Source organism: Patella vulgata, chromosome 3 (assembly GCF_932274485.2).
Source record: "Patella vulgata chromosome 3, xgPatVulg1.2, whole genome shotgun sequence".
Classification (NCBI taxonomy): domain Eukaryota; kingdom Metazoa; phylum Mollusca; class Gastropoda; family Patellidae; genus Patella; species Patella vulgata.
In genome coordinates, this window is record NC_065881.2 from 63,999,435 (window position 1) to 64,056,906 (window position 57,472).

Consider the following 57,472-nt stretch of genomic DNA (forward strand, 5'->3'; position numbering starts at 1 on the left):
ATATTACCGTCTAAAGAAACTCTATGTTATCAACAGGAATGACATCGCAAATGAGGATAGTTCAGGGGCTAGCAAAGTCTTTTTTTACCGAACATCGCGAGTTTGACGCCTGGAATTAATAGATATGTGATGCCTTTGAGGACACCACCAGGGGGCAATTTTCACATTATCGCCAGACACCAAAATTGGTTTCATAACACATCACGAGCACAATCATGTCAAAATGTTCCTGGAATTCCCAATGATAATATTAATCCTTCTGAGTGGTCTATTTTGGGGCTAACCTACTTCTAAGGTGGCCAATGGTACTTATTGTTCGGCCACGTCCACTCTACCTTAAATGTACAGTAGAATCTGTATGAGCAGCCACTCCTATTCAGCGACATCTCCTTGTAAGCGGTCACGATAAATTCCCCCCGTAGAAATTCTGTTGTTTCATCTCTTTATTCAACGGTCACTCCTCTAACGCGGCCAGCGGTCACTATTTTACTAATAAATTCAACAAAACATCGCCCATTCAACGGCCATTGTTGAATGATACCATCTTGTCGTTCTTTGTAACACCCCCGCTAATCCCGTGAGTAGTAGTTAATTAACTGGACCCCCACTGATCAGGTAAAAAGAAATGTAAACATAACAATCAACCCGGGATTATCTGTTAATTAATCATTTGTTTTATTAAACGACTAACCTGATCATTGTTTTCACGCGTAACGACACATTATTTGATACTGATTGAATAAAATAAAAGTACCGACTTTTGTCACGATCATCTAGTATCTCTCTTAGCGCCTCCTATAATATTACATACAGAGTTACACCCCCTGTAAATAGGAGATAAAATTAGCGATGTTTTTGTTCATGTGCTTTTTTGATAAAATAAAATGAATTCATCGATTTTCTTCACAAAAATGGATAAATATTATCGAATGCATCACAATGGTAGACAGTAGTATCGAGCTTTGGTACAAAATGACAAGTTTACAGAAGTTATGTCCGAGATTTGAGTAAAGAATTTTCGTTCGGCGCAAGATTCAGCGACGGTCAAATTTACCGCTTCCAATGCATCCAAGCGTAATATTTAATTTATGTCAGCACATAATATTATAGGAGGCGCTAAAACGTCACAATAAAGTGGCAATGGAAAAGAGATACTAGATGATCGTGACAAAACTCGGTACTTTTATTTTATTCAATCAGTATCAAATAATGTGTCGTGACGCGTGAAAACAATGATCAGGTCAGTCATTTAATAAAACAAAAGATTAATTAATAGATAATCCCGGGTTGATTGTTATTTTTACATTTCTTTTTAACCGATCAGTGGGGGTCCAGTTAATTAACTACTACTCACAGGATTAGCGGGGGTGTTACAAAGAAAGACAAGATGGTATCATTCAACAAAGGCCGTTGAATGGGCGATCCTTTGATGAATTTATTAGTAAAATAGTGACCGTTGGCCGCGTTAGGGGAGTGACCGTTTAATAAAGAGATGAAACAACAGAATTTTTCCGGGGGGAATTTATCGTGACCACTTACAAGGAGATGTCGCTGAATAGGAGTGGCTGCTCATACAGATTCTTCTGTAACTCCAGTTATCCAGTGACCACAGTCATCTGCAGTTATTCCAGCCATCTAGCGACGTCAGGTATCCAGAGGAATATATCTCCGTGTATAGCACAACATTTTATATAAGCATATAATTACATATTACAATGACTGAAGTTATCCAGTAACTCCAGTGATCCGGCGTTTACAGTTATCAGTGACTGTAGTCATCCAGTAATTCTAGCCATCCAGCGACGTCAGCTATCCAGATGATTTATCTCCGTGTATAGCATATCATTTTATGAGATAATATTACCCTCATCGAGGATTGCTATGTGAAATAACCTGAGGCCTAAGGCCGTTGGTTATGTCACATATCGACCGAGGGCATATATTATACTCTTAAAAAAAAGTAGGGGATATTGAAATGCATATACCTATGCCGGTTGTGATATGATAAATAGTGATGGACACTTGACTTACTTTGAGAGTATGTTCAGAGATGGAGAACTTATCGCCCCAACAGAACCACTGAGCTGCAAGTGCGACACGCAAATAGCGCCATACACATGGGAGGGATTCATTGTCAAATTTGACACTTCAAGGAAGGGTTGGTGAAAACTGCCGCTTGATGGTTTATCCTATCCATGTTTGCTTTCCTATCGGTTCTTGCATAAGATTTACTGTTAAGCGTATCTTTGCTTTAGTGTGTTACGTTTAATTTGATCGGGAGACGTGTTCGTCAACGTCAACGTCAACCGATAACACTGCAAAAATTGGCCGTGGCATTGCAAGAGGAGTGGGTCAGATTGCCCCAAATCGTGATTGGACGGTTGATTAGGAGCATGCAACAACGAATTGCTGAATGTCTGAGGATTGGTGGAGCAATTACTCATTATTAAGACAAATATCAAAAATGATCATTTTCACTTTTGACAGTGTATCTCTTTGCGAATGAAATGGGGCCGTCAGATAAGCCGCCCATATGAACTGTTTATGTTCATGTGTAGGCAATTGGCCTGTTATTAACATACACTGGTTAACTCTTATAAATACAGCAGTGCATTTCGGCAGTTTTGTATTGTTTCTGAACATCCCCTACTTTTTTTGAAGAATATATATTAGGCCAATATTTGTTTAACACACCGTCATCAATGTTAGACAACATGTTATCCTAATTGATTTCACCTATTAAACACAGGTTTAGCCTCATATCCGCCCTGTTACATTGTAGTAACCACCTGTTCACTAAGTAGTATTCACTTTCTACAAGGACAATTTTGGCTAACGATTCTGATGAAGAACTGATCTAGACAAGTCAGTTTAAAGAAAATATGATTGAAAAGGGAAACAGATTCTGACGAATAATTATTTAAAGCTAGTCAAAGTGCGGAATTTATGCAGAATATATTTAACAAGGATTTAATGTACTAGGATATTTTAGATTGCGAGGAAGATAAAATGATAAACGCTTTTCAATTTCGAGTCACAAAGACGTCAGTGAATGTGCCAACAATGCCATGCCCAAAAATACCTTACGCAGAAATCAGTGGGCTGGGAAATCGTTTAACAGTTGGCCAGTGTGGCAGAATAATAAACACGATAGTGAGTGAAAAATCATGTGTGCACTCGACTGGAAGATATAAGTTTTTAAGATCTTAATATTTGGATGTCTAGATTCGTCTTGGAAGTACGTAAAATAAATGGTGAATATTACCCACCGAATTCCGTATTTACTTTGGTTATGGGAATAGTTTCCCATTTACGGATTGCGAGTAAAGGAGTAAAACTGATGTGGATGTACTACACAGTCTAGAATTTGAGAGTTTTAGACAGGTTCTTGATGGTCAGATGAAGAAACTAAGTAACATGGGCCATGCGCAAAACACGAAACGATCCGAACCTATCACGAGTGACGAAGAAGAGCGCATGTGGAAATCTGGTGTATTAGGAAGTCATAATCCTCGAGTTTTAGTGAGGACATTGGTATTCCTCAATGGGTTACATACCTCTTTAAGAAGCGGCATAAGGATCGTAATTTGCGCTTTAAAAACAGTCAAATTCATCTCCTGAAATTGGTAGATGGTACTGAATTTCTGAGATATCAAGTGATGTCAGTAAAACATTCCAAGGAGAATTAAAACATCGAAAGATAACTGCTTAAGTTGTACATCATCATACCAATGTGAATAAAGATCAATGTCGTATTGAACTTTATAAGAAGTACCTCTGGCAGATATCAGATATCACCCTCTGATAACGTCTTCTTACTCTCTGAGCCATCACAACTTCAAAGGACAACAAGCGGTGTCCATGGTAGTTACGCCCACATTTTGCAAGAGATGGACGTGGAACAAGACAGACCAATAAGGTTCATTCTCTAATTATCCCAATGCTTCATATAGAATTTAAAAAAAAAAAATAACATCTGACAAAGAGTCGATTATAACATTAATATTCCCTAGTCTATAATTCAATGTAAATTAACAACCAAGACTGTATTAAACAAGAATTTGTGTTTTGATGCACACCAAAATCAAACTCATTGAAATGGAAGGGTATCGCTGCCAATATTAAATGCTCTGCTAAAATGTCTTTTCGACTGATTATATGTAAAATGTATAAAGTCCTAATACCGGTAATGATAAAGTCAAAATACCTCTAAGGCCAAAGTTAAATGTAAAACGTCAAATATAATGTGTCAAATGATACATGCGTAAGGGTCTTTAGCAGTGGGAGAAAACCGGAGGACGCGGAGAAACCCCACGTGGTTGGACAGGCGACCCTACTCCTTGTCACGTACAACCGGGGAATCGAAACCACGCCAATCACTTATTATTTGGACAGATAAATAGATACAGATAAAATGCTTGAAATATATACTTACGTCAAGAATACAGTGTATATATAACCAGATCTGTCAATTTTCTTAATCAGTTTTTATCCCAAGGTCTTCCCTCTAATCTGGTGTTAAGTTTTAAAATGAAATCTTTTATATGTTGTGTAATAGCCTATGAGAGATATATATCTATGATTATAGCATGTACGATTAGTTAAGCCCACGTCATCAATATACAAAATCATTACTAATCAACTGTAATTTTCATCTATTATTTTATCATAAAAATCACATAGACTTAAAGATACATTAGTTAAGAGTTTTATAAAGAGTTGGCCATTCTTGGTATAATAATTCAAAAATAGATGATAAAAAAGAAAATGTTGAAAATTTCAGTCAAATTACTTTGTTCTGAACGGAATTGTCACTGTTGGAAGTTTGGACTAGAAATAGGCACCCATTGTGTCTACACCGTCTATGAGAATTGGCGATCGTTTGATTGACAGACGATAACTCAACCCACATATTCTCGATTATCAAGTAACATGCTCAATGGCTATGGTAGCCTCGCTTGGCAGGCCTTTCATCACCAGTTTCCGTTAGTTTGGTCCGCCATTTATTGATTTAATTTTAAATCAACGACTGTTTATATCCAAACTGTATCCAAGCCATCCGTTGGTCTACAGAGTTGATTTTGAGCTTGCCATGTAAATAAAGGTCTAATTAATAATTTCCATAATATCTGAAGCGTAAATAAAGACTTGCAATATGCAGATTTAGCTCTTGCATATAATGTATGTTTAACGAGTGAGAAATACTTATGGTTACTGAAATCATTGATTTTTGATGCTAAATGTTGTTTAATGCTCAGTAAGCAAAACCAAATAAACAAGAAGTCTCTTGTTTCATCACCCGGTGCCGTGGGACATGTTTTGGAAGGTTGAGAGGGACAACCTCAGTGTTCCACATTAGTAGTATACGTTAAAAGATCTATAGAATATAATATCCGATATACCAATTATGCTATCTGGTTACAGTGGACATTAAAGTTACAATTTCATATTTTCTAAGACAGTCAAAACATAATTATTTCTATGTCTTTTGCTCAATAGGTTGTCAACTCACTATTATACGATCATAGGTACCATTCTCACACTTAAAACTCATTTACGCCGGAAATAATAACACAATTACCTCTCAATTACGTCCCTTGTTTTCTATTCTCCACCATGGAGTAGTTATCTTCAAACGTTTGAATTTGAAGATGAAAATGATATTTTTGCCAATTTCTCAACTGGCAATAGTGAATTATAGGATTAATAGGATTATTCTTTAACAAGGTAGTACTGTTTATAGATACCATCTATTTTAAGGCTTTATTTTAATAAATTTTAAAAATATAACTTAAAAATACGAAATTGCAACTTTAATGCAATTCATCTAAAGGCTACCACCACCTGTTCCTTATTTGTTAAATTTTACCCGTTTCCTAATGATATCTGGATTATTGCCCTTATTATACATTTCGATAGTTCCATTTCTTCCACATACCCAGTTTGCATTTTCATACAGGTATATATATCTTATTATATTTTGTGATATGACACAGTTCAATAATACCTATCTGTTCCTAAATTGTAAGTTTTAACCCTTTTAGCGTTGTCTTATCTGGATTGTCGCCCTTTTTATTGTTGGCATCATAGAATTGTACTAGAAAGGAAGTCTACTGGTTGTTTATGTTATTTCTTTACGGTATTTAATATTAATTTGTTTTGTTAGGTAATATTGCAAGGAAAATATATCAATGGAGGTCGGGTGTTCGATCCCTGCATTGGCCGAGAAAGTTCATCTTGATTTTCCGACGTGGTTTCCCCTTGTCAGTGGTGCAGAACGGAGGGCCTGACATAGACTGCTGTCTAGTCCTTCGGATGAGACGAAAAACCGAGGTCCCGTGTATACATTTGAATGCAGTTGGAATTCGATATAAGGGTAGGCGATAGTGCCACTGCCCGGGCAAAATTTCCCTCATAGTATGGCGTATGTCCGTCTTCATTAGCCCAGTTCAGGAGCAGAACAGTAGGACGTTAAACCCCATTTCATTTCATTTAAATTCATTATAATCAAACAATCAATACAACTTACTACATAATTAACTAATCTATTTCTTTCGAACATGTCTTCTTAATAATCCGGTAAACTTAACTAACCTGTATAATAATATAGCAACAACTAATTAGGATGAAATTGTTATCATTATGCAGTTAATGGTGGCTTTTCTTCCTATAATAAAATCTTTTGACCTTTTACTATATAATTGATTATACAATAAGTAAATTTGGAAGATATGTTAAATGAGTTATGCATGTGATTATGTATTATTTAATTTTGTTTGGAGTTTATGATTATAAGGAAGTCAGTGGTGGTTGTTTCGCCCTAATTAGTTGTGTTCACTTCTATATAGATTAGTTTAGGTTTCTGATTATCTGACTATCTCATTTCACAAGCTATCACTGAACTGGATGGTCGTATTGTATTGTCACAGCTCTCTGTTCATCCAGGCGTAACAACCAAAGATTATTCAACATTACGCCAAGCAAAGTAGAAATTTAATATATACAAAGATTTACTAATATAATAAAGTGGACGGCCTTATTGTAGCAGTAAATCGATATCAAACTTTTAATCAAAATCTAAAATTATTATCACAAGAAATAGGCGAAGAAATCAAAACCAAATGGGGAATGAATGATACTCCTGAAATTAAAATATTTAAAAATTGGCACGTGCGACTGGCGTTTGAAAATGCCTGCGATGCTGAAATGGCGTGCAAGATTGAACAATTAAACGGAGTAAGAGTAATAATTGCCCCACCCCTATTTCTAACCCAGGAGCAGGGTGTTATTCATGCTGTCCCGCGTGATTACTCAAACGAAGAACTCTTAGACAATCTTCAAACCAATGGGTATAAAGTTATAAGTGTAATAGGTACAGAATCCCAGATGGCAAAAAATCAGGAACGATACAGGTCACGTTTAAAAGCCAACAGATTGAAGGCGAAATAGATGTGAATGCAAATTCCGACGAGGATCTACTAGTTGCTAGCCAAAAACTGTAGAAAATTTTGTTCAGAAAAAGCAATATGTTCCGATTTTTCTGACTGTGAACCTGAAAGATTTTCAGTATGTTCAGAGAAGATCTAACGGACCGTGTTAAGGGTACAGTCCCCAAAAAATACTTAACGAAGGGACTGTTGGGCTATAAATACTTTGAAGACTTAAGGTGTGTGGAGAAATAATTCTATTTGTGGACCAAGAGAAATTGTGAAAGATATTTTAGATATGGCTAATCGAAGTGTTGAGGGTAAGTTGAAAGTTTCCTTCAGATATTTTTATATGCCTATAGTTATATTATACATACCGAATTAGTGAGGTCAAGTTTTTCTTCTGATACTTTTGATAAACTTTTGTAATCTATAATTACTGTGTGCAATCTTTCGGGTGTCAGAGTATACACAAGAACAACAGTGATTTGCCGTTTCGGTGCTGAATGCAACTCACTGTACTATAAACATTTGTAATTGTCAAGAGAATAAAGAAGAAATAAATTTTTGTGTTCTTTGTAATAATATATCAACGTCATCAGAGGTTGATATGAACCGTACATATCAACCTATGATGACCTCATGACAGGTTGATATGAGATATAACACGTATGCACATCAAAGAAAAAACTATCACCGGTTGTATATACTGTATTTTAGACCCATCTACTACAGAACTGTATATCATATTAGCCTCCCACCCCCTCCAAGTACAATACTGTATATTATTATATTAGACACGACCACTACAGTGTTATATTATACCCCCGCCCCCCCACCCACACACACACACACACACACACACACACACACACACACACCCACCAGTACAGTACTGTATATTACATTAGATCCTTCCAGTACTGGGCCCTGTTTCACAAAAACTTAAACTAAAATCACTAAAATCGATTTTAACTAAAATCAAACTGAAATTTTAAATTTTATGCGTTTCACGAAGATCGATTGTAACTTAAAATGCAATTTTAATAGATTTTAGTTAAAATTGCTTGCGCTCGCGCAGTGCACAATTCCGGCGAGGGCACTTAGGGTGTACGCATACACGCTTCGGAACTGAAAACTGTTACCAGGTTGAACTAACCGTCACAATACCAATGAGGAGGGTTTCATACGTTGTAACAATGTCTGCACATGGCCAGACAGTCGTAGAGAGATGAAATAAATAAGTTAATTGCGTGTTATTCGTTTTGAAATGAATTAGTAGGTTGGCCTTGAACTTGCATGTCACTTTCGTGACCTTAGCATATGATTTACCCGCAGGCTTCAATAGAAATAATGCGTATCGATATATTAAATCGCTTGAATTTCGTAGTTTTATGGTATTTTGGTTAACAAAAACTATTGCGAAATTTCTGACTCTAACAATTATTAATCTAGACTAAAGTATTGTCGATTTTTAAAAATATTTAATAACTTTTAAACTAAAAAAAGAAATAACCAATGTTCCGATGCCTAGATTTGAAATGTCAGTCCCATGGATCCTTTCAATGATAATTTGAAAATGCCAAAGTGCCACACTCCTTATTGGATAATGCCTATCTATCTTACTAAATTAAAATGATTTTTTCCCAATATAAAATACCCTTAGCTCCTATATAAATCATCATAACCCCAAAACCATAAATACTTTGCATATGCGGTATCTAGTATTATAGGACTGACGGGGTTTCGATTCCGAGGTTGTACGTGACAGATAGTAGGGTCGCCCGTCCAACCTCGTGGGTTTTCGCCGGGTCCTCCGGTTGCCTCCCACTACTAAAGATCTCTACGCGCAAGTGAATTATTGAAATAAAATTGAAAAATGTGGTTAGTCCCAAACTGACCTAGTTTGTGTCTAGTGGACGTTAACCCCCCTCTCTCTCTCTCTCCCTCTCTCTCTCTCTCTCTCTTTCTCTCATTTTAAACAATTGTAGGCCTACAAAAATATTGTTTTTAGACATTAGATATAAAGCATGGGTTTAGATTTTTTTAGGTTTTTTTTTTGGTCTATTAATTATTTGAAAATAGTATAATTTATACTTGAATCATGGTAATATATAAAATAGTAACAAAGAGTTTTGTTTACTGGGGTTTTTTGTTCTTGGGGTTTTAATTTGGGGCGTCATCTAATTGCTTATATTGCCTTACAATAAAATAAACGGGTGGGCCGCAGATATATTTCCCATGCAATGAAAAGAAATTGAATGAAAATTATTTTTGTGAATGATAGAATGTTTAAATTATATAACCCGGGCCATTGGCAATATTATCATTATTCCAAATATATCTATATGTCGCAATAGATCCCACAACGTAGCTCTAATCAATGTTTGTTAATGTCGGGATTTTAAGTTAGGAGAGGGTGACGGCTGTCCTAAGTTAAAATTGATTTTTGTTAAAATTGTCCCTAAAATAGTTTTGTGAAACGTCACTATTTTAAGTTAAGATACAATTTTAACTTACAATATTATTTTAGTGGATTTTATCTAAAATGCTTAAAATCGTTTTGTGAAACGCATCTATCTTAAGTTAGGATGGAATTTTAGTTTAAGACGATTTTAAGGTGATTTAAGTTTTTGTGAAACAGGGCCTACTATAAGATAAATCTTATTGCATAAAAACGCCCCCGGGGTTGTAGCATACAATTACAAAAAATAAAAATTTACATTAGAACAAACATACATAACAAACGCACTGAAGAATATGAGACAAACGTTGCCTTGTTCACTTCTGATTCAAAGGCGATACGCAAAGAGACCTAAATCGAACACGATACCTAATGAAATAGAATACTGTACATTATATTAGACCCCGCTCCCTCCCCCACCAGTACAGTATTGTATATTATATTAGGCTCCCACCGACCCCAGTACAGTATAAATTATATTATATTATTGTTATTAGACCCGGGCACTACAGTACTGTATATTATATCCGACCCAGTACAGTACAGTTTATTTGAATTATAAAAAAATGAACGAAATTTAACAGACTTTGTTTACTTCACCAGAGGGAAATTATTGTAACAATATCCTGAACAATAACATAAATACCCCCCCCCCCACCACCACCGTTCTTTATTAAGAATGACGATCAATATATCGGTGTAATCAAATATCATGTCAACACCATAATGTGGTATGTTCTACATGCTGCGATGCCTTTATGGGGGTCGGGTAATAAGAAACAGCACGGTACTCGTCATCCAGGTTTATTATTCGCACGAGAGCCTGTTTCTATTTTATTATGGGTGCAATTTGTTTTAGGTTCCGTCCGATTTGTTCCATTCAGTATCTGCATTACTTGAATGTCCCAGATAAGAACAAGTAGTTGTCCATGTGGAAAAATCAATTAAACCGGTCTAGATAGTCATTCATTCATGCTTCCACTAGAGTTCAATAACTTGTTTGTCACACAGGGAATATGATTTTTTTATACGCTACCATTGATTTAGGGTTCTTTTCTGATTTTGTTTTACACTCCTTTGCAAATTTACCTGTGTTCTGTCCGAGAGAGTTAATTTCAAATAAACCATTCTTACATGAACCCTAATCCCATGAGGAGCCACGGTGGCTAAGTGGGTAGACGCTGCTGGCTCACAAGACTGGAGTCTCGTGTTCGATCCCTGCATTGGCCGAGAAAGTTCGGATGGGACGAAAAACCGAGGTCCCGTGTTACATTTGGCGTGCACGTAAAAGATCCCTTGGCCCTAGTGCCGCTTTCATAGCACACTGTATGGCGTATGCCCATCTTCATTAGCCTAGTATAGGAGCAGAACAATAGGACGTTAAACTCCATTTCATTTCCCTAATCCCGTAACCACGGTAGCTCAGTGAGTAAAGGGCTAGCTTACTAACCAGGGGATTCTGGGTTCGCTCCCAATGTATGGTGAGAATGGTCCACTGGTATTTTTCCATCGTGGTATCCCCTTCTCAGTGGCGCAGGACGGAGGGACTGGCAAGGAATATCGTCTAGTCGTTCGGACGGGACAAAAACCGGAGGTTCCATGTGTATATGTCGCGAACATATAAAAGAACCCCTGATAGCTGGAATTTAATTGTATTTCGGACATTTTCGGATAGAACAATTTTGGTTATTGAACTGGAAGAGTTATTGGGGGTGAAAGGTTAACGCGTGCGCGTTGAATCAGAGGGCCTGTCATTGAGTCAAGTGGCGTGGTTTCGATTCCCCGCTTGTATGTGACAAAGACTAGGGTCGCCTGTCCAGCATTGTGGGTTTTCTTCGAAGCTTCCGGTTGGTTCCCTCCTACTGCTGAAGACGCCTACGCGCAAGCGAATTATTGAAATAAAATTGAACCATATTATTATGTTAGTCCCGAAATGACCTAGTTTGTGTCGAGTGAACGTTAAACTCAGCTCTCTCTCTCTCTCTCTCTCTCTCTCTCTGTTGTCTTGATGAATGCAAGAAATAGTGCGTCACTAGAAAACATGTATGACTGTAATAAAATATTGATAACAACAATTTGCACTCTTTTATTTTCCGCCGACTTTAAATTATTGCAAGTAATTGTTCCATCTGACTGCATATCTACAAATGAAGACCGATTTCCAATGTTATCCACACAATTCCTGTTCCGTCAAGCAGAATCTTTTATTATAGAATTCTGCATAATCTTTTAACAACCTTACATAAGCTTGACTGCACCCGATACCCATACCAGTTCAAAACATTGTAATTATTTTCTTTCTATATTTTATTCAAGAACAGACTCATTATTTTCGTAAATAGTATAAAGTGAGTCAATCGTAAGTTTTTGGGGTTAACGAACTTAAACAGACTCAGTTTTTTTCGTAAATAGTATAAAGTGAGTCAATCTTAAGTTTTTGGGGTTAAAGAACTTTTAAAAACAGACTCATTCTTTTCGTAAATAGTATAACGTGAGTCAATCTTAAGTTTTTGGGGTTAACGAACTTAAACAGACTCAGTTTTTTTCGTAAATAGTATAAAGTGAGTCAATCTTAAGTTTTTGGGGTTAAAGAACTTAAACAGACTCATTCTTTTCGTAAATAGTATAACGTTAGTCAATCTTAAGTTTTTGGGGTCATTTTTTTTCGTAAATAGTATAAAGTGAGCCTGTATCGATTAGCCTGGCTGGTGCAGAAAAGTAGAGAGATTATCTAAATTTAACCAACCTATATTGCAAGGGAATGTTGGTCAGTCAAAACAAACTAGATCATTTTGGGACTAACATAAGGTATAATTTTCTTTCAATAATTTGCTTACGCGTAGATGTCTTTAGCAGTGGGATGAATCCTGAGGACCCAATCCTTCTAACGGGAGATCCAAATCACGCTACTCAACTCAATGACAGATCCTTTGATCTAAAGCGCCCATGGTAGGCCATTCCGACCCCTAATCCCCACCCCACCGTTATGTATAAAATGGCCTCTTTACAGAGACGTTTTACTGTTTGTTTATTTCTCTAAGGTTTAAAGCAAACAAGGGAAATAGATGTAAGAGGTAATTGTTTTTTTTTATTAAGTTTATCGATGGTGATAATAATATATTGATAAATGGAACATAAAACTTCTCAATAACAGATTATACTCTTTTATAAATCAAATTACTGGCGCCATTCTTTTCTTTGTTGCTAAAAGTTCTCGTTAAATAAATTTAATATAGATGTTTCAAATTTTGAATTGTTGTGTCTGTATAATAAGCCCTGAGTTGAAATGCCGAAAGTCTTAGTTATATCAGATTTAGAATGGACAGTTAGTTTGTGTGATTCGACTGAAATGATCGGACTCGATGCCATACGATTCCAGTCTCTGTAATACACCATGTAATGTATCTTCACTCAGTCCAGTCGTACTTCTTGTTAAAACCCACGCAGTTTCTGAAAATCAAAATTAAATATCATAAAATTAGTAATGTTTTAATACACGGATGAAGGCATGAATGGAACAATATGTGACTATTTTGTATACCTGTACCGACTATGTGAAATGCGGGGGGGGGGGGGGGCGCCAACGGTGTTTTCTCCCATTCGAATTCGAATTGTCAAGGAGTAAAGCATTGTTCCTAAAATCTTTGGTTCCTCTCTGCTAAAGAAACATATGCACATGCGAATTAGTTCAAGAAATCACCTAGACATTTTCAATTTAAATATATTATACACTCTGACAATATACCCGAATTTAACGGGGAATGTCGAGAGAAATGGGGGTTTACGTCCACTCAACAAAACCAGGTCATTTCAAGACGAACACAAGGTACAATTTATTTATTTCAATAATTCGATTGCACGTAGAGGTCTTTATCAGTTAGGGGAAACCGGATGACCCGGAGAAAACCCACGAGGTTAGATAGGTGTCCCTTCAATAAAGTAGATTATGAGTAACGTACAGATCTTAGATGCAAACGCTTCAGCATATCGGTTTAACAGACAACAATATGATATATAATTTCGATTTCAGCATCACTTATTACATTATATTTACCTATATATCTATAAGATAATGTTCAGCGAAGCCTTAACTAAAACTCATTAAAATGTTTTACAGTCTTCACCCATGCAGTGATGTACTAATTGTTTAATCATGGATCACATAACTAATGTATAAAACACAGTCTAATTGACGAATATAATTAATGATCTTACTTCTAATTACAATTTTTTTTAAAATAAAATGTTTACAGAATGTTTGATGACTTTTGTTTGAAACTATATATTATTTAAAAAAAAAACCCAGGAAATTTAAAGTAAAAAAAAACCCAAAACATTATCGCTTAATTGGCTCCATGCAGAAAGGAAAAAAAATTGAAAGTACACTGGAATCATCTCTATAAATAGTGTTCCAATATCCCAGAAAAAAGACAATTTGAAAACCAGATACTGAAATTAATGTCATCCAAATTGTATGTCAAGTACTCATTATGTGTCTAGTTGTTCAGATCGTGGGAAAACCCATGTAGGTGAACCCATGTGGGGGGGGGGGGGGGGCGTGGTCCTAAGTGCAAGTTGGCAATACACGTACAATATCAATTGGAAGATGTAATTCTTCTAAGATCCACTGCAGCGTATAGCTATTAAAATTATGTTGAAAATGGTATGTTCAAAACAAACAAATTGATAACATTTGTTAGATAACACATTAAACTGTATAATTGTCGAATTTAATGGTTTTCATGTTTATAAAATGTGTGGGATTGCAATCTGTCTTCGCTGAAAATTTCACATCCGTATAGTTAAAGCCAGTGTTGGAATATAACCCGTTTTGTATTACCCTATTGATAAAGTATAAGCCAATTATTAAACTAAAATTCCTTAACAAACTGACATCCACGCAATTATTTGAAACAAAAACGTAATTCTTTAACTGTTAAATCAACCTAATCATTTCCAAAAATTTGGCAAAAGTCAATGTGTATAATATAAATAACCATACCAGCGATTTCCCAAATCGGGAGCTCTTTTATAAAATACTACAAATTCTAATGCACAAAGTATGAAGAAAAACCTCAAGCAAGATTAATTTCCGTTTTTTCGGAAGTATGAAGCTATACTAACTTACTCAACAACTGAAAATTATAATCATTCAATAACGGTGACATCTGTTAAACTCGAAACTAGGTTGCAGTCTCGATTCGTAGTTTAAGCCAAAAAAAGGTATGAGTGTTTTTACGCACCAAACAAAAAAAAAACAGCCATAGGCTTGCGCGTATTGGAAATGTAATGAAATGAAATGGAGTTTAACGTCCTACTGTTCTGCTCCTAACCTGGGCTAATGAAGACGGGCATACGCCATACAATGTGCTATGAGGGAAATTTTGCCCGGACAGCGGCACTACGGCCTACTCTTATATCGAATTCCAACTGCCAAGGGATCTTTTACGTGCACGCCAATGTGTATACGGGACCTCGGTTTTTCGTCCCATCCGAACGACTAGACAGCTTTCCTTGTGAGCCCCTCCGTCCTGCATCATTGACAAGGGAGAACCACGCCGGAAAATCTGGGTGAACTTTCTCGGCCAATGCAGGGATCGAACACCCGACCTCCAGGCTAGCGAGCCAGGCGATACGTTTCAAGTCAGTAGCTTGAAGCGTATATATGGTATTAGTGTCAGTGGCCTGTGGCACGAAGTAACAGTATATTGTCGCATACATAATATATTATGTCAACGCTTGGGCGATATAATATATTATGTCAACGCTTGGAACTAGGATGGAGGTGACTAGGCATGAACTTGCAACGATAGATTTAATTGGCGCTTTGATAACCAATGAATGCTTTGGAGACATATTTTGGCGGTATTTTCCATCATGGAATCGGTAAGTTTCGATTGTTTTTTTTCTTTTCTGTTTTTTCTCTCTTTTCTGTGTCCTAACCCTAACCCTAACCCTAACCCTAACCCTAATCCGAAAGAAAAGTGCCCTTTTTTGAAATTCTGACATCACAGGTGCCCTTTTTCTGATAAGGATGCCCTCTTTTATTTACAGGGACACTTTCTATTGTTAAGGGGGTGGACCGGTCCCCATGGTCCAACCCCTGGATCCGCTCTGATGACGCGTACATTCCACTGAGTCTACAGGTCTAATATGCTAACACGCTTGGAGCGTCAACACAATATATTATGTCGCCCAAGCGTTGACATAATATATTATGTATGCGACAATATACTGTTACTTCGTGCCACAAGCCACTGACACTAATACCATATATACGCTTCAAGCTACTGACTTGAAACGTGCAGGGTGAGCGAGCTAGCGTCTTACCCACTTAGCCACGTGATCCCCGCGCGTATTGGAACATTGCTGTACAGTGTAATACCACCTACATGTAATACAGATACAGATATATTTGCGATCATGGACTGTAAAACATATTTATTTTACCGAGAAATATATTTGTTTTCCCCAAAACAGTAAGGCTACATTACTATTACTTAAGCCATATGCAAGATGGAGAATGGAACGCGCCAGGGTCGTAACTAGCTCAAAGCAACGATGGGGCGGGAAGTGTTCTCAGGGTTGCTGTAAAATTGGCGGACAATGTATATCTTCGAGAAAATTTTTCAAAATTGGACTGCCGGAAACGCTATGTTATCAAATTGGCGAAACTTTTTGCAAGGGGGGGGGGGGTGGGGTGAATACGCTCTAATATTTTTTCACGCCAAGCTCCGTTGTTGACGCTCTGTAACACTTTAATTGTTTAAATTAGTGTGGGAGTCATCATTGAACATTTGAGTCTATAGTTTGATAAATACCGATATTTCGAAAATCGAAGAGACAACCCATTATCGTTACAGCTTAATACAACGACTTTCAGTGAGATAAATTTAACGATCTTTGTATTTTTGGCGATTTATTAATAAAGATTACAGATGAATACGCTTTCTTACCTGATTTTAAGAAGCCAAGTTTTTCACAAGAATAAACAACAGAATAATTATCATAATCTGTCTCAACAATCAAATATGGCGCTGGTGGTAACACTATATAAAATATAAACAAATCTAAATAATGTAAATGTAAAAATGAAATAAAATAGGGTTTAACGTCCTACTGTTCTGCTCCGACTGGGATAATGAAGACGGGCATACGCCATACAGTGCTATGTAGGAAATTCTGCCCGGGCAGCGGCGCTACGACCTACTCTTATATCGAATTCCAACTGTCAAGGGATTTTTTACGTGCACGCCAATCAGAACGACTAGACGACTGTCCTTGTCAGGCCCCCCGTCCTGCATCACTGACAAGGGGGAACCACACCGGAAAATCTGGATGAACTCCCTCGGCCAATGCAGGGATCGAACACCCGACCTCCAGGCTATCGAACCAGCGTCTTACCCACCCAGCCACACGTGGCCCCTGTAAATGTAAAGGCACTGAACTAGCAGCTGTAAAAACATTAAATATAAAATTCAAACAAACAAAGAAACAGGTACGCATATTGTAGAAATTAATCTTTATTGTACGGCAAGTATTTGTCTGAGCAAGTATATAGACAACTGTTTTCCGATTGTCACATCCGATGAACCATAGCCTGGGTCTTTCTGAACTTAACAGAATGACAACCGCCTGTCTTCAACCCGTTGACACAGAATGAATCACGTATACATACATAAAGCAATTTCTTTTATCTTTACCCCTATATTTCAATTCTGACTTTTCTTTTGAACTAAACATGTTAAAGTTAAATAAGTACATGTATTGTTCTTCACATTTTATTGTAGACTTACTTACCACTGAAAAATTTCACACTCAATGTTGCTGGATTGGATTCACTGATGACGTAAGCATCGCCTTCAACTGATACAGGCTGGCCAATTCTAAAACAAATACATGTAGATCATTTTTTTTTTCTAAATAAAGGCAGTTTTATTGCACATCAACGTTTAACATCTTTTAAAATATTGAACAGAAAAGAAACATATAAATGTATAACAAAACTGCTTTTGTCGTTCAGAAATACTGAATTTTAAAATAATTTAATAAATTCACAAATACACTTACAATCTGTAAAATCCTTGGTTGAAAATACGTAAATGTCCATTTGGTTTTAAAGAATATTTGGCACGACTACAGCTGACACCAACATTAAAGATGGCGCTGTACTCTATTTGGCCGTACCATTGACCTAAATACTGAATTAAAACAATAAAAAAATAAATATATTTACAAATGTAAAATCATAGTATCTAACAGTATTTTTTTTCTCTCTTAGGTTTTGTTTTTGTGTATTTAAATAATACTCAAATACATTGTTCCAATTTTACAAAAAGGGATCTAGAAATATTTGTTATCTCTTCGTTATGTTTTTGTATTTAAATAATACTCATTGGTGAGGAGGGGTTTCAAACATTTGTTAGGAGCCACGGTGGCCCATAGAGTAAGGTCTTGGCTCCCTAACGAGGAGGCCCTGGTTCGATTCCAGCATGGTTTCCCCTTGTCAGTGGTGCAGAACGGAGGGCCTGGCAAGGATAGCGTATGGTCGTTCGGATGGGACAAAACTCGAAGTCACATGTACACGTTGATAGTTGGAATTTGTTTAAAAGAAAAAATAAAGTGGACCGCCGTAGTGCCGCTGTACAGGAAAAATGTCCCTCGAAGCATTTGTCAGTGTAGAAATGAAGGAGTTAAACCTCATTTCATTTCATTTGTCACCATGCTTTTGATAAGCTTTCCACACGAACTATTACCACCCCCACGCAACGATTCTCTGTGATACGACACGATTGTCCAGGAAGGTTTTGGTCATGTGTTGTAAACTGTATGACTCAATAGGAATTCAACAAATGACACCGTATGCAATCTCACAAACCACGACTGCGATGCCACAAAAAGCGTAGATGTTACACGTATTCTGCTATTTGGGAACTGTGCCACGGCAGCAGAGGTCATGCTTTCTGTTTTCCCTATTTACCATTCTCTGCCTAAATACCAGTCGGCATAGTAAAACGGCCAAATTCTAAATTTGTATATACATACATAGTAATACTGGACACCAGAAATATTGTACGAGAATTTAAGCTGCTGAAAATTTGAGAAAACATTAGAAATGCTGCCCCATACAGCTATCTCCATCCACACCCATATTGACCTAGTTCGGAAATCTAAGTATATAGCAAATGTGAAACGAATATGAATATATTACATACCCTCGATAAATTAAAATTTGGTTGTGTTGGTGGTCTGGCACATGATCCTGTTCCAATTCTAGCTTCTGTAAGCTGTAAAATAGCCACAACAACAACTGATACAATAACAGAATGCATGATGGCACGGTGATGGTAAACTGTAAAGTGGACCTAACACAAGGGCGCTTAAATACCACATCGGTAGTAAATCTGAGCTACAGGAGGAAACTGCACTTAAAGACCAGTTTCCGAAAAGTCTCCAAATCTTCTAGATTCTGAAGTAGGCAGTGACGACAGCTAAATCGTACGATCCCATTAAACCAATGATTTACTCATAACAAAATCACCCTATTAGCCTCCTGTAACACCCAGTGATGATATTTTCCTCAAACCCCATTGATTGAATTTGTTTATTTTTGTTAACACCAATATCAACAGACCACACAATGTGTGTTAAGCGCTTGTTTAGTAATTGCAGACAAAACCTCGAATTTTTGTTTCTTACTTTGTTTATATTATCTTATCTTACATGGGAATAATAGCGTTGTAGATAATATTGTAGCCCAACCGTATACAGTATACATAATATTGCAAGGCATTATCTTAATATGATAAAAGACAAATTATAAGTAAGCTGCTTAACTCTTTTGTTTGATAAACTGTTCTTCTTATCGATATTCAAGCATTTTGTTTACTAAAGATTTTAGTTTACATCATCATGTCTTTTATGTTGCGTAATTATTTCAAGCCAAAAATTAAATTGTCAATTATATGACGCAAGTAGCAAGCCCTTATCTCCGAAGAAAGCTTTCCAAAACGTATGAAATGTCAAAGCCGGTCATTTGTAGTCATTAATGTGAATGAATGTATCTGCAGGAGCAAGCTGTAAATCTCCATATCCACAATCTTGAAATCTCAATATTCCTCCTCAATGTTTACGTTCTTCAAATAGTAACTAATAAGTTTAATATTTATTGTAAATCAAGCTTTTTATTTAATTTGTGTCAAAGAAATAATGTGAATAATTGAAATAAAAGGAGTTTTATTGATTGTACCTACTGGTCTAACATTTGAAAATAGCCTTTCCCATTATGACCTACTGAATATCACGAAAACTTCACGTGTTACTGTTACGTTTTGGCTTTAGGATGGGATAATAACTATATAACGGTCAAGTATAGAATTTGACCTTATACGCGAGTTGTCGATTAATTAAATTACGTTTAAACCTTTGGGTCTATAAAATGTTAAGTACAAATATACTAAGTAGATACTCGCATTAAGACTGCATTTAGTCCAGTATACCGACCAACATTATATGAAACGGCGAAGGAGAAAATGGACTTTAATCAGGTGGTTGAACATTATGGCAGTGTTGATGTATATTTATAAAATACAACAAAACTAATCCCAAAATAAACAGATTAAACTCTTTGATCTGGATAAGTTAATTAATGTCTAATTAATAATTTAGATAACATTTCAGGCCAAAAGAAAGACCTGCAATTCGCAGATTTAGCTCTTGCATAATGTATGTTTAATTATCTTGACATTTATCTTTTAATAAAGCATCGACCAATCATTTGGTTTATCAGTCTGCTAAACCTGGGCTGAAAACGTTCATTATTGAACTTAGTCAAGATATTGATGTAAATAAATTATATTATACCGAGTTTCGACAGATCTAAGCAGAAAATAATCATCATCGAATGAATGAATGAAATGCGGTTTAACATCGAGCTCCTAAGCCCTGACCACGGTCTTTTGTGTGCATGCCAAGGTGTACACAGGACATTGGTTTTTTTCGTCTTATCCCAACGACTAGACGTTGTTCCTTACCAAGTGAAAGCCGCTCTGGAAAATTCCAGGGAACCTTCTCGGTCCACCCTGTTGATTGAAGCCCGTCAAGCCATTCACCAAATGAACATCTATATTTTACTTCAATTAGCAGCAGGATTCATGAACATCCAGTCACGACATTCACCTAATAAGCATCTACAAAGCATTGATATATCGAAACGCTTAATGCGGCTTAACCAAAGCAAAGCATGTTCAGGGGCGTACATAACGATTTTGTTTGGGGGGGGGGGGGTAGCCAAAATGCTACCGACTGATGCCCATACCCCTAGTACGAGTGACGCAGTCAGGAACCGCGCACCACAGGTGCGAGTTTTGTAGGGGCCATGTGCAGTAGCGGATCTAGATAGGGGTGTGGGGGGGGGTCCAAATCTAGGGCGCCACCCCAGCCACAATCCCACGCCACAATGAATGTCAACAAAATACTGGCTATAACATTAAGCGCCCCGGTAGAACATAGATGGTATTGTATAATTATATAGTTGTTTGCCGATCGTTGTCTCGCTGGAAAGCAGTTTTATTTAAGTTGACATAAAGTTTATGTCATATATAATTGTGCCTATAACACTGAGCAACCTGAGAAAATTTTGAAAAATTGAGTCAATATCTTGGCATTTGAGGTCATTGCTGGGAGAAATTCTTGTGGACGAGCGGACAAGAAATGTGAGTCAATTAGACAAAATCTCGAGATCTGCCCCTGTCAGTTCCGCCTGTTTTGCAAGAGTTGACAGAACTTTTGTATAGTCTGACGCCCGCCAAGCCACACGCCAGTAGAACTAACAATTCTACAGTCTTTTTTATCATCAAACCCAGTCAAGTCATTTATTAGTGAAATTCGGACAAAAGTGAGCAGACAAATATCACGCAGAGAGTAGAAGTAAATGTCCCAAGTTTATCGGCATGAAGGAATTAATGTTTAAGACAGTCTAGATGACACCATCGGTTACATTAACACAAGTAGCAGGGCGGGAGCATGGCAATAAATAGTAAGTAGTCGGTGGGATGAGAAGAAAAACCGAGGTACTATGTACAAATTGGTGTACACGTAATAGAACCCGTGGCAGTTTGAATTCGAAATAAGAGCAATCGGAAGCGCATTTATTCGAGCAAAATATCCCTCAACACTACATTAGGCTATACTCGTCTTCATTTAACACCACTAGCAATTGTCTGTATTTCTAAATAACAAACAGGTTTTTTTTTTTTTTAAAATAATATTTTTGAAAAATATCCATAATAATACACTTATAATACAATAAGTAACAAATTAGGCCAACATATGCGGTTTGATATTATTTTAAAATCTCCAAAGCAATTTAAAGAGGTACGCGGCGATAGAACACGCCATCTCCTACGAATAGTTAATCCAAATAATTTTTTTTTACCACTGAGCGAGAACTAAGAAGCTTATAACCAGATTAAACGTTGATTCGATTTATTTCTCTACCCATTTCATATTTTATCATTCAGGAAAACACGTAACTTATCTACTGATTAAAGAAAGTACATTATAACTACAGGATATAGTTTTTAAGAATTTGGTAACATTGCTGACTGGGAAACAAGAAAGGACCCTATTTTGTCTCAAGAAACCCTTCTCCAATACAAAAAAGGCAATATTACTTTAAAGGCATTAATTAGCTTGGGAGTTTCTTAATAGTTTTATCGGTTCTGCGGTTAATGTTTTACTGTCATGATGTAAATAGAAAATATTTCGAAATACCTCAAATATTTTATTCTACGGATGGATACAATAGCAACGTATGTTGAATGTGAAAGTTTATTTACTGTTTGATGTTTTAAAAAGTCTATAGTGTTTAGTTGATATGTAAATAAAAAAGGCTAGTCATAACTTACTATGTAAATACAAACAGAAAGCTAACCGTAAAATCAACGTGAATTAAACTTAAATTTGTGACTTAATGTTTCTTATGAAGTTATATGTGTACCGATATACTGTTGAAACAAGTTACTGGGTATGAATCTAATATTGTCGTGTTTCCGTACTTTTAAAAGTCAAATAAAATAAGAGGATCTGGGTTTGTGCGTTTTGCACAGGAACTTCTGTCTTAAATCTGAATAAGCACCACCAGAGCAAAAGCCTTACCCCATTCAATTTTCAATTCCATCACCCAAGGACAATTAAGCATCACTCAAGTTACATTCATAAGCTGTATTGCGATATAATTCGGATAATAAAAATATGTCAGAGCAACATAATTCGAGAATATCTTATAAATAGCCCACAAATTTATAGCAGGGTTGGTTTTTTTTAAAATTATGTTTCCGATGCTGTATTAGTCAATCTATCTGACGTACACGTGGTAATGTTCTTCCCTTGAAATATAATTGGCTGATTCATTATTCGTTCCTTCTTCCTTCTAAAGTTAGCAACTCGTGTGACACTTCCGCCTCGTCAAATGCACCAAATCGGCGAGGTGATAATACCGTCAAATGACGATTGCTTATTGCTCTGACCCTTGGACTTCACTTTGGGCATCAATATTCATTTTTGACTTTAATATTCATTTTTGACTTCAATATTCTAACTTCACAATTTCAAAATGCGCATCATAAATAAAGATTTGGCACCGAGTGCGATACTCTTTGACATCAATGCACATGTTCCATCAGAAAACCACTGTGACCCACCCCCTACCCCACCCACGCAGCAGTGATGAACTCATCACCCGTCCCTAATCTGCAGCCCGTGGGGGAGGCTTTGGGTTGTGAGAAGAGGAAGTATTCGGTGCGGGGAGATGGATCTGGAAAATAGCCTGGGTGAGTGAGGATCTTCTTGGCACCCATCTTGCAGATACTTTGTTCATGTGCGAATGTTTATGAATTATTCGTTCCACTGATGTTTTGCTAATGTCATGTGCAGTATCAGTTACTCGCCTGCCCCGCATTATTGTGTCGAGACTAGCATCATCATTACCGTGGATAGTCACTTCACAAGGACGACCAGATCATGGTTTATCTTCCGTACTGAATATATCCCTTTTAAATTGAACACACCATTTTTATGACTGTACTATAGCATCATGCTCATGCTATTTGACAGCTATATGAAGAAAATTATATCACACGGAATACATGTTTTGCATGTCAAGCACATACTAGATACTTTTCTTACAACATGGACAGATTGGCGATCAGTTCACGGTAAGACCAGAAACGTTTTACTCGACAACCCTTTTAGTTCCAACCGATGAGACCGGAAACGGTTTACTCGACACCCCTCTTAATTTCGTGAATAATATGTTTCATATGACATATCATATTTCTGTAATGGCCATTTTATTTATATATGTAAAAACATAAATGATACAATTTATTTCTTGGTAACATAAGTGTAGCAAAACACTTTGCAACACTTAATACAATTTTATTTTATATGTGTGTTAACATAACTAACAAGATACAAAATACGAGAAAAACAACAACATTTAAATAGACATGCACATTTAAAACCTCAATAAAATTTATTCTGGTCCCAAAATTATTCAAATCGATTAAGTTATGGGAGTTAAGTTTACTTTAGTTTTTATTATTTGCATATCGTTCTAATAATAGTTCTTTTCCGTACACGCTAGTCCGGGACCCCAGAGCAGCTGGTGCCCGGGATAGTAGTTAGAGAGCAGGTGGTGGTCCGGTCAGTGACTAGGACTAAATATCAGATGGCCGTTGGTGGTTTCAGAATAGGTGGAGACCAAGTTAGTGCTTTCAGAATAGGCGGCGGAAAATGGGTTGATAGTGGTGGTTTCCAGACTAAATAACATTTCAGCGCTGCTTGGGATTATCTTGTCCAAGATCGACAATTACTTAAACTTTAAGAGGGCAATATAGTTATTTTTTAAGAAAATGATTCAAATGAATAATATTTAAAAAGCATACTCATATATTAGCATGTGTCTACTGTACGTTAAATTGTAAATTAGGTTATATTTCATAATTTTACCTTGTCAGATATGTGATAATATGTTTATGGTCTAGAATTACACGTAAAACTACTCTAACTACAATAATGTAACTTTTAATCGATTGATCCTTAGTCCAACACCGTGTCCCACAGTATCTTGTTCATCTAAGAGAGAAATAAAATAAACATGATGTAAATACAGAGAGTTTATGTACTGTGAAGCTGAACATTCTGCTACAAAGAACTTAGTAGATTTAACTTAGATGGAGTAAGTGTTACAACTTGATTCAGTACCTTTGTGTCAGAGCTGAAATCTCATGATGAGACCAGTTAATTCCGAGTTATGTCTTCTTAATACGTTTAAGTGGAAATATGTGTGTACTATATAAATTTAATCACTTTATTTCGTTTATTCAGTTCATTACCATTAAGAGTTATACGTCGATCGAGGGTTGTATTACAAATTACAAAGATTGTCAGCTATGAGGAAGTCTATCGCCAAAAACGTCCCTTCCGAACCGATTTCAAATAGAAAATTGAAACAGGTGTTTAGTAAAAACAAGCATATTCTGCTTCGTGTTAATTTAATTGGTGGAATATGGTCGAGTATTTGATCCAACGAGTAATTCTATGTGATACCAGATAAACATTCTTTAAAGAAACTGGTATGGCTCAGTTCAAAGTGCTACGGGAATAAAAAGACATATTTTCAGAAAAAGGACTGTATTCTGTATTTATTCCAAAATGGATTATTTCTCAAAGTACATATTTGTTACCTTAATTATATCGGTTGATACTATGGGTATACATATCATTGATGAGCGGTCTGAGGTTAGTTTGCAATCAAGAATCGGTAACTCTTTTTAAACATATTCGTAACAAAAATAATACTTATTAACAGAGTTTATACTTATGAAAGCAGAATTTGTCACTCACCAATATATTTGCTTAAATATTCGGTTGTTCATCTCTTCGATCATACAATATTACTTATTAATCATATTACTAAACTCGAAATCACTTAGCATATGATTATTCAGAAGAATGTTGAATAGTGTCAAATGTATTACTTTTTGACAAATTTATTTTGAAGGTACAGGACGTTCCACCTCCTTCGGGTTCTGAATCCCACCACAGAGTAAAGAGATTAGTCTATACTGCTCAAAGATATAGATGGACAAAGGGTATTATACCTTATACATTTGACCATTCTTCTCTCAGTAAGTATGTAATTTCAACCGTATTACGATCTCTATAATTGTCACAATATTTCATACTTCTTATTCTTATAAGATCACAGTTGGAATTTTCCTTGTAGCACACTGTATGTCGTGTGTACGTCTACATTAAACCCCATTCATTCATATTCATTCCAATTAACTTTATGTATTTTATATTACAGCAAATGAAGATAAAACAACAATACTTCAAGCAATGGGTATATGGGAGAAATATACTTGTTTGAGATATGTACCATATAACTCAACTACATCATCATTGTATGGGATAGGTCATGAAAGCCATTTACATTTCTTCAACGATCCACAACAAGTGTATGTAAAAACTTAAATGCTTTCTAAAAAAAATCATTTTAAATCTGAGCAATGCCATTTGGTGTATCAAATGCAACTACCGCTTTCGTGCAGTTTACAATTATAACTATCAGTTTTTGCATATTTTATTTAGATACATTCATTGTGTCTGTAATTACCCATCTTCATTAGCCCTGTTGGTGCAGAAAACTCTGGCGTTAAACCTCATTTCGTTTTCGTTTCATTTCGTGCCAGCAATTACAAAGGTTTATATGTTTTCAGGTGCCAGTCTCCAATTGGTCGTATGGAAAATAAAACGAGGCGCGTTAGATGTTGTGCTTTGGTAGGTACCTTATTTTGAAAATGATCGGGCTGGACTGCTTGCAGTTTTAGCGTATTAATTATTCTAATTACTTACAATACCTTCAACAAATGAAAAATGAATATAAATAATCAGTTTAGCGCCCAGCAATTTATCCAAGCCAGAAACCGTGAAAGTTAATACGGTATATTTGCATTTATAATCCAATCCACGGGCTAGTTTCCATTGTATTATGGGTTTGTAACGAAAGTTTTTCTGATAACCTACTTCAGACAACATGTCTTCATGAACTTGGTCATGCTGCTGGGTTATTACATGAACAGAAATCATCCGAAAGAGATGACTGGGTCAGAATAAACTGGGAAAATATAAAAAAAGGTGAGTACACCGAAAGCAATACGATATATATTTTAGTTATGAGACATGGACCGTTACGATAATATAGCCTATTACAGCTGAAAATAACCACAAATCAAAGGAATGGTTAGTTCTGAAAGTTTCCAAGATACGTTTACACTGAGAATATCATTCAGAGTTTCAATAATACATTCATATAAGTTCAACGATGACAATATTTATATAATATCTGGCTTTCCACCTACAGAATTATGGTACGCTTTCGGTAAACTACCGTCTGATGAAACAACGTCCTACGGGTATGACATCAGTTCAAGGATGCACTATTCCTCAACTGTAAGTTAAACTTAATGGCTATTTTTTTGTTGTTACGTGCCCGAAGGAAAATCTTTAAAGACCCGTGATACTTAAAAGTGCGAATAAATAATAGTTTCACTTTAATATGTCACTCAAATGTCTCGGGTGTTCAAGACCAAATATACTGCAAAAAAAGGGATTTGTTTCACTCTTTTTATGAAGTCTGTCCTACTCTGAAAATACGGGAACTAACGAAAACCCATCTCCTAGCTGAGTTCTTCAGGATGTTAACATTTTCGTTTAATTCATATCTATTTTCTTTTTTCTAACATCGAACATATTGAAAGTGTCGTTTATTTATTTAGGCTTTCACAACTGAATATGGTGAAACAATTACATCTTTATTTGATGAAGTGTCAATGGTAGCTGGAGAACATTACACGTTTAGAGAAGCGTCTATAGCCCATAATTGTCAAGGTAAACATAAATTGCTACCTGTGTAGTTTTTAGGTCTTATTTGTGATTTATCACGTATTATATTTTTGACCCGTATTATGAAACGCTGGTTAAAACGAATAGTATTTATTTAGCAATGTTCAGAAGATAAATATTGACTTTGTGAGAGTCAATGCAGATTCTTAACCATTTGAACGGAAGTGGATTCAAAGTCCGCTTAATATGCTAGCACATTTCCTATTTCATAGGAACAGCGAAAAGTTGAGATATATCCGAACATATAAAATCCCTTGTTGACAATTTGTTTTTAATTTCAAATTGACTAAACAATAGAATCCTTATTGTGTCAATATGCTATAAAACACCCAAGCCTTTCTTAATAACTTTTAGCACTTTTTTTTTATTATTTGAGCAATGTTTTGTCCTGGTCGTCGTATCACCTGTGAAAATGGTGGCTATTTTACCCTGGTTAAAGGGGTATGTAGTTGTAAATGTGTTGATGGATTGAATCCCGATACTGGTTGCAGAACCGTCTTACAAGCGAAGGGTAAACTTTTGACATTTACATATATTTTGATCGTTATTTGTGTTGTTGGTGTGTTGGTTTGTTTTTTTGTTTGATTGTTTGTTGTCCATTGGAAGCCACGGTGGTTCAGTGAGTAAGACGTTGGCTTGCTAATCTGGAGGTCCCGTGTTCATACCCTGTGTTGACCATGAAAGTTCATAGGGATTTTTCGTCGCAGTGCCCCTTTGTCGATGGTGCAAGGCGGAGGGCCTGGCAAGAGACTACGCATAGTCGTTCAGATGGGACGAAACACCGAGGTCCCCTATACACTTTGGCATGCAATGAAAAATCCCTTGACAGTTGGGATTCAAAGTAAGAGTAGCCTAGTCGGTGCAGAACAGAAGGACGTGAAACCCATTTCATTTCATTTCCGTTCATGTGTTGTCCTATATCTGGAACTGATTACCATTCTAGAATAACTGGACTGAAGATATAATAATCATATATGGACATAGCAAAATTCCCCAATAGACAAAAATACATGATGTATTGTTGTTGTGGATGAATAAATGTGTATACATTGGTTTGACATTATTTATTTTCATTTATCGTAGCTACTGTTGAGTTTCCCAAAGGACACTATACCATATTGATGGCAAAAGAAGGATGTCCGCACCACCTATTTCAGACTGGACGTTTGACACACCGCGGAGAAGGGGACAATAGTGTTGGCCATGGAGGACCACAAGGGCTAGCCGGGGACTTTAGTACCAATTCTTTTACGTATCGTTTTTGTACAAGTGATAATCAATATAAACATGGAGGTGATTGGCCGAAAGGAAATTACTGTATCCTGAGAAGAGGAGGCACATGTCCGTTAGGTAATTTTAGTTTAGTATTTAGTACACACCAGTAATACCACCTTCACGTTGTAAAATATGCACAGTACCAAGTAAAATCATGATCAAAAACAGATTATATTTCTTTTTATAGTTCAGATTTCTTCACGATAGTATTAAACAGGTTCTGTTTGATAATACAAACTAAAGTGTCATAATTTCTTGTGAATACAGGTCAGGATTCAGAACAGATATTGCCCACGAGGAGAAACCCAGACGAATACCAGAATTTTTTTTATAACAACTCAAGGAAATATTTCCCCGTTTACGTTTAAACTTATGACTATGAAAGCTTGTGAACGCGATATAGTGCGGGGTTCTTGATTAAATTTTAAAAACTCGATGAAATTGCGGTATAACTAACATTTTCGTATGTTTCGAATACGTTTTCCAAGGTTATCTTTCCTGTCATATATTAACGTATATACCTAAAAATGTTGTAAAGCGATCACGGTGAATTAATTTTTGGAGCATAAAACGTTGGTGCTATTTGATCTGTGTGGGCTAAAAGGGATCCTATTGAAGTTTACGTTCAGATTAATGACATCATTAATTAAAAACTGGGCGAGAGTCTTCATTGAATTCGGATTGTAAATATCTCTCGTCTTCATTAGCCCAGTCGGAGCAGAACAGTAGGACGTTAAACCCCATTTATTTTCATTTTATTTCTGTGTTATCTTTAATTTAACATTTGGACTTTTAAAGCTTGTGAACACGGTACGGTAAAACCTACTCGGTCAAATTCCTTGACATTGAATATAGATCTTACAAGAACGCCTTGGCTGCTGGTGGATTTTTCTCTTATCAAGATATCAATCAGTAATTTTGCTGATTTTTGTAGTATTTGTTAACCAGTATTTTGTTCATTTCTAAAGGTTTTATTTCTGGCGGTGGGCATATTCAATTTGGTGACACAGACTGGAACCCAGCTTATGGTAGTAGATATTATGGAACGTTACCTGATGGCGTCTATGACGACAATACTAAATTGGAGTTTTGTTGTAGAGAAGATGGTGCTATTATTGAACCAATAGATCTACCAGCAGTTGCTCCCCTTGTATTGTTTCTTTATAAGCAAAACATTTTCGACCCACCTAGTTGTCAAGCTGTCAAAGGTAAATAAGTAATTGTTTAAGAAAATAAATATATCAGTAAAGTATTGCAATACATAATTTGGTCTGTTTAATTCCCTATTGAAGAAAACTTAAACTAAAATATTTTAAAAATGAAACCTTTCCATTGGCTAAGAACTAAAAATTGTGCTATTAATTTATGTCAATGAACTATCAGTATTGTTAAATTATTTTAGTTTAAATTTTCATATATGTCCCTAGGGCTCTTTGGGTTTTGACCTGAGCAGTTTGTCATTGCAGTATCACTTTTACTCTTCTCCACCCATCACCACCACCGTCATCATCATCATCATCATCATCATCATCATCACATTAAATTATAATGGAGTAATAAAGTTTATGTCTGAGTTTATGTGGTAATAATTTTACTTATGTTACTGGTGAATTTTGTCAGGTATGCAGTATAGACAGGAACATATTACATTTGATAATGAGGATGGTGGAATATTTGAAATATCAGGAACCACTCCCTATACAGTAACTAATGCGAATGAAAGGATATCAATGTATTACTGTGTATATCAGCCAGTAGATAGATGTAAGTAATTCTACAATAATTATAATTCTACAACACAAATTCCTCATTTCATCGTCGTTAAAGTAGCAGAGTTACGTTACTTCAAAATAGGGAGAGGGGTTTAATATAGGCTATGTCTACGAAAGCCCAGAAAGCTCATTCCAAATGCGAAATTCCAAATTCCAAATGCGAAATTCCAAATTCTAAATTCCAAATGCGAAATTCCAAATTCATGTCTTACCGATAAAATAGCAAATTGGCAGCCCCCCTCAATTAAACAAATTAGAATTTATATAAATTGTAATTTTACACAACTAATTACTTCTAGTTTACCTATCTGGGCCGGATAAATACCCGTTCCAAATTACTAGATTCCAAATTACTAGATTCCAAATTCCAAATTCAAGATTCCAGATTCCAAATTCCAAATTCCAGATTCCAAATTCCAAATTTGCTGCTGTAGCAAATCAGTTAGAGTATAATAAAAATATTCCAGTTCGGGTTTGCTTCGGCAGATGTGAACAGTTTGGGGCAAAGTTCCTCTGCAGTGAGCTACTCTGCTACTCGGTATCCTAGGACTGGCATTTTTTTTTTTGCTACAGCAGCAAATTTGGAATTTGGAATTTGGAATCTGGAATTTGGAATCTGGAATTTGGAATTTGGAATCTGGAATTTGGAATCTGGAATTTGGAATTTGGAATCTGGAATTTGGAATGGGCCTTCGTACACGCCTGTTCCCCAATCCCTATTCAGATACAAATCTGAATAAAAAATATTGCTTTAAAAAAAAAAGTTCAAAATAAAGTGACGAATCATGTGCCCCTTTGAGCTGGTGTACAAAATATCCAATGAATATTACCAAATCCGTGGGGTCAAGATACCTGTACATTCTGACAGAAATTGCTTGGTTGTGGTTTTATATAACGAAAATTGTTTATACTTTTGTTGAAAAAAAAATAGAATGAATGGGTCTACTTGGTTTTGAGATTGTTCGCAACGAAATGGACATACTAAACCCATCAAACATTGGCGATGCAAAAATTAAGTCTTCGATATTGGGAACTAAATGAATGCCGCTAATCAACTGAGCATTGTTAAATCAGCGGGGAAAAGTTCGCGAAAAGTCATCGTCTTCCGTTGTTCCATGTATTAATTATGTTAGATTTGCCACTTAATCTACAGCCAATACAATACATAGTCGTGCAATTATTCTAATTTCTCTGAATAAAATATAGAGCGACGGTGGTCTAGTGAGTATGACGCGTGCTCAGGGTTTGATCAAGGTGCTTGCCGAGGATGTTCCTGGTCTGGTCTGTCAAGGAAAACGCCCCCACCTGTGTTCTCGTTAGCGTGCACGTAAAAGAACCCCATTTCTCTTCTGAAAAAATTACATAGTAGGAACCGACGTGCTAGCAATAAATGATAGAAAAATTCAACACAATTATGTTATTATCATAACTCCCCTGAAGAAAATACATGAATCTATGACAGAATGGAAAAATGATATGGTCCCACCGCTACTCTCATGCATATATATTTATATATTAATATATTATTTTTGTTCTATTAAAGACCTACCTAGGACTTCGTGTAGGAAGGAATGTGAGTTAAAGAAATTCGTTTCATTTGATGTTTATGTGTTTTTTATGATAGGTGTGGAAACCAACAGATGGGCGCCAAGATAATAAAATATTTTCATAAGATTAAAGGCATATTTCAGATTCCTCGTGTAAAGAATCTGCAAAAAATCAATACCACTGAAAGTGAACTGCAATGAGAAAAATTAGTGGTAATAACTGGAAATGTTGCATATTCTAAATTCGTTAGTTTGGAAAGATACTCAACTGTACATGTGCTGTCTTATAAATTATATGTGCCTTTAAATGGTCACCGGGAACAACGGCGGAGCAGCTTTGCCCACACTGGCCAAATTGCCCCCGCCACCCCTCGAATAACACGGCGCAGTGCGAGAACTGTCCATAAAAATATATGTGTATTATTTTAGGTTGTATTGAGAGGTTTCCTGGTCCAAGGCACACGTGGCAAATATGCGGTTCTTTTTTTGGGAGTAAGACCATCGAAATACATGGAAGAGCGCATTCCATTTTCTTTTTAAATAATGAAAACTGAGGACAAGGATACAACCGTTTTCACAAAAAGAATTTCATATATTGGAAATATCACTATTTCTAAAATCTGAGCTAAAATAATACAATATAAAAACAGAAGAATGCCAAACACATCCGTTTCATATCTTTTTTTTAAAATTTATTTTAAAGAGAAAATTTGTACGAAATTGAAATCTAGAAGATAGTAATAGATATTTATAAAATATGTTTATGAGAAATTGGGTGAAGTACACCTCTTTCTGGATCCTTAAAATACCACGGTGACATGACATATTATGTCTTATACCTCGGCGGCTCCTGATAATTTTAATACATCTTAGGTCTTTAATATGGTGGCTGATAGTGGCCATGTTAAATCTCGCCCTTTTCATAACGCGACAACACGACATCACGACAGTATTGACGCAATCATACGACACTTCATTCTGTCCTATCATCGTGTTATTTTTATCGTAACGTCGAGATGTCGACTTATTGTCCTAGTCTCTTTCTACAAGTCACAAAAATACAGCTGTACTCATTACATCATATATAGGCCTAAGTAGCAGATTTGATAAATATAAAAGAGATAGTAGGAAAACGGTGATTAATTATTTGTTTTCTGAAAATAATGAAACATTTTGTGCCCACAAGTGAATTATATTTGGTATTATATTAAAAAATCTAGAATTACAATAGCAGGACCAAAGTGAGTTAGCTAAGTTAATTCCTTGAAGAAAAAGTGGTGTCGGGAGGTATCGAACAAGTAAGCATTCATTGCCATGTGTACGACACCCACCAATATTTATAGATGACTGGAGCGATAGTTTAAAAGTGATATCAGAAGACAGGGTGGGAAGGTGATTGTAGAAAAACCAAATCGGGCCACATTCTTTAAAATCACAGCATTATTTTTATCATAGTGCAGCACGTCACCCCAATAGTTGCAGGAGTTTTTTTGAATGAGATGGAGAAAACGATTCGCAGCCTGTCATTGAGTCAACTGGCGTGGTTTCGAATCCCCGGTTGTACGTGACAAGGAGTAGGGTCGCCTGTCCAACCTCGTGGGTTTTCTCCGGGTCCTCCGGTTTCCTCCCACTGCTAAAGACCCCTACGCGCAAACGATTTATTGAAATAAAATTAAACCATGTAAGTCCCGAAATGACCTAATTTGTGTCGAGTGGACGTTAAACCCCATTTCTCTCTCTCTCTCTCTCTCTCTCCCTCTCTCTCTCTCCCGTTTGAAATCACTAATGGGATTGAGGCCTAGATGAGTAAAAATAGGCCCAGTAATATCTTCAACTATGAACACACTCTAAAAGCCTCATACCCCCCCCCCCCCACGACACCCCAATAGATGCAGGAGTTTTTTTATGAGGTGGAGAAAACGATCCGCAGCCGTTATTGACCATATCGCATATAGGCTTGCATCCGTTTGACATCACTAATATCTTCAACTATGAACACACTCTAAAAGCCTCATACCCCCACCCCCACGTCTCTTATTTAGTTTTACAAATAATTCTAGAATCAATAAAATGGTATCAATGATGTTTGATACAACTGGAAAATAGTATGTCAAAAATTGATTAAACAACATGAGAAATATTACATATTGAATCCATATTAGTGATAACGTACATTTACTCAATACGTTCTAACCAATAGATCATCATTTAACTTGAAACAAGGGAAACAGTCGATCGAAGAAATCAGATTTTTAAAAAAAAAAAAAACAGGTTTCAATGTGACAGTAGTGCTTCGGTCATGCATTTACCTCCGAGAGTGCCATTCTTTCTTTGAAAGTAAGGATTGTGCCAAATTTGAACAAATTCCATCTAGATTCGCGGCCTGTAGGTAGAGTGTTGACAGATCAAATGTAAAAAAAAAAAAAAAAAAAAAAAAAACCCAGACCTATAAAAATATATTTTCTTAAACTCTTTTAACTTTGAAATTATATTGTTTTCACATGTGCTAAGTGTTTTAGCGAATATTTATAGAAGGGTCTTGTAGATAAAGACTATAGCGCATGTGCAGTTTTAACCTTCCGAGACGACAAATCGACAAGTCGATGATACGACAGTTTAGTGTTTTGTCGTACCGTCGTATCATCGACTTGTCGTGGCGATAAGTCGATGATACGACAGTACGACAAAATAAGGTCGATGATACGACAAAATCAGACGATCTTACGACAGTTTGTTCTGTCGTAAGATCGCCCGATTTTATCGTAAGATCGTGTGATTTTGTCGTGCCGTCGTATCATCGACTTATCGCCACTGTAAGTCGATGATACGACGACACGACAAAATCACACGATCTTACGACAAAATCACGCGATCTTACGACAGAACAAACTGTCGTAAGATCGCGTGATTTTGTCGTGTCATCGACCCGATTTTGTCGTGCCGTCGTATCATCGACTTATCGACACGACAAGTCGATGATACGACGGCACGACAAAAAGCGAAACTGTCGTATCATCGACTTGTCGACTTGTCGTCTCGGAAGTTTAAAACTGCACAGTGCACATGCGCTATAGTCTTAATCTACAAGACCCTTTCTATAACCATTCACTAAAACACTTAGCACATGTGAAAATAATATAATTTCAAAATTAAAATAGTTTTAGAAAATATATTTTTATAGGTCTGTTTTTTTTTACGTTTTATCTGTCAACACTTTACCTACAGGCCGCGAATCTAGATGGACTTTGTTCAAATCTGGCACAAAGGATGACACCCACAGATGTAAATGCATGACCGAACCACTACTATCATATTGAAACTTGTTTTTTAAATCTTTTTTTCTTCGATCGGCTGCTTCCCTTGTTTTCAAGTTAAATGGTGATCCATTGGAAGGAACATTTTGAGTAAATGTATCATTGATACGGATTCAAAATGTAATATTTACTACCCTATGTTGTTTAATCAATTTTAGACACATTAATTTCCAGTCGTATCAAACATCATTGATAGGGACCTACCATTTTATTGATTCCGAAATTATTTGTTAAACAAAATAAGAGGGGGTGGGGGGGGGTGCGTAGGGGACTTTCGGAATGTGTTCATAGCTGAAGGCAATACTGGGCCTATTTTTAATCATCTAGGCCCAGATCGCATTAGTGATGCCAAACGGATTAATATGCGATAAGGTCAATAACAGCTGCAAATCGCTTTCTTCACCTCAGAAAAAAAAAACCTGCACTTATTGGGATGGCGTGCTACACCAATGCGGTGATTTTATGTGGTCTGATTTGAGGTTTTATATAATCCCCTTCCCACTCTAATAAAATAAATTGGAAATCTTCTGAAATCGCTTCTAAACTATCGCTTCAGTAATCTATAAGTATTGGTGGGTGTCGTACACGAGGCAATGCATACTTGTTCGATACCTACTGACACCACTTCTTATTCAAGGAATTAACATAGCTGACTCACTTTTGTCCTGCTATTATAATTCTAGAGCTTTTGAATATAATACCAAATATAATTCAATTTTGGGCGCAAAATGTTTCATTTTTTTTTAGAAAACGAATCAACGTTTTCCTATTATCTCTTTTGACGAGTCTTATTTATATGTATCTATTTATATGTATCTGATGTAATGAGTACAGCTGTATTTTTGTGACTTGTAGAAAGAGACTAGGACAATAAGTCGACATCTCGACGTTACGATAAAAATAACACGATGATACGACAGAGTTAAGTGTCGTATGATTGCGTCAATACTGTCGTGATGTCGTGTTGTTGCGCTATGAAAAGGGCGAGATTTAACATGGCCACTATCAGCCACCATACTTTAACGTTAATATTTTCCATGGTAGTGTACTAATTCAGTCAATTATTAGGTATCGTTTGACATTTCCGCCTTTCTAATACACGTGTAATATACTGCTCCAGGGCCTTTAATTTCTTAATCCTTAATCTGAGAAATGTCATGTGATGTAAATTGGATGAAACGATAGTAATTCCTCCCCCCTTCCATTTTTGTTTTAAAAACACGTCTAGCTTTTCTCCACGTATGTGTGTGTGTGTGTAGGGGGGGGGGGGTGGATGGCCGAATGGTTAGCACGTGCGCGCTGTATCACAAGGTCTGTCATTGGGTCAACTGGTGTGGTTTCGATTCCACGTCAGCTCTGTATCATAAGGTCTTTCATTGAGTCAACTGGCGTGGTTTCGATTCCCCGGTTGTACGTGACATGGAGTAGAGTCGCCTGTCCAACCTCATGTGTTTTCTAGGTGTCCTCCGGTTTCCTGCCGCTGTTAAAGACCCCTACACGCAAGTGAATTATTTAAATAAAAAATTGAACCATTTGTTAGTCCACAAATGACCTATTTTGTGCCAAGTGGACTTTAAACCCCATTTCTCTCTTTCTTTCTTTTTCTCCACGATGCGGGTAATCTACATCAGCGTCATTGTATTTGGCTTCTCTACTCCACAAAGCAAGTTCCACCATTGACGGGGAACGCGGTATATGGGATTGTCGAAAAGTATGGAACAATAACTCTCAACTTTCAGAGTTGACGAACATGTAACAAAAAAAAAATAAAAAAATAAAAAAATAAATCTACATTTTACACAAACATTTTACAGTAAAGGATTACAATATGTCCCCTTGAAATTTTGTTGGCTATTTACAATTTCTGTGTTTTGTATGGTTGGTAATTGTGTGTTTGTCTAGTATGCAATGTGGTGTTTGTTGTACGCTCTGTGGTCCTCTGTTTTCAAGCGCAATTGTGCACATAAAGTAACTTAGAAATGAGAAATAAACAGACATTTTATGTTATATTGTATAATTTGTTATCATTCATTCTTCATTTTCAGATTGTGGTGGTGTTATTAGTTTGACCCATTCAAATGAACAAGCCTCCATTCATTCTCCCAATTACCCACATAATTATGAAAATAACAAAGAATGTTTTTGGCTGATAACGGTGAGAAATCTTTTATAAAAGAAGACAAGCAATGATTAAAAGAAGCTTCCTATCGTTAGACCAGTAGTGTACTACTTTTCAGCCTGGGCACTACAGAGATTTTTCTCGTGTCTAATTTACAATGGTGTAAAAGGTGCAGCTGATCGCATCAGGACCCACAAAATATTTACATATATGAAAATGAAATTGTTGAGGAAAGGAGTCGCAGGTTACTTCGGTTAACGCCATTCAGTTCTATTGGGGCATCATCAGGCGTTTAATATCCAGACAGTACCTTTAAGTGACGGATCAGCTGTGCATCGTTTAGGTTTCTGTCGGTAGTCATGCTGATAGAATCAATCTGGTGATAGACCAGCATACCGTGTAGATTTCATTCGGTAGATTGAGTAGTATACCTTCCTAGTACCAAACAAGCAGTACATCTTGGGGTTCTAATTTTTGATCTGACTAACCGAAACTTGACGACCGGTTGCACATCGATAATCGTCCCGAGGAGCAATAGACTAGTCCCCTTTCAGATACGACCAATGGAACACTGTAGTAAATGGAGGATGCACATTTGCTTCAAAAAATGAAATGAAATGAAATAGGGTTTAACGTTCTACTGTTCTGCTCCTATGCTGGGCGAATGAAGACGGGATCTTTTACGTGCATTCCAATGTATACACGGGACCTCAGTTTTTCGTCTCATCCGAAGGACTAGACAGCTGTCCTTGTCAGGCCCTCCGTCCTGCATCACTGACAAGGGGGAACCACGCCGGAAAATCTGGATGAACTTTCTCGGCCAATGCAGGGATCGAACACCTTGCTTCAAAACAGAATAAATCTAAAGTAGAGGAATAATTAACACATGACACAATTATATGGAATACAAGTTACTTAAAGAGTTTATTACAGCAATCGTTTAAAAACAATAAACAATAAACATTTCTTTTTTAGGGGCCACCCAAATCTAATATATTGGTAAATGTGAATGATATTTCTATAGAGAAATCAGAATCGTCTAATGAATGTATAGATACTTTAGAAGTACGGTATATTTTAGTAGGCCAGCGAACAGCACCGTAAGTAGTGGTTACAGGGAAAGGGTATTTTATGTTGTATCAGTCTTTAAATACCCGAACTTTTCCATTTTTAATTACCAATTTTATTTAGATATTATTTCACTGTAAATGCAGCACGACATAGTTATTCTGAAATTTGAAAAGCTTTTATTTCAGAATATGTGGTAAACTAAGACCAACTACAATACGAAGTGTTTACAATACGGTACTCATCCGATTTTCAACTTCTATGCAAACAGTAGATCGTGGATTTAAGTTAAATCTCAAGTTAGCTTTAGGTAATTCAGTCTTTTTTTTTTAGCCTACTTGTATTATTGTCGCCATTTTCTGACACGTTACTCACAAAGAGATTTGAACACATGCATTGATAGATGTTGACAATATTAGTAGTGGTAATGAATATTTAGAAAAAGATGACACCTTTTGATAATTGATTTACTGCACCTCACTGTTGATGATCAAATAATTGTCCTCTACCAATTGTACTAAAGGTTAAATTCTTAAGAAATTTTTGTCAAGAAAACTGTCAATACAGCGATTTGTTTCTCTCCAGAAACCCCGGGAAACAAGTCATAGAATTGCTCAAGCTCAACGTTGCCATTTATATCTGTACAGACAGACAACTATACCTTGTCTTCACATTGGAACTACAAAACATTTTAGGGACGCAACCGCACTGCTCTAGTATTAAAATGACCGACGTTGACCAATATGCAGCTTCATTCTATTCCGTTGTTTATTGTTTATTTTACTTAGCTGATGACCATTGTTATGATGTTGATAACAAAGGGAAATATTATAGAGGAAGTGTTAATTATACTAGAACGTATAAGCCATGTTTACCCTGGACACAAGTAACACACTGTAGACATCATTCTTTTAATTATGAGTAAGTAAATTTTTCTGGATATCATGATATGAAAAGTGGACTGTAAATTTTTCTGGAGAGAGAGAGAGAGAGCGAGAGAGAGAGAGAGAGAGAGAGAGAGAGAGAGAGAGACGTCCCCGGGCATCTATTACAGAGAGTTATATATATTTTTTTAAAATTCATCTGTTTTGACATACTTAAAATGTCTTCGCATTTCTGAGTTCTAGGGCGTCTATTTGAGACGGGGGTGCATAGAATCACCACCTGCCCAAGTTGTACTTTCTACGTTAACGCCGAAAGTGTCGTAGGTCGTTGTAGTAATGTATGGGGTAGGGTGGATTTAGAGCAGAAAAGTTATACTTAGAGACATAATGTTCTAGGATTTGATTCAGAAGAGTTATACTTGAAGACATAATGTTCTAGCGATCATAAGACGGACGCCATGTTGAGATACTCTGTTTACCCCATCAGAGTTTATTTTACTAGACTTTGTTTAAATCATTGTAATTTACTGGTTTTATTTTTAGCGATGTAAATGACGGATTAGATGGTAATTACTGTAGAAATCCAGGTCATGGAGTAAGACCATGGTGTTATTATGAAGCCACTGAATGTGCTAGAGATTATTGTGATGCTTGTGGTCTTGGTAATGAAATTTTAACGCCTTTTGGTCCCTACAAATATATATTGTGGTGGTATTTAGATCAATCTATCTATACTAATATTTTTGACTGTCGTTTTTTGTCTGTTTGTCTTTCTGTCTGTTCGTGGTGGATGGCTGTGTAGGACTTCCCGAGACTGAAATTTGGCGTCTAGGGGTAGCTCGGACCAGGGAGTAACACAGGCCTAGTGGTCTTGACCTACCGCTTTCGATTTCGGAGTTATGCTACTTTCAAACCGTGGAATGAAGGGTCATCCACTATTTGAAAAAAAAGGTGGAAATTCGTGCAATGAAAGATTTAGAAAAATAGAACAATCAATTATTTTGGTCGCAATAGTTTGAGGGGATTTATTTAGTTTGCTCCCCTGACTCGACAACACTGCGGTCATATATACTTTATATTATCTTTCTTTGAAAGTTGTACGACTAAAGTCCGTTGTAATATTTGAGTAAATCAATTCAAAGATACTGGTAAAATTCACTATAAGAAATTAGTAATAATCAAGCGCCCTGTCTACGTTTTATTTTGTCGAGAAAGTCCTTTAGATATTCGATAAGTAACGTTTTCCGTATTATTTATTTCAGAAGATAATGTTAACAAGATTTCAGATTGTGATGAGTTGATTGCCAGCAATCCCCAGTTTTGCACGACTGACTATGGGTTTGAGAATTGTCACCGGTCCTGTGGATTTCCTGTGCAACAACCAGAGATGAAAGGTAGAAATAATTTGCAACCATGACTTTATTATCAGTTTAAATTTCAATAACATAAATTACTGCGCATACAGTACTCCTTTGTCATTTGACCAGTATGGGAAAAGCATAAGGGGTCGTACCTTTTAAGTCTTGTTGCTTTGCCTTTCTTGGTTTTTATTTATAGATCATCAACCAAAATTTGCGCTTTTATACTGTTTGATATAATGATTTTATATCTAGTATGGGTGAGCACAGAGAAACCATGTCCTGAAAGACACATAACACCACACTATTGTAGAACTGGTTGATCCTCCACGACTTTCAGATACAGAAAAATATTATTTTTGGCAGAGTCAAGCATTATTTGATTTATCTTATTTCTTAGAAAGAGACATGATTTGTAACATCCTACCAAATGATCCGATAGATGGCTATCCTCTTCCAACCGTGGGGCCTTACTACGTAGGCGACACTGTTGCTCAGAGGTGCGGAACATTAGCACATGACGTAATTATCAGAGTGTGTTTAGGTAATGGTAAGTGGACACCAGCAAGGTTTGCTTGTGGAGGTAAGGATGTTGTTTTATAATAATTTACATGTTTGTTTTTTACTATAAGAATCCTTTTTGTCGACACCCCACTGGACACCCGTAACTTCTGTATTTCTCTTGTCATCCATGACTACGATGTGGTTGTCACCCGGTACTAGCATGTGGTGTGTGTCCACCGCTTTACTACCATGTAGTTATCGTGGTAGGGTACGTGTCATCCGTGACTACGATGTGGTGTTTGTGGTACGGAAACGACTATCCATGACGCTGTAACTTTTGTGGCACCGTACGGGTTTCCCGTGACTATTATCTAATTTCTTTTGTTTGAAGGGCATCTTTTATCTTCTTTAAATCCATCACTAAGGAATATGGATGCCACCTGCACAATATTGATATATTGTTTTGGAAGATATTTAGTTATTGAACATAAGAACTCTGTGTTATTGATACACTTAAGTTTTGACGAAGATACCCTCTTCTTTATCAAGCAAAGAATGAATGAAGGGATTCCAACTGGCCCGTGTTCTTTTATGTACACGCCAATTTGTAAACCGGATATTCGAAGGACCAGTCGTTGTTCCTTGTCAGGCCCCCCGTGCTTCACCACTGACAAGGGTGAACCACGCTGGAAAAGTCAATGGAATTTTCTCGTCCAAACACCGGAATCAAATCCCGAACCTTCTGGTTAATCATCTCCTTACTCACTAAGCCACCGTGACTCCCAATCAAGCCAAGAAATTCAGTAATTGTGTATCCCCAAAACTGTATAATTGTATAACCGACTGCAATTATAACTGGTAGGAGCCTTATTTAAATATTTTTTGACAATTATTTAAGTGTGTGTGGATGGGTGGACAGTATACGATGGCGGATGCTATAAATTTTACAACCAAAAATTGAAGTGGAACGAAGCTAATGCTACTTGCTATCAAGACGACGGAGCAGTTATTGCTCCTGCAAGAAATGCCGAGGAAATGGCATTCCTGAATAGATTTAGGTATTGTTTTAATTTTCAAAGAAATACTATTATACTTTAGTCTGTTCATTTTAGCGAGGGGGCTTAATGAAATGAAATGGGGTTTATGGTCTCACCTTAATGCTCCGACTAGGCTAATGAAGAAGGGAGTGGCTTAACGATCTAACGTGTACGCCGTAAATCATAAGGTGTATTATCTCTGAAGCTCGTTGGTTCGATTCCGGCTTTGTATTTGTATGGATACGCTAATTTCCTCTCAATTCTAAAGATCTCTGTGTGCAAGCCGTTTCTATAAATAAGGAAATACCACACGCTACTCCTAAAATGATTTAGTATTGATTTAGCGTAAAACCAATGTTTTGTCGATCTGTGTTGATGGTATCACTTTATATAGATTTATTTGATATTCAATATAATGAATGTTATTGTTTCTGTTTAAGTGGAGTTGTTAATCATTTATGGATTGGTGCCCACAATAAAAGTTCCACACATACAACATATGTCTGGTCAGACGGTCTTCCGGTTACCTCTACTAACTGGCTAACAGGTAAAATAAACACAAAAAATAAACAACGTGTTTAGTTCATACTTTAATTTAATTTAATACAGATCATAATTAGCTTTCTAATCAATACTATGGACAAATAGACTCAATGTTAATAAATAAACCGCATCACCAACAAAAATTTTGAAGTTTTCTCTTCATTTCTGGATGAAATACTGAAAGCAGAATATTTAAATAGAACGTATATTAATAGTCCTGGATTATACAACGAGTATTTTTGAAATATTTAAAGCCAGACCTATACCGATCAATACAGATCTATATTTCGTTTCGTTTTGTATGTTTTCGTTGGCATCCGCTACAATCTAATTAAAATACAGACCTATATTTCGTTTCGTTTTTTTATACTTTCGATGACCTCTACTACAGGAAGATCTGGTCAGTTGTAGTGGGGTCGCGTCAGATGTCATATTACCGGCTTTTAACCTTATGACGTCAGATACTTGATTAACCAATCAGCGTTGATGTTTCAAGTATAGGTATCTGGAAATAGAACTTTTACTTTGTCTTCGCTGCGAATGTCTACCCACAGTTCCAAACAGACCATTTGATTGGTTAATCTCTCACACCAACGATAACGCGGGTTATATAACATCTCTTCCAGAACCTAGTGCAGTAAAGACAAGTAAAACGACATTTTGAACTATAGGATCTGTGTTTTAATCAGATTTTCTACCGATGATATAAAATAAGATAGATAATCTATTAAAAGCAGGGTGAACACGTATTAGATTAGTTGTCTGGGGAAACATTCCAAAAGAACTTCCCGTGCAAAGTATTAAGCATACTCTACCTTGACGATAATATCTGTGATTTTGTTCAGCTGTGAGGCGTGGTTTACCTGGTAACGCTGATATAGCTAATAAGTACATATATCACCCAAATAAATTGGTAATTGTTCTTCCATATGTATTTGTGATAACCTAATGCTCCATCCAGTTACTAAATGTCTCTGAATGATTTTTATATATCATATCCATGACGACCGACATAATATAGATTTAATTTGTGATCTGTTTTAGGAAGACCCGACAACAGATATAATTCAGAGAACTGTGTTGTGATGCTGAGTCCATCTCTAAAATGGGAAGATTTATACTGTGGTCATTATTATAAAAATTATTTTGTCTGTATGAAAAATCGAACAGGTAAAGATTAATAACACTTATATACACTTCAAAAAAAGTAGGGATATTCAGAAACAATACAAACTGTGGAAATGCACTGCTGTTTTTATTAGAGGTAACCAGTGTATGTTAATAACAGACCAATTGTCTACACATGAACATAAACAGTTCATATGGGCGGCTTCTCTGATGGCCTCATTTCATTCGCAAAGAGATACAACGTCAAAAGTGAAAATGGACGATTTTGATTTTTGTGTTAATAATGAGAAATTGATCCACCAATCCTCAGACATTCAGCAATTCGTCGTGGCATGCTCCTAATCAACCGTCCAATCACGATTTGGGGCAATCTGACCTACTCCTCTTGCAGTGCCACGGCCAATTCTTGCCCGATCAAATTAAACGTAACACACTAAAGCAAAGATACGCTAAACAGTAAATATTATGCAAGAACAGATAGGAAAGCAAACATGGATAGATAAATCAGCACGCGGCAGTTTTCATCAACCCTTCCTTGAAGTGTCAAATTTGACAATGAACCCCTCCCACGTGCATTGCGCTATTGCGTGTCGCATGTGCAGCTCAGTGGTTCTGTTGGGGCGACAATTTCTTCATCTGTGAACATACTCTCAAAGCATGTCAAATGTCCATGACTATTTATCATTTCGCAACCTGTATAGGTATTTGCATTTCAATATCCCCTACTTTTTTTGAAGAGTATATTTGTTTAGTTGCGCTGTACTGTAGCTTACACAAGAGACGTGGTATGCTTGTTGTTAATTAGGGGCATTAGGGGCATTGTTAATTAGGGGCATTTGTGTGTTTGTGTGAAATTGATCACTAAAAGAGTTCCTCAAGATATTGAACTTCGGAGACAATGGCAGAAATTCGACTTAAGATAATCTCATTAAAGTTCATAGGTAAAATAGGATGTAATGGATAATTTACACAACAGGTAGGACACATAAACATCTAAGGCTATTATTTATTTTCTGGGGCTGTCAAGCCAGCAAGAGTGTCATTGTCCCTTTAGGCCTGTTGAGTAATGTATTGTATAACATGTTATAGTGACGATCTCGTGTTTAGTAACCAAAGTACCGAGCCAGGCATGGCATCTGATCATCAATAACAATATGTAGAGTTTCACAAATCTGTAGTCACTTGAACGAACCGTTTAGGCCATTTCTTTTTAAAAAAAAAATAACGGTAAATCAACCTAAATAAACATAAAATCGTCTCCATTGTTTTATCAGTGCGTGTGACGTGTATAGACCAGATAGATAACTGTCTTACCAAACTACAAGAAAATCCTAAAATGTGCAGCATATCTATAGGCTACAGTGAAACAGTATGCCCCTTTACCTGTGGTGTTTGTGAATTGGGTAAGTTTTACAGATCAATTAGTTTTCTGAATTATTCGGTTAGATGTTTTAGTATGGTGAGCCATGTCAGTAAGGAATTTTGAAAATAGTTTGGAGCTACGCTGTGTAGGCTGCTGCTATTAATTGGTATTGGTCACTTTTAAATATTGCAAATCGAGAAGCTTCCGTACATGTACTATTATCTCACAACGTAGTCCTTTGATTAATGCACTTTTTTATATCTGATTACCCTTTAATCCTAGGGTGACACCCTTTAATCTTAGGCTGACATATTCTGCACAAACACGTTGTGCTATCCTTCAATTTTACATCAAAATCATGGGCAATCATAGGTTGATTGGCGCAAATGTGAACACCATAAAGTATTGCTTTAGGATATTTTTTGTTGGACACCAAGACATGTTTATTACTAACTGACATAATCTAAATCATACAGCACACTAGTTTTACTGTATATTAAGGACCATTAAAACTAGTTCCCAATTTTTGTTTACTATGGAAATATAATATACTTATACATGTACCTTGTCTTTTTCATGTAGGCTTACCAAATGTGTACTGTTCTTTGCCAGAACCGTCAGCACATTCTGCGACTGTATTAAATTATTCGCCATGGCTATCAAGAGGAGAGTTTGTCAGCTATAAATGTGTAGATGGTTACGTTTTGTCTGATGGTAATTTAGATAGAGCTTGCCAGCCTGATGGAACATTAACCGGTTCTCCACCTACATGTATAGGTAAAAATCAATGGAAATAAATGAGAATTTTGTGACCATCCGACCATCTGACGGAGCACTAATCTGCCAATTGAGACCATGATATATCCCTCCAGTGCTTTGAGGGAAAATTTTCCTGGACAGCGGCACTAGGGCCTACCTACTCTTATATCGAATTCTAAATGTCAAGGGATCTTTTACGTGCACGCCAATGTGTACACGGGACCTCGTTTTTTCGTCCCATCCGAACGACTAGACAGCTGTCCTTGTCAGGCCCTCCGTCCTGCGTCACTGACAAGGCCAATGAGGGATTGAACACCCGACCTCCAGACTAACGAGCCAACGTCTTACCCACTTAGTCACCGTGACCCCCGTCAATAATGAACAATCGCAGTAGGCATCAAATGTGCAGATGTCATGAAAATCGAACAATATTTTATTCTTTTGTAAAGTGACTCCCACAAAATTGCCTATTTCTCGAAAATGGCAAAAATTCAAAAATGATTCGAATACAAATATTAAGAAATGAAAAAGTTATATGCCTTTGAAACTGGTTATTATTTTAACTTTTAAATAACAGTTGCGGGAAAACGGAATTCGAAAATCGGTTTCCGCCTTGCTCTGCTTCTCAGCTAAAATGAGATAAAATAATATTTTGTATTAATAATTATTATAGCTGGTGCCATTGTATATATACTATGCCGTTAATTCTGTGTCAATCGGGTACACTTGTTAAGAATAATAAGGTCGTTTACACCAATTCGGGTGGAAACTAGCTGCCACCTAAATAGGGGTAACTCCTAGCCTTTAGTGGTGTAAACTGATAACACCCAACTAGTGTAGAGCATTACACCAATTCAGGTGGAAACTAGTTGCCACTTCCAGTAGTGTAAACTGCCTGATACACCACATTCGGATGAGTGTTGCACCCAGACAGTGTAATGTTACACTTAAACTATTTAATAGTTTCCACCCGTGGTGATTAAACCTTACCTCTCAATAATGTTTTGTAAATTACACTTCCTCTTTAATTATTACACCAACGCGGGTGTAATTTGTTTTGTTGGCTATTTATTTCAAGCCAACGACTTTTAAGTTCAGTAAACTTGAAATTGGCTATAGGCCTCTATGATAATTAGTATAGGGCGTTTAGCCCCACCCAGATTACATATAGACCGTCGGCTATTTCGCTTCATTTTACAGCGGCATTAAATTGACAAATATCTATCAGAGTGATTGAAATTCATCGGCTGTTGGGATGGGCAATTAGACAATCTGTATCAGTTTACAATGAATATAAATCACGAGGAAAAATCAATACACATATCCTTATAGCTTAGCTAAATAATGTGATGTATTCATTTATGCACCTCGCCTAAATTAAGAATAAAATAATCTATACTTGAGGCATTATGAAAAATTATTAAAATTATTATACATGATAATATTCTGGGAGACGTATATTCGTAATAAGTAAACACTCTAAAATGAGTTATAGTTGTGTTACTAATGCAATTAACGCCATATTTTACAAAAACACTTAAATTGGAGTACACAAACACTTTTGTGGTGCAAGATACGTTGTAAAATTGACACCCTATTCAGAGGAATAATAAAAATTATACCTGTTGGTGTACATGCAATAAAACGCATGTAGAGGTGTAGCTCATCCCAAACACCCTTTAGCGGCTACAATTACACCTATCCTGGTGTGCATTACTCACGAATATCGATTACACTTTTCGAACCCAATAAACACCGAAAAAGTAACACTGTTCTAGGATTTATTCCCCAATAATAGTTACACCTTTTGGTGTAAATGCAGTATAACACTGGTAGTGGTGTAGCTTATCCAAAACACCCGAAATTACTCCTATTCAGGGGTTCAGTAGTTACCAATATCGTTTGAACTTGTTAGGTGTAGCTCTTTTAGTTGGTTGCCCTTGCAAAAGTATTACATTTTAAAAACGCTAGTTGTGGGGTAAAGTTTACATTTAATTAACACAGCTTATAGTTTATAATTGCATCCATTTTTAACAGGGTATTATTTAAGTATTGCTTACGCAAAACAAATGGGTGAATTTTCCTCCACTAAACATTTCTAACTGAATGTACCCGATTTGGAGATCCCTGTCTGCCCTTTACGCAAAATGCAAGTCTCCCATATTTTACGCAGACACAGTCGTAATGTTTATGTCCTGAGAATGAAACAATGTCGATATATGTGAAATTTACAAGAGACTAATCGATTTATCGAAGTTCTAGGCGTTACGGCTCGACGAAGAGGGCAACGGGTGACGATTCCAGGTATGTCACTAAGTTTTGGCGATTTAAATTAAAAATTGAAGAAATGGCGAGACATTGTCGAGCCGGAGTATCGCCTGCTATTATGTTTTTTAAATATTATAGAGTGTTTCTTATTGTACATTTGTTTGTTAATATATTTTATTCTTTCCAGAAAAAAGTTATTCAAAAACATTTTCCAATGATGTCATCATAAAACACCGTTCTAAGATTATCCGAGGTTCCCAAGTATTGTTGTCACTGAATAGTAATTTATATATCACCAGATCCGGTAGAATAACTCAGTGGCATTTTTTCGCGGCGGAAGGGAAATCTCACATGTTTCAAGTCTGGCGTCCGATGGACGCTACAGGAACAACGTAAGTCTCATTTGGAGCAAATTCATCGACAAGAGACGGGTTTGGGTTTTAAACATATTGGTCAAATTTCTATTGACAGGGTCAAAACGATCTGAAACCGTTTGTATATAAAATAATATATCTGTTTCAAACCGGTGCCTTAAACCGACCAAGACAATTTTTACTTAAACAGATTTACTTTACATCCGCTATCACCGGCTGAAATACATTAAGTTGTTTTGTTGGCTGATCTGCTTTGTAAACCACGCCTTAGTTTAAAATCTCTTTGCAATTCTAAAGTTGACACTGTACGACCATTTGCCATCCGATAAATTCACCCTTAGACTCTAGAAATTAATGAATGTGTTCTGCTCATTTCGGCGTGGACGACAAGAACCATTGACAGTTATGTCTGGCTTTCACGTGGGCTACGAATGTTACGAATAGCTCCGAATAATGGCGAATCGAAATTCGTGGCGATTCGGGAAAAATATCAAAAAGATCGTAGAGAATATGGAGTTTAGGAAAGAGTTACTATAATTCGTGGGTAATCGGCTGAAAAATATGCCGGGTGTGAAGGTAGGGTTCTACGAAATGAAAGAAACATCCATACGAACTAAAGCGATTCAGTTACGAATGAGTTACGGATATTCCGAATACAATTACGAATACATTACGTTCTCCACGGATAATGCCGATAAAGCTACGAAAAGTCTAGGATATTTGGCACTATTTGTTAAAGAATCGAATAGGAAGCTGTTACGGACGATAGGAAAGGGCTACGAAGGGTTTACGATACGTCTACGAATAGACCTTCGACGAAAGTATTTGACAAACAACAACTCTAGTGGCAGAAGTACGAACTGCTACGAACAATACGAACGTGTACGAACCAAATAAGAATCACTCATGAACTTCAAGAACCGTCTACGATTTATCTACGAATCGGAAAAAGTTTGGATTCGGGACGATTTGGGGCGACTCGTAACATTCGTAGTCTATGTGAAACAAGGGCATTAGAATAACACACTATATTGCGTGTACCCGTCTTCATTATCTCGGTTGGAACCGACAAAATAAGTCAGTAAACCCCATTTCATTCATTCGTGCTATTCGCGCTCCCGGGCAACATTAAAGCCGTTAACAATACATCATTGTTTTGGTGCAAAGATATCTTTATTATTTCTGACTTCAAGACTAACATTTATCCAAAACGAAACCCTAGTTCACTCGTATTGTCACAAACTATTATTCATTATTATTTACAGGTTTGAGTTGATCGGTTTTAATGAAATAACACCAACAGAGACCAGGATGTATATATTTAATATTGATACTAGTCAACAGATTGTAGTGACACCTGGCGATATTATAGGTATTTGGTCTTCTATGGGATCAATTGATGCTGGAATAACGTATGATATATGTCAAGCAAACCTTCACCCCCAAGGCAGTGATATGTTACGCACCTCTAGAATGTTCTACTATAATACGGATTTCAATATAGGCATGACTACAAGTGTTGTAGACTATAGCCCTTCGTGTATGATGATTTCAGTAAAAGCCTATATTGAACCGATATAAAGAAATCCAATATGCATACATATGACATAATGTTCGGAATTTCATCAGTGGCTAATACATGCAAAACGAAGTCGACATTATAAACTGTCAGTTCAATATTAATAGTTCATTTGAATATATGTCCCCTCTCCATTCCCAGTAATTATTTAATGATAACTTACTGAGTCTCTATTTGACTAATATATCCTCGGTTAGAAATCTTCTGGGTAATCTTACGTGCACGTTGGCCTAATCTGCAGTCTAATCAAATAAACCAACATTTCGTTCCCTTTTCATATCGGTTGACTATAATGCGGCGTTTCCCAACCTCTGGGTCGCGACCCAACTTGGGTCGTGAGCACTTTTCGTGGGGTCGCGGACTAGACTGAGAACTTTAAAAAAAAATGCTATCTTTTCATGTAATCTATACATCTTCAATAGAAGGCTTGATCTCGCTTTAACTCCGTACATCTTATCAAGGCTTTCACGTAACACTCTACAATTTACAATTTTCGTCACTAATTTCGATTGGTCTAGGACCCAGCTTTAGACCTCTCAGATTCCTCGATAGAAAATACCATCGCGAATACCAAGTCTCGCGCGTTCCAACTGAAATAATCGAGTTGCAAAGTTCAAGATTCGTTCATGGTTGCTGGAAATTTCCAACACAAAGAGACTTGCCGCTGCCAATTTTCATGCAAATAAATACCTCTCTAGTGTCTAAAACAGTTTCGATTGCTTTTCCGTGAGTTTTTCAACTGAAAAATAAAACCTTTTAACGGCTGTAAACTTGAAAATAAAACCTTTTAACGGCTGTAAACTTATCTATTCATTTTTTTGTGGAGATCGCAATGTTTGTATTTGGATATGTGTTTGTATCACGACCTCTGATTAAACAACGTTATTGTTCACGTGTCTGCAGTAAAAGGGAAATAACGTACCTAAAAGTTCGGGAATTTCAGACAATTCTGGCAACGGATAGAAGTTGTAAAACTGCGGCCGTTGCTTCGGGAACATGTGGTCTATACAACTCTTGCCACATTGCTAATCGATTTCCTCTCATGGCCACGATTTGTTTCATCGGTCTATCATTGTTTTCTCACTCTGACGGGATTCCACGTAGCACTTTGTGCAATACGGCTCCTCATGCCGTACCCGTCGTCATACCTATGCGAACAGTCTTTTTCTGCAATGGTTGTGATAAAAAAAAAATTAGGAACCGGCTTGAAATAGAAAGGGACATGTTTGTCGCGCTGAGTGGCGTTGAGCTACGCATTGAAAACCTGGTCGCTGAGAAACAGGCGCAACCATCAAACTGATTAAAAAATCAATAATTTGTTATCAGACTTAAAAAAATCAGTAATTTGTTATCAGACTTAAAAAAAATCAGTAATTTGTTATCAGACTTTTAATAAGTAAACAATAATAAAAGTGAATGATAATGATGTTTCATAGTAAAATGTGACTTTGTTCTTCGAGGGGTCGCGATCTGATCCTGGGTCTGGAATGGGGTCGCCACCCAAAAAAGGTTGGGAACCTATGCTATAATGACTGATGCAACTTTATCATATCGAACATAAAAAGTAAACGCTGCTCTAAGGGACCTCTTTGGTTGACTATATATTATAAAGAAGGTCAAAGTTACTGACGTCATCTGCTAAGAAACATAGAACTATTAATATTTTAGGCTGTTTCGAGATTTCCATTGGTACAATTGCTTGCACGTTTGTAGAAGTCATATTTGAAAAAAATTAGCCAAATTTCTCACGGCGGGATTGCCTTCATTTAAGCTTGATGACCATAATTATATAAGAAATGATGTTCTAAATTTATGGACAAGTTCATTAGAACTATCAGAATACAAATAAATGGACGAGCTTGCTGTACTGTGAAAACGGTGAAAAGACATATCAGGTGTTTAGATTTGTAATAAATAGTAAACTTCCTCTAGAGTAAAGACAACACGCTGCATGTTGCCATAGCAGGAGTAAAATGGTAGACGTTCCTCATGCTTTTCGGGAATGGAGTAAGTGTGTTATAAATGGATTGGAATGAAATGGGGTTTAACGTACTACTGCTCTGCTCCGACAGGGCGCATGAAACTGTGTTATAATAGAAACTTCTATAAAATGATCATTTTGGCAAACAGCAGAATGAATTAGACAGCCATTCAAAAGAAAACTAATTTCTAAACTTTTCCTATCCAAGCACCAATTAGATATCTGATATGTTTATTGATACAAACACTCTTCAATGAGACAATTGGAGAAGTTCATTGTTATATGATTTGTATATAAATAAAAGGTGAATTTTAGTCTAAAATGATCTTATGTTTTATCTAATAGACAGACTGAATACAAACATATATTATAAAAAGTATGGTTCTAATGCTAAACTCAATTCATCCATACAAACTTCATAATAATGTCATATATATTATGGTCAACTTCCTAGTAAGTGTTGTTAACCTGTCACCACTTTTCAAGCCGTCATTGGTAACGACGTTAATCCCATCTATTGTTTTTGTTGATTTATTATATTGTTTAATCTTTTATGCATTGTTCATCTATCGACATGTCAGATTTAATTACATTTACTTTTAGCTTTTTATCTGATTTTCCTTAAATATTACAAAATGTGTACATTGAAGGAGTCACTAGTTAGGATCCCTTACTAAGTGCAGTAACTGGCCTGTCAGTACTGTATGACGATATATGTATATTTATGTTCCGGTATATTAAAGAATTGAAAAATCTTTCGAAGTCTGTTATATCCGAAGAGAGAATTTACACCTCTAAAATATCACATCTAACAGCTTTCAGAACCGTCGGAACCGGAGCACGAAGGGAGATGAGGTACCTTCAGCCAATTATGTTTGCAATAACTTTTTTTTAAAAAAGCCCCCCCCCCCCTCCATCCATCCATTATGGATGTCGCTTGTGTATTGAGAAGGGACAGTTGTTGGCGTCATAACTGTAAGCTAAAGCTAAATATGGCTTTGATGAGCTTATTAATTTTACTAGATTAATACGTTTCCAAGCCCGAATGGAGGGAATTGCTTACGTACGTCTATAACGATCATAATTCCAAGTTGCCCTTTTAACCCGGATTCAACGTCGGATTAACCATGGTGGAGGCCCTGGGGCCTGGAACATGTGGGGGCCCCTGATCACCAACTGTGGAGCTGTGGCCGGTGAAGCCGGCCACCGCGAGCGCCAAGGGCGCGAAGCCCCGCAAGGGGGGTTCGGGGACATCCCCCCCCCCCCGAAAATTTTCAGAAATTGGAGGCCGGAAACGTAATTTCCTGGCATTTCAGGCACTTGTGTGGAGCCATTTAGAAGTACCTCCCCCAGAAAAAAATAAAATTCTGTCACAAAATTAGCGCATTCTGGCGTTATTTCAGTGGACCAATCCATGCGAGTGCTATAAAACTAACCCTACCCGTTACCCTAGTTTCTAGTAATGATATAGTTGAATTATTGGTTGAGATGTCGGCTAGTAGTCCATGGTTGAAATGCAGTCTAGTAGTCCTCCCACTACACCAATTAAAAACAGTGTCATCATGAAACAGCCCTGGCATTTTAATAATGAACGCTTTTGGGCAAGTAATCTATTTTTTGTTTGCCTGGGCCATCACCTATTTCGGATCGACGATTTAAGACTTAAATGTCGGTCACAATCACAGTCACAAACATTGTGATCTCACATATCACGCCCCTTCACACGCATTGTCTTTGGGCGTCCCATCACTACTGCTAGTAGAGCCGCGGTGGCTCAGTGAGTAAGACTTTGGTTCGCTAACCTGATGGTCCCATGTTCGAAACTTGTGTTGAAGGAGAAAGTTCGTCGGGATTTTCCGTTAAGGTTCCCCTTGTAGCCCTGCAGATATGTCCTGTGTACACATTGGCGTACACAGGAAATAGCACAGCTGAAATTTGAAACAAGAGTAGTCCGTAGTGCCGCTGTCCGGGCAACATTTAACTCATAGCACACTGTTAGGTAAACTAAAATTTCAGAACCTAACCAGAGCGACTACTATTTCTAAAACATCCTTTACAACCTCTACAAGACAGCTAATATTATTTGTCCTGTCTTGTCTTCAAATTGCTGGGTTATGTCCCTGGAGTTGATGTTATAATAATTGTCCCGGGAGTTGATGTCAAAATAATGCAATTATATGGGCTGTAATATTGTTATTGGGTGCGTGGGTGGGGGGGCGGATTAGAGACACAACAGATGGAATCGTTAAAATTGGTATATGTACTATTTTAATGTAAATAATGGATTTTCTTGAACACAAAATTTAATAGAATTAGTATTACATCATTTATCTAATGGAGATGGTAAGAAACCAATGACAACCCATGCCATAACATTGAAAACCAAATAAAATAATTTATCATGTATAGTGTTTGTTATTTTACTCACTTTATTCTTCAATAAGAAAAAGAAGCAAATAATTCTAACCCGAAGTTTTCTTCACTTCTTGTGGAAATATAAAGAAAAGAGAATTAAACAACTAAAAAGAACACGAAATAGACCAGATCTAGTGCTCACACAAACGTGTCAATATTTGAATTCAAATAATGATTCGACGTTAGCCGCGAGTTTTTAGTATTGATCGCTATTTGATATCAATTAAAGTTAATGGAATTTGTTCCGAATGCAATGGAATAATATACAAAAGCCGATGTCTAATCCCATGCTTGTATGTAACAAGGGGTAGAGTGACCAGTCCAACCTCTTGGGATTCCTCCTGAACTCCTAAGCAGAAACGTATTATTTATATAAAATTGTACCCTGATATGAGAGAGAGAGAGAGAGAGAGAGAGAGAAAGAGAGAGAGAGATTGGGATTTAACGTCCACTCGACAAAAACTAGGTCCTTTCGGGACTAACATATGGTTCAATTTTATTTCAACAATTCGCTTGCGCATAGAGGTCTTTAGATGTGGTAGGAAACTGGAGGACCAGGAGAAAACCCACGAGGTTGGACAGGCGACCCTAATTTTTGTCACGTACAACCGGGGAATCGAAATCGCAACAGTTGACTCAATGATAGACCTTATGATACAGCACGCACGTGCTAACCATTCAGCCCTCCACCCCCACCCCCCACCCTTGTGTCGAAGAACGTCCTATATTGATTAGGCATTTCTCCGAGATATTGAACCAGGGATGGTTCTCGAAAATTATGCAGGAAGAGGTTTGCCAGGTTCCTGTTAAGAAATTTGACAGTTGACAATGTATGATGCCATCATCGTCTCCAAATTACGTAGGCATACATACACACTGAGCTTTTTAAAGAGAGAAATTCCAATTGCATTGATGCAAAGCATTAATTGTGATAACACATATCTTATATCATTATCTAGCGCTTTGAATGGCCATCCTATCCCACCATCTGATGATAAAGGATAAAGCACACGACCGTGACACTTTTCTCATAAGAGTGGTGTTTCACAATTTTTTATGTAGCTGAAGAGGAGGGGGGACCCGGCCTGCGAACCCGAAACATAACTAAGGTTGAATGGATATCCGGGTAACCTGTACTTACCCGGATAGTACGCAGGAATCAACAAGTTAGAATCGAGAATTAAAAACAAGTGGAAAATGTAAAATTAGCAGACAGTGATTACAGAAATGGCTTCGGAGCAAAGACTATAGCACAATTTACGTCTCTTAGGACAAAAATCGAGAAAGAGAGTTACAAGAGAAAAGGGCAAAATCTATTAGGCGAAAATAATACCAATCTTCTGGGTATTTTTTTTTTTAAAAAAAAGAATACTGAAAAATTTCTTGAATAAGTGTGATGTCGATGGGATTGGGAGAGAAAACTAACCGATTGTAAAAACTAAAACCTGCAATCCACTAAAAAACATGCGACCCTTGGACATCCGCATGGGCGGTTACACGCAAACGTTTGCATATTAATACATTTTAAACAATTATCTCATTTCATGCAATTAATTCACAGTATTATATAGCAATCATATTACTTATAATCTGAGTCAATTTTCACAACGCGGAGTTTTTAAACATACCATCATCCAATCGTACCCCATCCCATTCACCACCCCGTATTGGCCTATTGCTCGATCCAGTGAGTACTGTCACTGGCTTCACCTTGTAGGTTTACCTACGATTTTATCCCATACTAGTTTTGAAATGACCGTGTATGGTACAGAAGAGTGGGTGAACTGACATGTTTGACTCTGGTCTGTTATCCGCGAATATTATTGACATGATATAAACACTAAATGTGTTGGATTTGTCAAATGGAAATGCTACACGTAACAGGCAGAATTCCGACAATAGCACTGTTCAAAAATATCTGTGTAAAGCAAAGTTTTAATGTGGGCATTTTGTTTAATATAAGTACTATAAGTAGTGGGACAAACCTACGGACAGGACACAACGTACACAGACGTTTCAAACAATAAACAACAAACGTATATCAGATCTCCGGGAACTCTAGTTTCCTCCCACTGCTAAAGACCCCTACGCGCAAGAAATTAAAAATCTGAACCATATGTTAGTCCTCCGGTTTCCTTCCACTGCTAAAGAGCCCTACGCGCAATCGAATTATTGAAATAAAATTAAACCATATGTTAGTCCCGAAATGACGTAGTTTGTGTCGCGTGGACGTTAAACCCCATTTCTCTCTCAAATCTCTGTTATATATATCAGATCAGAAGCAGGATTTGGGAACAGACTTGGCCTGTATGGTGTTATG

The 57,472-nt window shown here is 36.7% G+C and overlaps 1 protein-coding gene across 2 annotated transcripts; it reads left to right on the forward strand.

Annotated features, from left to right (window-relative positions):
• Window positions 1-25,056: 25,056 nt before the first annotated feature.
• LOC126814967 (uncharacterized) lies at window positions 25,057-53,486 on the forward strand. Of its 2 annotated transcripts, none has more exons than XM_050540451.2 (25): window positions 25,057-25,132; window positions 25,958-26,084; window positions 26,267-26,417; window positions 26,679-26,739; window positions 26,991-27,096; window positions 27,323-27,411; window positions 27,738-27,849; window positions 28,241-28,375; window positions 28,948-29,214; window positions 30,108-30,347; window positions 30,760-30,903; window positions 37,818-37,927; window positions 38,867-38,991; window positions 39,148-39,269; window positions 39,748-39,880; window positions 40,387-40,505; window positions 41,106-41,237; window positions 41,602-41,784; window positions 42,604-42,763; window positions 43,183-43,289; window positions 44,330-44,455; window positions 45,688-45,816; window positions 46,359-46,553; window positions 48,991-49,195; window positions 50,443-53,486. In XM_050540451.2, exons 3-25 carry the CDS (start codon window positions 26,299-26,301, stop codon window positions 50,756-50,758), a joined length of 3,435 nt encoding a protein of 1,144 aa, XP_050396408.2. In that variant the 5' UTR covers window positions 25,057-25,132; window positions 25,958-26,084; window positions 26,267-26,298; the 3' UTR covers window positions 50,759-53,486. The 2 variants fall into 2 exon arrangements, with proteins under 2 accessions (XP_050396408.2, XP_050396407.2); XM_050540450.2 differs by lacking the exon at window positions 25,057-25,132 and adding an exon at window positions 25,567-25,695.
• Window positions 53,487-57,472: the final 3,986 nt, after the last annotated feature.

Bases quoted from the DNA above. Each gene is read 5' to 3' on its own strand.
- LOC126814967 (XM_050540450.2), top strand. From the start codon at position 25,609: ATGGATTATTTCTCAAAGTACATATTTGTTACCTTAATTATATCGGTT. The intron at 26,418-26,678 runs GTATGTAAAAAC...ATATGTTTTCAG, and splicing joins TTCAACGATCCACAACAAGT to GTGCCAGTCTCCAATTGGTC. The intron at 42,764-43,182 runs GTATTGTTTTAA...TTTCTGTTTAAG, and splicing joins GCATTCCTGAATAGATTTAG to TGGAGTTGTTAATCATTTAT.